Here is a 72089-nt window from a genome sequence, read left to right as displayed (position 1 = left end):
TGTGTTAGAAACAGCTGTTCAGAACATAATATTTCTGCAAGTTTTCCCATGCAATTGAAGCTTTTTTTCATCCAAACATAGGAAGGTCATACAAAAGACCTGAGCTAGGCAAAAAACCTGCTTATACTGACAGTAGCTAGAATGGAGAGAATGCAAGACCTGTGTCAAGTCCCCCTGGTTCTCGCAGCCTTTCCAGGTAGGAGGGACTGTTTCCTATTTAGAAATGTGTGGAAATATCTAAAGGAATCTGTAGTTTTTCCTTTCCATACTGGTCCAGAAGTACCATAACAGGTTACCTTGCTTATTCCAGGGTTCAATTCTGAAGGATTACTCACATAAAACAGGACTGATCTTGGCCATAATGGTTGTGTGCTGGTCTCCAGAAAGCCTGGCCAAGCAACCTTGAAGCTCAAAACTGGTTTAAGAGGAGTTTAGGTTGTTTGCTGAGATTGGCCTCTATGAATAATCAAGTCTGATGTTTTTACTGGTTGGATTCCCTACAGACTACATGAGGACAGAGAATTCCACAGAAAAGAATATGCAAACTGAATATATATCATAACTTAACTCATTGAATGCAAATTTTCCTGGCACCTCCTATTCAGAATTATCATGGAGTATACTGTCTGACTCCTGGGACAGCAAGAGCTACAGATTAATTTGGTATTGGCCAGAAGGCAGCTCCCCTCCTCTTTATTAAGGCTGCTGTGTTTCAGTTTTGTGTACATCTAGTGGAACGAAGATATAAACGGAAGCATTTAGTTACCTCCTCTGACTCATTTTCCAGATCTTTTTCCTGATGTGTCTTTGCTATAGTGGTCCGGTAGGCAGGTTACTTGAATGGGGTGATGGGAAGACTGTGTGTGGTTGTGAATGACAGCTCAACGTCATACCGAATGGCGTTGAAACAACATAGAGATTGATGTAGATGAGTCAGTGTACAAACTGACAACAGACCGTGGGATGTATGGTGTGTATGACCTTTGATATGATAAGCTACAGTACAGGGTTTTCATGCCAGTGAAATACACAGTCAGTATTCCCCACAGTGGGATACAAGACATTTATTCTCAGGAATGTGTATTTTTGCTGTTGCATACCAAGGCTGTTCAGCATAATGTGATCCTTTACAAAAAGAAAGAGGAAGTATCGAAATACACCCGTGGCAGTAATCCCCAGGGCCAGAGTGAACAGACCTTACTAGAAGAGGAGGGTAACTGCGAGCTCCACCATCGCAGCTCATGGGAAGTTAAAAGCACTTCTTCCTTTGTTTTCTTTTGATTATTGGGTCAGGAATATGCAAAGGTTATGTCAAACTTCTAGTAAGTAGTTGCCCACAGGAAAGTTGTGGCTTTTTTGATGGTTTCTGTGGTGTCAAATGCTAATTACAAGACTGGAGATGTAGTGTACATTGTTCCTTTCATCTTCAGGATATCCTAACATGTGCAAAGTAGCGAGTTAGATGCTGTGTTCATGGACAAAAGAATCAGCCACTGTGCACTCCCCAGACCTGGGAACAGTTTGCGTTTTGTGGAGCTGAAATGGCGATCAGGCCTCGAAATAGTCCCACATTTCAGTTCCTTCCAGAAGTCCTCTCTGGGGAAAATCCTGAAGTTGTTACCTGCTCTCGACGAGAATTCACGGAGACCTGCCTGTGCAGCCTCCGCAGGCATGTAGGCATTTCAGCCACATGTATCCCCTCGCAGCACTCGCTGCCTTTTACTGGCAGCCTTTGCAGAGGGAAGACGCAGCATGGTGATTGACGGATGGAGCCGCACGTCTCCCTTCATCTCAGAGCCACGTTCCCACTCGCCGTGCAGCCTCTCTCTGTCCTCGCTGTGCCCCTTGTGATGCTTCCTTGTTCCCTCCTCTTCAGCGGCTATGTCCCACCTCTCCTCTGCCTCTCCTAGCAGCACCACAAAATTGATCTGGCTCCGGAGCTCTGAAATACCAGCGAGGGATGGGGATGCTAGTCAGTTTGATTTCTGCCGCTGGGCTGACAGGGAAACAAAATGGAGGGGTGTGATGGGAGAGGGAGAGCATAGAAGGTGTAGGAGGAGGGCTAACATCAAGCGTGAAGGGATGGAGAAAAATCAGACAGCAGAAGAAAGGGGCTGTGAGAGATGGGGACAGAGCAGAATAGCAGTAGTGGGAAGAAATTGGAGCGTGAATAAAAACCTTTTTGCTAATTGCACAGGAGGTGGAGGGTGAAATCCAACAGGAAATGGTGTAAGTGGCTTTGTGGCAAGAGTAAGGGGAATAATTAATGGAGATTTCTTGTGAAATAGGAAGAGGAAAACTGACCTGCTCAAAACAAAGCAGGGAAAATTGGGAGGTATGGCAATTTCACAGAGTTCAAGTTTTCCTTATAGATCTGTCAGCAAGGGCTATTTCATACTTGGCAACATCAGCAGTATCAAACCTGAGAGTTCAAAAATCACAACTCTAGCCCCTCCAGACAATGAAGTTTTCTTTAATGTAATATATTTTGAGTTCTCTTTATATGTTTTCGATGCCTTATATACTTGAATCCTGCTTTCATGGGACTGAAAAATAATGTAAAAAATTATCTCTGTTCTTCAAGAAATCACCAGAGTTTGAGAATTGAAGCTTTATAAATTCACCACAACTGGCAACAAAATCGTGCGTGAGTTGGTATTTCACTGGACTGTGACTAACCCTGACCATATAGATGAGAACTCCTGTGGTCCAGGAGCATTTTATCATCTACATATTTGGTGGAAGTGGGTCTGTTTCCTGTTTGATCTGATGCTACAAGGGTAACTGAGGACTTTGCAGAGGACTTTGCAGCTCCTCTTCCTGAGGAGGAGTGGCAGTGAGCCAAGACTGAGGAGTGCCACAGAAGCAAGACCGTGAGTGAGGTGAAGGGATACAATCACAGGATAATCATGTCCTGGATGGATAGTAATACTGCTTTCCTAATCCATCTTTAAAGTGTGGTAAGGGAGTGGTACCTATACAGTGTTTTGATGTTAACATGGTAACACTGCCAAGACATTAATCTGCAATTATATTTTGATTTCATGACATCTTTTAATAACAGAGTGACTGTCCAGCTCTCCAAGGTTAAGTACCCTTGCACTACAATACTCCATTATCACCAGTATTAGGATTCCCTTATCCTGGAGACGTTCCTAGAATATCAAGCTGAACGAGTAAAACAAAAGTAAACCATAAAGTTAAGGATGGTCTTTAATAGCAATCATCAACCTTTACTCACTGGCGAAACTTCAACTGAATGTCCTTTTATTGGTAGCTATGTATGTAAGGAGTAATAGTTCTAGCTACTAGTGTTACTGCATACTTGGGAGACCATACAAAAGAATCCTTAGCTTGGAAAGCTCTTTCTACTATAGATGCAAAAGACTTCATCGGTATAAAATGCTCTAACAAAGGATCCCTTTTTTTAACACTTGGACTAGATCACTTGTCATGATAAATCTTATTTCTGGACAAGATAGAGATTGACTGAAGACACAAGCATGAATAATGGCAGGAGTGAAAGACCTTTAGAAACTTCTTTGCAGCCTCTGCTCCATGTGAGGGGAGAATTTTTCTCAGATAGACACCTAGCAGCATGGACATTTAAAATAAAATGCAGTGGAAACCCCACCCAAACCATACGCTTCCCTACATACGCACTCCCTCAAGAGAGGAGAATGAAGCAAAGATGATGGATGTTAGTCTTGTCAGTTAATGTGCTACTCAATGGAGTTTAAATGCTATGGGGATGAAGGCAGCTTAAGAGCTTCTATAGACTATGAAAGAATAATTCTATCACTGCCAAAGCATGTAACACCTGCTCACACAGGGGTTCTAACATCAGAAAGAAAGTTTCAGCAAGGTCATAAAAAAGCTTCACATTAGGGGAGCTCAGATATGATGATTTAAAAATCATGATAAAAGCACATTAAATAGAAAATCACAATAAAAATTGACTATCATGATGAAAGTTAGGCCCATTAATCTTCCTCGAATGAAGAAAGAAACAACCTAGCTGACATCAAATGCCTTATTAGAATAAGCCATCTTTAATTAGTTAATGGAAGCCAACTTACAATTGTGTTTGTTGGTCCATCCCTTATTTACTAATATTTATGGACTTGAGCCTGCGAGCTGATTTTTTATGAGATAGTGATGCCTGGTACCAGTACATACAGCGGGAAAAAAAAGACCAGCCCCTTCCATTCGCTGTAGTAGCCAGTGAGGATCCTCAGCATTGTTAGGATGGAGTCCTTTTCTGGTGCTCCTTGGAGAGACTCTGTTGGAAATGGAGCAGATAGATTTTGAATCAGTCAGATGAGGAAGGGGAAGAGGGAACTGAATCTAAACTTTCCACATGCCAGAAAAATCTTCTGATCTGTGAACTGTAATATATGTGGGGAGTGTTAAACACAAAAGCACACACAAAATGGAAACACCTGTGTATTTTTTTAAAAAGATCACATAAATCTGCTCTCATCAGTGTTTCCAAGCGATTGGAGGTAGGTGGCCCCTGCTCAGCATGCTGATGCTGGAGATCCCATCTGGAGGTGGCTGATTCTCGTTTGCTCTTCCAGACATTGAAGTCCTGCATATCGGGTCGAAGTACCAGGTCAGAGCCCGTGAAAGCCCCCAACTCCTCAGTGTCATATGCTCTTTTGGTTCTAGCCCTAGTCCTGTGGGAGTTTAAACATCCTCATTGTCAGTGCAAAACTCTTACATCCGTTTCAAATTACACAGGAAGATGACCATTTCATTAAGTCCTTCAGCGAGATTTATAGAGAGCCCTAAATACACTTCATGACTGATACTAGACACTAATTCCTCTAGGTTTTGTTTTAGAAAAGCCTACACTGTTATTACTTCTCTGGTCAAAGGTTACGCTTCCTGCTCTCCATCAATGCAACCGGCATGTAAGTGTTTTCAGATATTAGTCAGATCACCTTTTTGCAGAACCATACTGGTGAGAAGCTGCCTGTAACAGTTAGCAAAGTTAGACACAAAGATGCGTCTGAGTCTTCCTAGTAGTCAGGACTAACTATATACTTTCATAGTTTGAGAAATTGTGGGATTCTTTTTAATGTACCTCTGTCTACTCATACAATTATCATTAACCATCACACAGGTAGCCCATATCACAAATTTTAGAAAATTGTGTAGCAATAACCACCATTAATAAAACCTACAAAATAAGCAAAAATACATGTTTTTCCCCAGAAGAGTTTGTACGGTGTTGCACTGAATCCCTTCTGAGAAGGGGATAAGACTGTAAGTCTGCAGGAGCGGGCGAACTCCAGCATGAGAGCTAACACTCCGTGTTTAAGAATTTTTTTTAGAGTAACCACACGATCATTTGTCTTTTCTACTTGTTCTAGTTCTTTTCTTATTAGATGCTCAACTCTAAGTGTTCATCGCGACAGAAACCCAGTGTGTTTGAAATACCAGAGGGACGATGCGCTGGAGCTGAGCTACAGTTCTTAGACATCCACATCATCTCAGTTCATGAGTCTGGGGTGGTTTGAAATAATGTCAGCTCTGAAGACCACTTGTGTTAGCTGAGTAGCGCTCTCACTCTACCTCAGCTTGGACCATCTTGAAAAAAACAGCATCTTTCTGTACTGCCTTCTCTTTTGGTTCCCTGTCCAAGCTGGTGCAGCGTACTTTTTGCTGAATTCTGAAGAATATTTTCTTCTCCTCTCTGCACACATTCTTACTGAAGTAAATAAGTCCCTTATGGTAATGATAAGGCATGGCATCCTTTATGCCATCCTTTATGCAGCGGTGGCGGTAGTTCCCCTTTTCAATGAACTTTTTTTAAGGTAACTAAACAAACCTTTCCAGGCCCATCCACTCCACTAGCCACCTCACATTCTTCATCCCAGTTTTCATCTTTGTTTCTTCAGATAAATCCTCCAATCTTACATCATTCCCCTGGGGCAAACTTTGAAGGTCAACTAATTTAGCAGAGTGAAGTTTAATTTGCTGAAGGAGGGGATTATTAATTTGTTGTGGTTCCTTTTGTTGATTTTCCACGTTTCCTATATGCAAGTCACAGATGCATATGCAAAGGACGAGGGAATATTAGTTTCAAATATCTGAAATGTATATGTTGAAATGTATATGTTGAAATGTTACACTCATTTTGTCATTGGGGGTTTTTCGCTTTTTCAAATTCTTTGTGTTTCTGCTAGTGTCAGTTTGCTGATCCCAGAAACCATTGCTTGCATGAGCTCTGAGGTTCATTCCTGATAAAATCAGACAGCAGCTAAAAAAAAGAGTAATTTATACAAAATTAACTCCAAAAAGCATTATATTTTATGAAATATGTTTTTGGTGATTTAGTGTGGCAAGCTTAAGTCCTGATAGGACTTCAGCTGACAAGCAGCCAGTAAAGACCTCCAGTACCTTATGAAGTTGTATCTGATATAATCGTTATACTTCCAAATCTGTGATACGTGCCAAAGCTATAGACAAAGAGCAACCCCAGCTTTGCCTCGCATATGCCTCTGGGCTCATTGCGGCAGAGTTCATTGCTAGAACAGGGGCCTTTGGTGGGTTACAAGGAGTTTGGGTTAGAAAGCAGAGCTGATGTGTGGAGATAAATCGCAGCCCAGTGTGTTCTGTAAGTTTTGTATTTTGCTCGATCTCCAGCACTGCGAGACCTTTTTTTCCCAGACTGTTAGCTCTTCAAAGCAGAGACACAGTCTTTGCAGATTCTCACTTGGGGCCTTATCTGGCATGGCCCCCATGCTACTAGTCTGCATTTCAAAACAGGCAGTATATGACAAATCAGCTGCTTGATTATCCTTTCCTGTCCCCATGGGAAGCAATGTGGATCTCTGCAGAATGCAAGGAGGAGCGGCGCGCAGGGCAGCAGCACGGGCTGTGGCTGTGACGCTGAGCCCTCTGTGCTCTTATGAGCAGCAGCAGCAGCAGCAGCAAGTCACCATTCAGCGTGCGGCTGCGATGGAGAAGTCAGGTGTCTACCGAAGTTTTCCTAGTAGTGACGCTGCCAGTTTAACACACTTACTGATGCCTACCCAGTAGCATATACCTCCTCTGAACACAAGCGAGGCATCTTACATACACCACTCAAATAATTCTTTATTCCAGTTTATGTTCTTATACCAGCTTTTTCTGGTCCAGAGGCAATCAGCACAGTCCTCTATCTCAGAGTAGCAGTGACAAAAAACAGACTGTAGTTTTGTCCTTCAGCCACTGCCACTGCTTTTATTATGATAATCCCTGAGAATCCTAGGATATTAACCACAGGAGGGCTGGAGATACAGGATCACTGATGCTTTCTCTGCCATGGCTATAGAATTTGGCCAATACCTACATGATGTTGATGATGTCAACTTCTAACAGCATAATGACAGTATTAAAGGTGCAGTGTTAATGATCTATAAGCACACCTTACAGAAAAATAAGAATTTAAGAAAAAATCTCATTACAAACGCTTTTGTGACTGAAATTAATGAAAATACTGTATTAGTTGAAGGGAAGAGGTGACAAGATTGGTTTGTTTCATCAACATGAGCACAGATGAGAAACCTGCAAATAATAACAGCTGAAAGAAAAGCCAACAAGTCTGTTTTCAGGGAGAGGTAGGACTTCCAAACATTCAAGTTCAGATACGAACATGTGTGCATTTGATACTGAAGAATTCAAAAAAGAAAACCTTGTGTAAGGGAAGAATACGATATAGCTGGTCCTGTCTCCAGCTCAGAAATTCCATAGGAAGAAGACAACAAATGTTCTGCTGCAAGAGGAATATTTGGGGCTTACCACAAATACCAAATGACATCAGTGTTTTCAGTGCTGTGTTGACAGAAGTGCCAGTTGCTCTGAGTTGTATTTGCACGCCTCATGCTCATCATGATATATCACTACATAGATGTTTTGGAATTTCTTTAAAGTCATCTTTTTGAACTATGTTTTCAGAATCACAGACTTGCAATAAAACGGAAATGGTTTTGAAGTGAAAAGTGAATATGGCTAAGAATTTCTTGACTCACTACTCTGCCTGCCTACTTGAGTCATATTTAATTCTGCCTTAATTTTGACACAGTAAAAGAGGTCAAGAAATTTTCTGGGCTGAGTTTTATACTTTGTAGTTCTAGAAGCAGCACTGAAACACAGCTAACTGTAGCAAGTTATTCACTAATTTAAGACCCTTTTCTGCCAATCATGTTTCCCGAGAAACTGTTTGAGATCACCATACTTTATGATGATTTAGGTGACTTTAATCTCTGATAGTTTCATAAAGTTACCCACATCAGCTTGTAAGCAAGCATTAAGATGAAGTTAATTTGTTTGTTGGCGGTTTTTTCCTTGATTTCTCCAGTCCATATAAACTCTTGTACTGTCCTTACCACACTATCTGAGAACCACCCAAAAGTGCGTCAAACAACATGACTAACATTTCACATGTGGTTTGTTCTTTCTTCAGTCCTCTCCTCGGGGAGAAAATTGCATGCATAATGGAACATTTTGCTTTGGCAGAGTTTTATTGTTTAATTGTTGCTTTTTTTAAAAAGTCTATGGCGTGTGTTTATTTGAAAATTGAAGCATTATGTCCTGTACTTAGTGCAGAAGTTGGTGAAACTTGTGCTGATGTTTGCTACTACAAAAGCTCATTCTTGGCTGACTCTTGAAGTTTTGGGTCCTTCAAACCCAAACATTGTCCACTTAAAGACATGGCCTAGTGTCTGAAACTTCACTAGCTATCCTCTAGGATAGGAGTTCAGGATAGGCAATAGAGGATTGGTCTGACGTGCTTACAATAGCACAACCGTGGGTTACTTCAAATCTTTCCATGCCATCCTTTCTGATAAATATGAAAGTATTGTGGGATCTTCCTTTGGTTCTTAACGTTTTGTCTGCTTGGTATGTCAGGCTTCTGTTCCATATTCTGCAACCACCTGGTGAGCTTCTTTTGAAGCAATGTATTGATTTTAAAATTGCTCTCTTGACTTCTTCATCATTGTCCATTTTTATTTAATTGATTTTCTTTCTACATAAGGTTCTGGAGCCTCTGTGAAGTAAAAGGGGGAAAAAGGGCAAACAACAACCACAGCTGGTTTCTTACTTCTGGCTAAAGATCCCATGGCATTTCTCAAGGATAAGCTGATAATGCTAATTTTCTAATCAAGTTCTGTTTGGTTAATGATGTTTTTGTCCCCTGTATCGAAACTATGACTGGATCTGAGGCATCAGTATTCTCTTGCGTTGTGTCTTTATGGCATGTTGTATGATGCTGCTACGTGTTGTTAAAACATTTTATTGCTCTCCTCTTAGGAATTGTTTATGCCAGGCAGAGCAGCTAACACGCACATGTTTGTGTGTACAGCACCCACACACATTCTCACTCATACATAGTCAGTAGTTAGTAATAAAAGCACTTTGCTGCTAAATAAATTGAAAATAGTATTAATGCAATAAATGTCCAAGCAGGATTGATTCTGTGTATTTTATAGCACCTGCTATTGCTCTCTGTTTTCAAGCTACTAATACGTTCAAGTCTGCATAATATTGTTATTTCCAGATGCAATACTGGAGTTTGAGAGTGCCAATATTGGCTTGTTTTATTTAGTATTAAGTTTAGGCAGAGATTAACCACTCAGTATGTGAACAATATCTTGTAGTCTACATTTCTAATGTATGTGTTAGTTATTTTCAGTCACTTGTATCCTTTTCCTATCAACTGCAGAATCTTCTATTCCTTGAATTTAGTAAAAACTACGGAAGCTCAACATCAAAGATCAAACGTAGGTGTTACGAGGATAGCGATGACTTTAAAATTATGAAAACCTACTACACTAACTCTGTAGTAGGAGAAACGCCTTCTTGTTCCCCTCTTTGATTTCTGTTACATTAGAGGAGCATAACATGCCATTATTCTGTATTTACTCTTTCTATCTAGTTCATTTACAAACATAAGGCACAAGAAAGCAGCGATTAGCGTATATAGGTATGGAAAGACATGTTACCAGTTAATGTAATGAAGCAGCATAACTCATTCTTTGTTGTCTACATTATGTAGAGGGAAGCAAATGTGCATTAATCTTGCAGAAAGCAGGAAATTGAGATGTATGGAAGGGAAGAGTGATATGATACATGACCCCATCCCCCAGCCTCACAGAGCTGGCAACAGGTCCATTTTTGAATAATGTATATTTTGACAGACATGTCATTTGACAGGCAGGGCTGACCAGAAGGGATGTAAGGAAGCAGCTACTTATTAGCAAGAAAAAGGAGGGAACAAAGCGTTATTACATCTAATGCAAAGCATCCGCTAATGTGGAGGTGCTGGCTAACTGACAGGTTTCAGAGAGCAGCCATCCATGGGGAGTTGTCACTGAGCACCGACGTTTCTGACGGGTGGTACATCCTGCAGGCGTTGCTACCAAGGCTAATGCTGCTCAACATAGTTCGGTCCCAGCTTCCTGATAGCCCTGCTCTGCACAATTCCTGCACGGAGAGACACGGACGGGGAAAGGTGGAGGGGATCTCCTGTCCCTTGAGAAGTGCAGGTCCTAGGCTTGTAGCCTGCTTGCCATCTCAGGAGAAGCTGTCTGCAGTTTGTACTGGGGCAGAAGCAAAGACGCTACCTGTGCAAAGAGCAAGGGTGCAGGCTCAACAGCCTGCTGGGGCAAGGGCAGCCAAGGGGCAAAACTCGTGCTGAGAGTAGAGAAGCAGAAACAGCTCCCGGCTCCTCCACTTGCCGTGCATGATGTGTACCCATGCTGCGCATGTCCACATGGCTCACAGAGGGAGACAAACTCATTCAAAATCCACTGTGCCAAGTGGAGCAGCACTTGCACGTTTCTCCCTAAAACTCTGGCTCCTGGCGCGCAGGACCAGCTTGGCACTTGCTGTGCCAAGGCAAGCAAGACAAAAACCTGGAGTCTGCTCAGCTGGTCCCCATCAGAGCCGAATCTTGGCATCCTTCTTCTGTCACCCTTTCCCCAAGGCACAGCATCACGGCAAGGTCACAGAGGCAGTATCTGGGGCACCACTTCCCTGCTGCACTCCAGGCTCCTCCAAGAAGGGGTGGCACATCCCTGAGAGCATTAGTGCTGCTTTGACAGGCCTGAACTCTCAATTCCTGAGATCTTTTGCAGGGCTGCAGTCCCTTCACCAGACACTGCTTTGCAGAGGGAAAACAGGAGCTGAGTGGGAGCTGGTCCCCACACTGGCATAGCTTCATTTTAACCCCTCTTCTGTTGCCAGGGGTGCAGGTTGGTGGAGGTGGAACATGGGAGTGAAAATCACGACCTTTGCAATCACAGCACTGATTCGTGGGCTCTGTTATTCTGCACTGGCCAAGGCAGATGTTGCTGAAGGGGCCCACCATATGCTTCTGCTTGATTAAATTTCAATTCACAAAAATGCTGCATATGACATTTATATATACTTTTATGTACATATATATATTTACACATATTTTGAATTGAATAAGGTCATAAAAATGAAGATTAAACATAAAAGGAAAATCACAGAAAAGGCAACTCCAGCTGATGTTCACCAGCCTTGCATGCTCAATGCTACTTTTTTAGCTGCTTCCTATTTTTCCACTGGTTGTCACTTAAGGAAAGTTAAAATAATTTTTCTTTATTATGAGTCTCATAAAAAATGATCATTGTTTATTTCATTGCTGGTTTATTTCCTTTTCTCCTCTCAGCTCTGTTTTTTTATACCTGACTTGATTTTAGATTTAGTTTGTGGGAATTTATTTTGCTTTTCTATTTCCCCAAATTCCAAAGTGCTTTATACTTAAAAGAAATCAGCTAGATCCTTCCACGGTAAAAGATACTTATGTTGCCTAGGTAGTCTCATACTCAGGCAAATAACATGTAATAAAAATAAATCCATATGGAGAAAAATGATGCTTATGAAATCATAGGCATAAGCACTGGGTAACTCTAAGCCCTTGTGCTGGCTGTAGGTAACAGATTTTTACATTTACTTTGTTATTAATTATTTTGGGGCTGTTAACTGAGAAGTGTGGTTCAGTTTAATGACACACAGGACTAGGCTTTGTTACTTTCCTTGATTTTGATCGTTCCGCTCTCCTTTCTCTTCTTCCATTTTCCCCATAGGTTCCCTCACACCAGGACAAAATCTGCAGGTCTGCACTGTTTTGCTATGGAAAAACTCTTTTTCAAAAGCCCCTGGATGATATTTCCAGTCACTTTTTTGCCACGTCATTTTGTCTCCAGCTGCCAGAAGAAATTTGAAATGCATCATAGTCACTACTCAAACTGATAACATGTGAGAGGTCCAGAAGAAATCGCTTATAAAATTTCTGACACAGTACGTCTTGTAATGCTGCTCTGTGTCATGTTCCATAGTTTTATGTCCTAATCTGACATTATGAGATTACATAATGCATTCGATCTTTAAACAAGTATTCCTTTGAAATGTTTGACAGAGTTATGGCACTTCAGGTATTATTTCTTATTACGGACAGATAGGTCAAATCTGCAAACAATTTAATGGCCATACATCGCTACCCTTGTCAAATCAATCCTCCTAGCAAATGTCCTATCAGCGGTACGAACATTTAGAAGCCTAATCCTTTAAGGTGCTAAACATACCGGTCCTCTTAACTCCAAGTGGAGCTGAAGGCTCTCAGCACCTCGCTGGAGAAGGGCTCCAATTAGCCTACTTTTATAGTAATCCTGAATGCATGGACTTCCTGCACGTATATTACGATTCAAACTGCCCTTCAGATTTACTTCATTGAAACCTGAGAAGAAGCTATGCAACCATGGACTAAAATGGCTCCATATGCTTCTTGGCTCCAGTATGTGCTGAGGATTTCTTTTTTTCTTTCTCTCAGCTGAGAATGCTGCTATCAGTTCTGCTGAGCTTCAGAGAAATGTGGTGTTCTCATTAACACTTTAACCCTGATCCCAAATAAATTACCTCACGCCACCATTTAGCTGAGCAGCAGCAGGCAAATTGAAAGGATTTGAGGTGTCAAAAGGGGACCAAACTTTACCCCTGAATCCTAGGAAAGAAGTGTTTCCTTGTTTAAAGAGTTGGAGGAGAGATCAGTGCCTGAAGTGTACACAACCTTGTGGAGCGAACATTGATATGATTAATCCTTGAACAGGTTGTCCGAAGAAGGCTTGACAGATCTGTTAGCTTCCTTTATTGGAGCACTGATTGTGTGCCTGTATACGTTCGCTGAAGTGCTATCCATACGGGGAGACCATTGGTCTCTCATTTTATCTGGCTGGCTGTGTAACTCAAGGGTACTTCCTCTCTGACTCATCCAAACAGACAAAAGACCTAATGAGGGAAAGAAAGATTGCACTAAGAGCCAGATGCTGGACCTGTAACATTTGCAGGGCACTACTTCTACTTTTTTGAAGGTATCATGGAAAGAGCAGCTTTCATTTCAGGGAACTGTAACAACTGCCATATTCCTGCTTCTCCCCAAAGCTGCCACTTTCATACCTCCTCCCTGAAGACGTATCACAATATCTTCTGATGTGCTGTGAAAGTCATAAGACACTTTCACCTCCTCTCTGCATAGTGCCCGGGCCAGGAAAGCACACCAAGGGGAAAGCCAAAGCAAATGGCAACCCAGCAAACATGTCCTGCCCCCATCTCCCACTGCTTAACCAATACCCTTTGGACATGTTTCTCTGTGAAACATTTCAGATATGCAATGCGGAGCTGAGGAGAAGGAGACAGGGTCATGACCAAGAAGTTTGAGAGGGAATGCGTGCGCCTGGGAGGCCATGGGCGGTGCAGTATGTTCCCTCAAGCCTCATGCAGGTGCACTGAATAAATCAGCCCCAGATTGCTTTAAAGTATGCACGAATTTTTTTGTAGCCAGGGGAGCATGTAGTAAGGGTGTCTGGGAATGAAAGGAGGGTCAGCACCAATGCTGTATTGTTACGAAAATTAACAGCCTAAATCAGGGAGTGTACAGTGATTGTAAGGAATGGTCTTGGAGCACCAACTGAAAGAGGAAGATGATCAAAATGCAGCTTTGGAATTGGACCTTGTTCTTAAGCCAAAGTTAATAGGAATAAGAGCGCTGAATATGCTGACTGCAAATGATGATTTGTTTCTGACTCTGCAGAGCCCCGCTGTGAAGAGCCCTGGAGCCATGACATATTAAAAAAAGGAAAAAAAAGACTTTTAAATTGGCACAGAGAAAATAAATTCCGTGTTCTAATGCTGACAGTTTAAACATGTAATTTTTTTTTTTCCAGAAGCCACTAAAATAAATGCTGTAAATAAATAGTTTTAAATATTTCTTCACTGTAACATGGTGTTCCCGCTTGCTGGGAAGGTATTTGTGTTCATGGAAGAGCCAAATCAATATGCGCTTATTCCAATATAAATATTCAAATATTGCAATATAAAAGTTCGTTTTATAATAACAGATTCCTGATGAAGTAGCAGTTAGCTGTAATACCACACTGGTGTTGAGTAGTGATGTCAAAGCTGATTTTACCATTTAATGGGAATGAATCAGCACTAAGTGAATAATGGGAAAGCACATTACATTTATGTAATTCCTCCCTATTTACCTCTTTCTTCTGAAGTATTGTTCATTGTGTTTTCTTCTTGCTATTCCAGTTTCTTACAGCAGTATGAACTCCTCATATATTGACTGAGTCTGTGTACAAACATGCATGTACATACATACTATCCTTAAGCTGATTTGAATAACTTTGGCTCATGAACAAGTCTCTCAGGAGTGCTCAGTAAGTCTCAGTAAAGGCACACTCTCAAAACAGAGGAAGTTTCTTATTAAATGTTTCCTAATTTGTTAAATAATTCTGGGTTCTTTTAGGAAGTTCATAAGAAGGGACATTTCAGAAATGAGTGTAGTGAAATTAGAGCATTTTAATACTGTTTCTAATACATAGAAAGATATATCATCTTATTTCTGCTTTTCTCATATAGGTGTTGGCATGGTAAAAATCACCTCACATTTGTAATTATAAGACCGTGGTTTGAATTGTTTATGGTTCTCTAAAACCTTAATCAGAACAGCTGAGATTTGCTGTGGCTCAAAATCATTTTCTGAATCAAATAAAAATGTTTAACCATTTCTGATAACAAGTTGAGAGAAAGATAGGTTGGTTTGTTCCTGTTAAAAAAAATTAAACATGTTGAAAATCTTTTCCGTGCATTGTCACAGGAAAGTTGTCAGGATACTTGTTCTGCTACTCTGTCTGTTCCTGTTCTTGTGAAAAAATCTACCACACTTGGCAAAGCCTCCAACAAGAGCAGGGTAAAAAAAAACCTTCACAGTAAACCGGTAAAGAAATTCAGTTTGTATGAGCTTCGAGATTCAGGAATGTTTACTAATGCAGTCTCTGCGGATGCCACTCCACTAGTCACTCCCCGCGTCTGTGTCTTGGCAAAAGCATCATTGCCAGAACACAAGCGGGCATCTCCTGCACAGTGGCCACGGGGCCCAGACCCTGTGGTGCAGCTGCATTTTATACAAGCTATAAATTATTTAGAAAAGTATGTCTTAATAAAGAAATTTATTTGTTACAATAATTTGGGGATTTTTAATTTTTATTCTCAGAACTGAGGAACATGATATTATATTGTTTTTGGTTTAATCCCTTATAAATAGTACTCAAAATTGTGTATAGGTATCATTTTCAACTAGCAGAGCACTATGGTGTGTGCTTAATTTTAAGTGTATAAGTAACTTCCACGGAAGTTAAATGGAATTTTAAAAAGTGTACTTTGAATGTTTTGCCAAATATGAATAGATATCCAAGGAGTACCTCAGTCAAGTTTACTTGCATTCCCTTAAATATAAACAAAGCAATTACTTTAAAGTTATATACACAGGTACCATTTCTGCAATTGCAATCATCCATAACAGCAAAATGTATCCTATGGGCTTGAGAAAATGTTTGGCAGTTGAGATTCTCTGCACGTTACACAGTCAGACAGATTATCTGATGGTTTTGGCCATACAAATCACTGAGTCCTAAGCCTATGATGACTATAAGTGAGAAACAATTTAGTAAGGAAATGCTTTTCCACTCACAAATAGCCAGAAATACCACTTCACAGATATATTCAATAGAACTGAGCCACGTGATTAAACTTTATCTTTCCTTTTTCTTTGTATGATCTACTGGTTGATCACTAGTCTACATGGTCACGCAGAAATATGATATCATTAAGTTCCTGAGTGTACCTGTCTGTATCAGCTCTCACATATCCAGTTACAAAGGCTATTGTCTGAATTCCTGAAAACAAGATCTCAGTGAGGGGTTTCTTTTGTTGGCTAAGTAGCCATGTCTCTTCCTGGGGAAATGTGGAAGTGCATGTATACCCTAGGGAGAATTTCTTAAGGGATGCATGACCAAGAAGTTTTCCTTCTATATTTCCAGATAGATGAAGCAAAGAAGGACCAACAGAGAGTCACAGCCTCAGAGCTGCTGGCAGGAGGCGACCACTGGGTCTCTAGTCCAGCCTCCTGCTCCGATCAGGACTATTGCCATCTCCAGATCAGGCCAGCCATGGCTTTATATAGTCAAGTCTCAAGACCTCCAAGGATGAAGATCTGACAATCTCCCTGGATGACCTGCCCCTGTGCCGCACCACCTCCAGGGGCAACATAGCCGTGCCGCTATTCAGCAACGTGCTCAGTTAGAGCCAAAGGCCCAAGGAGGTCACTGCCAGGTGGCTTAATGGAGGTTTGTAATTCATTTATATTCAAATTGTCTACTGGCTCCCAAAGAGAAGTAGCAAATCGGAAAGCAGGCACCAGGCTGGCTTGTCATTTTTGTTGCCTTAGTTTTGTCTTTTCTGAGACTTTCACTTGCTAGTGGAGGTCTCCCAAAAACAGAAAAGTTTGCCACAGAAGCAAACCTAGACACTGCACTTGAAGTGGGGTGAGACCGAGTCTTGTATTAGAGGGTCACACTGAAGTACTTCTACGGCTAGATCCAGCATCGCCTAGCAAGAGATTGTATGAGCCACGTAGAGCAGATTCTAGTCTGGAGTTCCATTTAGCTAGAAATCTGTTGTGATCCTGAAGAGCTTAGAAATGTAAGCATTACATTCAAATGTGATGTTGGAGCAGGTTATTGCTTGCAAGTTTGTTCCAGCCTGCAAGCTTGCTACAGCTTGTGAATTTAATTTTAGCTCTGGAACTTGCTCCAGTTTTGTAAGGTTACTGAAATCCTGGGAGAAGCCAGATTTCTTACATGCACCAAGAATAGCATGACAGTGTTTTCTTAAGAATTAAGCCCCCACCGAAAAAGTGCCCCCTAACACCAAGGGCTTGAACCAGATTTTCCCACCTGTCAAACACATGCTAGGCCTAGGCCATTGCTATTTGATAGCAATTATCCCCCCACCCCTTTCGTCCCAGCAGCTCCAGCTTAGCTACAAGGATTTAATTAGTGAGTTTTTCCCGGCCCCAGAAACCAGGAGCCACAAGGAAGACCAGGAGCCAAAGCTGCTTGATGCTGTGGTTTATACTGTGCCCTGCTTTGCTTTGTCTCTGCTGCCCGCGTTGTCAGTAAAACAAAAAAAGGGGTTTTAAAAGTTAGAGCAGCATTGGTTCCTTGCAAAGTATTTGTATTTGAGCTTATTGAACATTCATTATGTATCAGACACTCAGCCTTGTAAAATTGATCCAGGAAAGGCTCACCGCATCAGCTGGGCTCCTGCCTTGCTGGTTGTGTGTTGGGGAGGCAACAGTCAGCAGCACAGCACAGCAAAAGCACAGCAAAAGCTCTCTGAAGCAGCCTACCAGCAAGGGCATGATAATAGCTCTTTTCCTGACCATTAATTCAGACATCATGCAATCAGTCAAATGAATCTGTCCTCCTTTGCGGCTCTTGTGGAGATTGCTGTCCTCTCAGCTCCAATGAAAGGGACCCCGACTCGGTAGCCTGTGTCTTCCTTTAATTAGAGCCGGTGATAACCCACGGACCGGCTCATTTTGCCAACGGCCATATATCACATGGCCGTCGCTGCCTCGTACCAACAGATTGCTGTCTATCAACAGAGCACCTTTGATATGAAGACAGCGAGCATGGGAACACCCCGTGAGACCACAAATACAGCTCTTGTAGCCCTCCTCTCTGAGCCTGTCTCACACGGCCTGGCTGGCTTTTCATGTGATTCCCAAGCTTTAATTTCGATCCCATGTCAGAGCTGAAAGTGGCATGTTGGCCTTGAAAGAGCCCTTTGAAAATGACTGTGTAGGCAGTCTCGTTTCAGCGCCGAGCTAAACTGCTCCAGAGCAATCTGCATTTTAAGGAGAAACAGCTTTGGCAGTCCATCAACTTTCCTCTGTTTGTTGCTGCTGCATATTTTATGTCACCACCGTATTACAAAATGAATACTCCATATTACAAAATTAATACTGGAAATATTTCCTCTGCATTTTATGGACTTTATTTGTGCTTTGTTTTCACACGATTGTCTTACTTTCGTCTCTAGAGAATTAATAGTATTATTATCAAGGGCAAACAAGCCTGGAATCAATCTGATTTAATGTTTAATTATTACTTATGATGTTTTTTAGATTACATACCAGCACTGTAGAATGCCGTTTTACAAGCTAGAACAGAGAGATGCGCAGTAAGCTGGGACACTGGGATTACTCTGAGACTTCATCAGTGAGGTTTTTCAGCAGTAGCATCAGCCATTGCGTGGTGTGAGGTTTAGTTTAAATTGCCGTTGCTCTAATCGAGGGAGCAGGCACAACACTTGGACAGGAAGCTGAAAAAATAATAAAAATTTTAAAGCTGAGCTGAGAGCACCCACCTGGATAATTTCATATTGAGCGCAGCTCAGGCCTCCCAGCCTTCCTCTTTGGCAGCAGCTGTTGTCTGGAAGGTTACGCAGAGCGACTGCTATGAAAAGGAATAAAAAAGGAGCTGAAAGAAGATTACTGCACATGTGTTTAGTATCATCTGTGTAAAAGCGATGGAGTATTTCTGTGGCTTCTTTTGAAAGCTGACAGGGTTGGGTTTCCCCTTGAGCGTACCTGGCTGCCTTGCCTGCAGAAATCCTGAACAATGCAGATGAAATTTTGGCCTCTCTGAAGTTCACAGATAAACTGCAGTTGGCAGTGGGAGGGAGGGGGTGAGACTCCGATTTCCCCCTAGTCCTTACTTTCTGCCTGCCCTGGGAGCAAGGGCAGGGATCTGGCTATGTCAAAAATCCCCTTGGCACAGGGCACCCGCACGAGCTGGGCGGCTGCAGCCCTGCCGCCTGCCTCGCTCTGCAGCCGTGAATTCAGGAAAGGGCTGTGCTGAGGAGCCCTGTGTCAGCGAGACGGAGCCGGCGTGGCACACAGCAGTGCTGAGGCCTGCTTTGAACGCTGAGGATGACCTGAAGATGTTCAGTGCAGGCCTGTGAGCAATCCCTTCCTAGGAGGACAGTGATAGTGCACAAGCGAAAGGGCTGTCTTCATGGTGTAGGGCTCTGCAGTAGAGGAGAGGACACATGATAATCTTTTGAGATCATTTCCAGGCTTCCTCATTTGTGTATGTGGTGAAACCCTGATGCTCAGCACTGTGTAGGCATCAAAATCCGTAGCAGGGCAGCACCATCCTGTTGAAGACGGGCTTGCAGGCCCAGGGGTAGGGCTGTCCTCAGGGGCTTGAGTTGTCTGCGTTATTCAAGAGTGGGGAGGGAGCTGAGGCTGTGTCAATTTCTCAGTTTCTACTCCCTTTACTCAGAAGAAAAAATTACTTTTATATTTCTCTTTTTCTCTTCTTCCTTTTTTTTTTTTTATCTTGAAGAGTGATGGTAATAGTGGAGCTAAAGGGTGACTAAACATTGAATGCAAATTGTTTAATTTAAAATAGGGCTTATAACCTCCCGGCAAGTTCCAGACAAATTGTTCCTAAAAGCTCCTTATTAAACATTGCTTATTGTTGTCCACATTTGAAATTTAGTTTACATAAAGATTTTGGAGTAGTGCTAAATAATTACATGGCAGGATAATCTGTTCTTCTTATATATGGTTATAATCATTTTAAAAATCTATCCATGGAGTAGTTCAGGAACAACTATTCTTCAGCAGCTATTTTGGGTCAACTCAATGCATAGTCTATTAGAGGTATTACTTCTGCTGCAGAGTAATGAATCATATTTGCAGTCAGGAAGTCACTTGTGTAATTGTCACTAAATATAACGAATACAGGGCTATTTAAAGGGTTTCAGGGTTGTCTGATGTTCTGGAAGATGCTGTTTCTCTGGAGAGGAAGGGTAGAAGCCCCTTATTCCAGCTGCTCTCAGTGGTTTAATATGGAAGAAAGGGAGCTATCAGGATTTGTGCAATGGGATATTGTCGCATGTTTGCAATTCCTGTGTAAAGTGAAAAGGGGGGTTCTTAATTCGGAAAATTGACCTGTAAGCTGGGTATAAAAGTATAGCAGAATTCCTCTGCATATTAAAGCCTAGCTTATCAGTTTTAAAACCATTCCTTTTGGTTATTTATTCTGAGTCCTGTGTTAACACAGGACTAAACCCCATATTGCAAATCAAAGCAGACACTCTGAAAATACTCTGATTGTTGCAGACAAATTCCCTGGTGCTTCATTTGACAAAAAGATGGATTAGAACAAACTCCAGAGTGTTATTATTACCACCTACATGAAAGATTGTTTCTTTTATTTGTATTAATTACTGATTAGTGCTTTCTGTATCTTCAGCTCTTTCACATGTTTTGAATGAGATGTATTGCTTTCTATAGTTTCTTATCTAAAGGGAACCCTGACAGAAAACTGGTATCTCAGCCACTGTGCACAAGGAAGTCATTGATGTGCTCAGATTGTACTTTAGGGAAAACCCTGGGTGAGATTCTTGGAGAGGTAAAAATAAGTTCACAGATAATACTGCAGATAGCTAATTTTCCACCCAACATGAGTAAATATGGTAATTAACATTAAATTGGAGCACAGAAGGAAAAAGGAGCTGAGTGTGTAGGGCTCCTTGGGCGTGTGGTGGTTGGGGAGCAGCCCAGAGGTTGCAGCAGTCCTGGCTGCAGGAGGGGAGCCGGGCAGCCCCTCGCTGGACGGCTGTCTGACTGGGGCAGGGCTGCCCAAACAGCTCCTCCAAGCAAGCTGGCGTTGCTGACATCGTCTGCCTGTGGTAACACTCGGGGGGGGTTATTTATTTGGAAAGAAACACAACGGAGTGGCTCCTACCCCAGTGAATTTGCATGCTAACTGGGATGGAGAAGGTGTGAGAGATGTCCTAGGCAAAGGCTTCATGGGTAGTTTGACCTCTTACTGCCCGGTCAAACATTGCAGGTCAACAGCAACCCTGGGGCTTGTACCTGCTAATACGGCTATTGGTCGTTACAGCCTGGTCGTTGCAACGATCTCAGCTGGGAGGGCCTTCTCCTACAAATCCTCTTGGTCTCACAATTCAGGATGAGCAAAGGCCTTTTCTCTGCCTGGGAAAAGGCACTAGAAGAAGAAGCAGTTACATAGGTAGGTGGAAGAGGTTGTGCTTAATGTTACTGAGCCCTTGTTTAGCCTGTGGAGATCTCAAAACAGAAAAATCCAAGGCAGGTTGCCAAGAGTTAAGACTGCACTTCAGCATCCTACCTCAAAAGAAAAAAAGGGGCTTCCTGAGGTTCAGGAGTCTGGCTTTCATACGTTTTGTGCATAAAAATGATCACAACATCTTGGATGCGAGGAAGCGAGGCAGTTATTTAAGGTATCAATTAACATGAGACCAATATTTTGTCAGGTTACTGCATGAAATTCAGTGGTGAGCCTTTCATGGCCCTGGTTAAAAAAGGTAGTTTTAAAATAGCCCGTTGTACGTCATCAGCTGATCTGTCATTTTCCATAATTCATGAGCACTGGGGCAAGATTAGACAATGGAGTCTTGGGTGAGGATTCATTAATTTCCTCCATGTTTTTAGAAATGTCAGAGATGTAAAGCTGAGAATAATAAAAGTCAAACTCCTTAGATATATCTACTGTGCTAGGAAGAATATTACTCTGAGCATCTCTGATAGTATACAGTGTCTTAGTGTGCATGTGCCTTTAATTGGTATGCAAGGAGTTTATCTGCTTTACTGCCTGCACTTATCAGAAAAGATATAAAATGGGATGGTGATAATGGCTGCCTTCAAAGAAAAAGATATGTTCTTTCAAGGGTGTAAGTGCAATAAATCTTTCTAGTTTAAGGGCTCACTGGAAGCAGGAAGATTCTGTTCTGCTGACAACTGAATGTGGGGAACTTTCCCAGGGGAAAACAAATCATGTTTCTCTATTCAAAATATAGTAAAAAGTCACTGAAATGTAGTACTCCAGAATGTATATTATAGTATTTGCTACTGACTCCTTCACCAATTAAGACACACTTACATACTAATACGTTTCTCAAATGGTTAATATAAGGTGTCTGGCACTGAATACACTTAGAATACACTTGTGAATGACTCCCACAGCAGTTCAAATTAAAAAAAAAAAAAGACTAAAAATAAGCAGTCGGCTTATTTAGGTCTTTTTTAAACTATACCACAGGAATTAATTTGCCTGGAATAAAAGAAGCAATGCTGAGTTCATTGCTATTCCAGAACCATTCTGCACATCTATGAAGAGCAGAGTTAATACTACAGGCACCTAGCGGGTCTTGAAGGTATCTTTTGTGAGTTGAAAAGAAATCAGTATATTTACTTTAGAAAAACCCACATTATTCATAAGAATCAAATGTTGTGCCTGACTGTTATGGAGAAACAAAACAGACAAGGGTGTTTTAAATTGATCTGTCAGTATGGTGCTTTCCAGTGCTCACTTTGTTCACGCAGCCAGCAACTGATGTTAGCATGAATTTGAATAATTCCTCTTGCCTTGAATAATGACCACGAAAGTTGAGTAATGGTATCTAGGAAATATCCTAACTTTTGAGGAGCTGCCTTTTATCTACGACTATTTGTTTGCTCCTCATCTCCCCCCGCCCTTAATTGCAGGGAGGTGCTCTGCACAGCATATGACTAAACATAATACAATTTGATTTGTGTTGCAGTGTTCTCCAAAGAACAAATCTGTAAAATTACAACATGTGAAAGCTTAACACAATGATATAAAATGGCAGTGGCACGGTTCATATCTTAAACTGACAGACTGATGGTGATTATTGCAAGGACAATGCCCTGCATATGTCAAACGATTTGCAAATAATTTATGTCACCTTATCCTCCATTATTGTTTTTGCAGAGGACATAAACTGTGTCACTAATATTAAACTGTTGGCAAAAAAAGCCTACCTCAGCTTTTTCCTAGCTGAGAATGCAAAGACATCTGCGCAGAGACAAACATGCATATGGCCATCATTTGTCCAACATCTTACACATTGTGAAGGTTTTTTACTTGAAATGCCAACCTATGTGGCAGATGATGTATGTGTTTCTTCAGTCCTGTGATTACCAGCACAGAGCTGCTCTGCAGTGCTCTTCACCTCATCAGTTCCACAAGCTGCACTCCAAGGTGTGTGAAACATTTGCAGGGAGATGGCATCTGACATGCAGCAAGGCAAAAGCATTCTGGTGTGAATATTTGACTCCAGATTTTGTTCAAATCAGGGTCAGATTCTGACCTGGAGAAATTAGTGTGGGTAGAGATTTAGCGCTACAAAATAGCAATTTGAAAACTGGAATGAATATATTTTAAAGATGGGGAAGCAGAGGAAAGTGGTGCTGTCTCCTGGGTGACTCCCAAGGGGCTGTAAAGGAGAGGGGAAGGGGGAAGGCTTTATAAATGACCTGGGCTTTATTCTTTTGGAAATAAGCAGAGGACAAGGCAATCTTAGTCATTTCTATTTGTTAAGTTGCATCACCTCAACTGCTGGGTTCTTTGTTTAGGTTTTGATGGTTCATTTATTACTACCAAGAAATGCCTTTGAAGGGTGATTTTCAGAGGCCGTTGTGGTTTAAAAACCAGCAAAGAATGCAGCGCGGTGGTTGGAGCCTGGAGCTGCTCTAGATTTTGCCCTGCTCACATTTGGGACAAATTACTTGCAACTGCTGTGGCTTGAGTTACTCTTCTGTCAGGCAGGTTTTTCTGTCTGACTCATCCACTTGGCTACATTTGCCAAGTATTTTGTAATCTTTGGCTAGAAATCACTCATTTGATTGTAGATCGGTGACGTTTCAAATGGGATGCATCAAACAACTTCTTTTAGCTTCAGTGCAAGAGATGGCTCCAGTTCACTGCGGTGAGGAGGACAATATACTGAGAAACTCACTGAGCTGATTGAAGGATTGAAAGGGCACTCCATTCTCTTATTGCTACCAATTTTTCCTCTTTTGGAAACCTCATTTAAGCATTTTGCACTTTTAATCCCTTCAGGAGTGAGGAATTTGCTCCTTGCCCTTCCAAGCTTTCCTCAGCCTACTTCTCAGTAAATCACAGTTTATGACTACACTGATAATTTTTTATTATTATAATACAAAAATGCCAAAGAAATTTGATAGAACTGCATTATCCAAATGAGTTTTAATCTTACTTTCCTTTTTCCAACGTTGAGTTTTGTCTTCAAAAAAAAATTAACACCAATTACCTTGTTATTGGAATCGTTTATGGTTAGTGAGTTAGAAAAGCAGATTTTAGGCATCATAGTTTATGGAAACTCAATGTGTTTCCTGTGGCACTAGCATTTGGACTCACTATAGGTACACGAGCAGGAGGTGGTAGGCTTGCAGGATGCCTCTCTCTGCCTAAACAAATCCTAGAAAGCATGCTGGTTTCTCTATTCGCATTAAGGTGATTTTACTGGCACAAGGAATCTCTTTCAAAGCAGAGGGAGGAATGCAGTCCAGAGGCGTGAAAACCTTTCCTAAGGGTGAGCCCCTTCCTCTTCCCAGTGCAGGAAGACCCTGAAGCAACAGCAAAGGCAGGGGGACCACGAAAGGATGTCAGGGAGAAGGGGCAGCAGGACGGGCCCCAGGAAGATGCACTGAACCAAATGAAGCCGCCTCCATAGAAACAGGTCTGCAGGAACTGTTCTGTGTGTGTCAAAAGCATTTCCATCAGACGATGGGCAGTGTTGTCCACAGCAGTGTTTTTAGCCTTTGCTACAAGTGTGCTTTGGCATAACAGCAAGAGTTTTGCACTCACGCTTGCATGTAATACACAAGTCACAGTCTTTGATCTTTACACACACATGCAGAAACCTACCTGCCTTTTACAAAACATTATAACCTACAACAAAATATGCTGGAGAGAAGTTTATTTAAGTAGATAAAAACGTACCCTTCCCATAATGCCCCCAAACCACTGATCTTCATCAACTGGTTCCTTAAACATGCCACAACACAGTCTTAAAGCTGCAAACGAAAGAGATCGCGGAGATAGTCAGTAATCTCAGCTATATACTTCTTGGCTACGAGGCATCGTAGATCAAGATGTAACACACTTCTGAGGGAAGGAGCCGACAAAAACTGCAAAGGAATTTTAGAGAGGAATTTAAAGGAATCAAGCTAGAAACAGCAGTGGACCTAAAGGGAAGTTTTTATTGTCTTGACAAGAAAAGAAAGCGGGCAGCTCTTAATCTAACAGTCCAAGTGATAACATCTGAGGGATAAAGGATAATTTTCACAAGGTAGTCTCAGGCAATAATCCTGTGCATCAGTGACAAAACTGTTGATTTCAGCAGTGAGAGAATGGTGTGACCAGCAACAAATAGCTTCAAAGTCAAGAAAACCTGGCCAAAATTGTACTTTGTAGCTAAAAGTAGAGAGAGAAGAGATGTCACCAGCCATGAGAGGGTGACAGTGTCAACCTGAGATGTATGACTAGGGAGGTGGACTTGCTGTTGACAAATCTTTGGCAGGAAGAAGTGGTAGAAAATGTAAATTCATGCTGAGAGAAGACAAACTTGGAAGAGGAAGATGCTCTGGGGACTGGGTCATGCGATAGTTTGACCAGACCAGCTGGGTGATGGCTGGTCTTCTTTCCAGCTCCACAGAATTTGTCATGGCTAAGCTGCACTGGTTCCTCGCCACAGTGCCTGCAACAAGGTTCATTCAGATACCATCTGATGGCTGCCTGCTTAGCCTAGGAAGATGGTCTTCTATTTGCAACAAGCCCTTTGCTCCTTTGCTGCTGCTTTTATTTTCTATGAACGATCATCCTTTTCATTCTTGTTTCAAGTCTTTGACACTGAACTGAGGTCACAAACCCTGGAAGACTGATGATTTGAGCAGTGCTTGTAGGGAAGGTGACCACCATGCCCTACATCTTCAAGATCTCTAATTTTCTTCTTAAATGCAGAATAATCTTTTAGGTAAAAAAAAAAAAATCTAGATGAGAGATTATGTGACATAAAGCTTGCTTACAAAACTGTCTTTAGTGACAAACTGGGTTACTGTCAACATTAAGCCAGACAGGAGAGGCATGAGTTCATGCTGACCTCTCATGTCAGCTCACTATTTCAGGTCAGCCTCTGGGCACACTGGCTTGGTGGACAGGAGTTCCTTTGGCTGCCACAGGGGCAGATCGTCATGTGAACAGTGGGAAGTTCTTCACCTCAACTAGTACCAAATCTGAAGTCTGCAGCAATAGATGGGAATGGCTGATGCTCTCTATGGAAAAAGCCTGTGCCTTCTTGCCAGCAAATGAATTAGTCGGAGCCAAAAAGGGTCTGTAAAACCCTCACTATTTTTCTTTTTTCTTGTAAGCCTCAACAAGCAAACAAAATTGCACCTAAAGTTTCTGCTTGCTTTCAGCGGTGGCACTTCTCTCACAGGCTGAGTTCCTCGACCATATTCAAGGCTAACAGTCAGTTTCTACATGTCATTTATGAACACAGAAAATAGCATTTCTGTGGGCATTGCTACGCGGTCAGCTCCTTTGTAACCAGAGGACGTGGTATGTCACTGTGCCTTGGTGGCTTAGGGTTGTAACAGCACACACAGACCTCATTTCAACGTAACCACTTCTGTGAAGGCCAACCCTTTTTGTATTTACATGTGAACTACTTCTGATCAGGCGGCTGGAATTTGTGGGCTCTTTTAATCCTGAAGGTGACTAATGGCCCCAGTATGGATACAGTTACCTGGGTGTAAACTTAATTCTATTGATGTCGCTGATTTTGTTTTCTGCACCCCTATTACTGCCTTCACACAATGGTGTTTTGCCGGGCTGGTAACTGTTCCTATGGCAAAACTTTCCAGCCTAGACAAGCCCTAGAAGGTTAAAGTTATTTCAACGTTTCTTTCGAGGCGATTACACAAGGGACCTTGAGCTCCCTGCCAAAATGCTACTTTTTTACAAAGTTGGCGTTAGGGGTGTGAGCCAAGTATTGCAAACCTCTGACGCAGATGAGTGCATGTTAGCAGTTTGTGAATGACAGAAGAGCGATCCGCCAGGAAAGTTTCAAACTACATCAGGGTATAGCCTGACTTTGCTAATGCTTTCTACTTCCAACTCCTACTTTTATCCTAAGATCAGATAACGAGTAGCACTTTTTCTTTGTAACAATTCATTAATCAGAGAAATGATCCTTGCTAGTGTTTAGATGTTTTACTTAATTTGGTACTTCTGGCCTGCTGCCCCAGTAGTGCCAAAATTATTATTTCTCACCCAGCAGGTGATAAATAACAACTTCAGTCATGATTAATACCATGAATTTCTCAACCTGACTAATGCAAAAAACTTCAAACCTGCAGAACAAGTGGGTGCTAATTGTTGTGAGAGCCATTGGAGCTGCACTCTGCTTGTAAAGAAAGAAAGCCACAGGAAATGAAGCGTTTTCTAGCAGCACAGCTGATCCTAAGAGGCATCATTAAGTGCATCTCAGCAGCATTCTCCATGTGGAGGGCTGTGCTAGGCTCTTTTTTTCCACAACACTGAGCTTTAAGTACATTTGAAAAGCAGGAGATTGCCAGGTTATTTTTCTTTCCTTGGGGAGGAGGAAGGGAAATAAAATAAAAGGCAGAGAAAATAGCAAATGAATATCTCATTAACACCACTCAATACTATAATTTTTACTAACTGATACGTGAAGAGTGATAGATCCTAGCAAAAGCTGCTACCACCGAGGCTCTTTCACATAATGTCTGTCTTGAAATCTCATCACAACATCATAAAATGTAGCATCAGAGACTCCCCAGTCAAGGAGAGCTTTCTTCAGAGAGGGACAGGAAAACCAGGGGCTCAGGAAGGGCTGTCAGCTGGAAACAATGATCCAATACTATAGATTAGCCTGTGGCTGAAATCCCGGCCACTTTTGAATCACAAGCTGGTTTGCCACAGCCTGTGGTGGAGCAGAACGGTTGCTCCATTTTCCGTGCTGTACGTGCAGTGGTGCAGGGTACACGGGATCCACAGTTTAGCTATGCACACAATGCTGTGCTGGTCAGGCAAACGAGACCTTCACAACACCTGGAAATGGCACTGTGCGTTTCTGATAGGAGCAAACACCAGAATCCAGCAAGGACACGGGCAGGTAACTGTGCTGAGCAAGATCAGTCCCTTCCAAAGCATTATCTCAGGAATGGAGGAGCAGTCCTGTTTTCACCAGGACTTTCCCAGTTGTTTTAGCTCCATCAGGCGAGGAAAGCATCTGCTACTTTCCAGCTAGTATTTACTTCATATGAAGCATCTCCATATGAAGCTATTAATTCATGGAACAAAAAGACTGCAAGAAGCAAACCACCATTGGCAAGTGATTTATACATTGTTCAGACTCGGTAATGTCTATTCACTTGTAGTTATGAGCGCTTTTATGACTTTGTGCACTGTTTTGGTTGAGTGACTCCTGCAGTTCCTGGTGTGACATATTCAGAGGATGTATGTTAAGCCATGGTGCAGCTGCTCCTGACATTCTTTCTGTTAGAAATCTAATTTTTGTCTTAATTTTGGGAAACTTAAGAAGTTCCAGCTGTCTACTTTCTTCACCCAAAATAGCCTCTGCGAGCTTGAGATTTTTGAGCTTGAAAAGCTGGGAAAGAAAATCATCATCCACACTGTCCTGCTACATGAGACAGACCACAGGCCTTCCTGGCCTGATTCCTGCCTCCGGCGCAGCAGTTGTACTTCAGTCATGGGAGATCTAGAAAAACACACAACCCAGGAGTAAAATTCTCCCAGACTGCGCTTGCACAGCCTTGTCTACTAGAGGGCCACTCAGACTAATAGAAAGCCCTCTTTCCTCAGCCTTGGATAAAGCAGGTTGGTTGACTTGCTCAACTCCCGTGCTAGAAAGGTAATTGGCTTTGGGCTGGTTTTGGTTTTGGTTTTTTCCACCCTTAACTGGTCTTATTGCTGGTCTTGTTTGAACTTTTCATTCTTTTTCTCGAACTGTGCGCAGCGTTTCAGGAGCAATCAGCATCAGTGTCCTTCATAGGACTGCGGCTTCCCAGAGTTAAAGCACGGCTTACAAGCTTTGGTCCTCAGCGCTCAGCTCACTCTGCTCTGTAGCACTGGTCATGCTAGCAATGTCATTTAAAAAAAGCATAATGGTTTCTTGTATTTTTGAAGCACAAAGTATGTCCTTTGTCTAGGATTTTAACAGCTATTCTCAACGCTGGTAGTAAAGCCAAGATTTTCCTTTTAGTTTTAAGTTTAGATATCGCCTAGAATGAGGTGCAGCCTGAACTACAAACCAGCCCTGTGGCAAACATGCTGTATAGAAAGTATGCTCTTCAGTCAAGGAAGTAAAGAATGCTTTTTCCCATTTAAATTTTGTTTTACTAATTAAGTTATCAAAGTCACCCACAAGGAACAAGGGGTGGTTAAACTTTCTGAAACTGTTCAGTTTCGCTTCCAGAGCTCAGTCTCTGCTTGTCCTCTCACTTCAATATTGAAAACTCCATGTAATTTGCCTGCCTCTGTATCCTTAAGTGCAGTCTGAGTAGCTCAGGTGGATTTACACAAACTTTCTTTGTAACTGATCAGTATCTCGTGCCAAACCACTTCCACAGCATTTGAGTGTATTTTCTATATGAGACATCCAAAGTAGGTTAATGTGTATGGCTACCTCAGTGAGGTTTTTTTTATCCTCTGAAGTTATAAAGCTTGCTATATGTTACCACACAAAATTTGCAGTAACTATCTGTTCGGCATTCAAAGTGTTGTATTACCAGTGCTTGCTCTGCCTTACAGAAACCTTGCCAAAATATAAAAACATGGTTTAATTCAATGCTGTTTCAAAGCAATTGCTAGAACTTGGTTACAAGTTGGCTAATGGCCACTGCAGCCTTGAAAGAGGAGAAATACATGCCCACTTGCACATTTTCAGGCTGCGTGTTAAGTTAATGCCTGTGCACAAGTGGGTTTGGAAATCCATTAAGTAAATTACTGCTGTAGTTCAGGCTACTGGTAGCAGAAGAACTGCTAAAACCAGAGAAGCTAGTTAAAATATCTCCTCGTGAATGGTGCTCTGTAAATAGTAGGAGGTAAAAGGCAAGTTTAATTGCACTGGATTAAGATACTTCAGTTTTCACACAGGATTTCCCCATCACCGTGGCATTACTAGCTTTAGAGACTATTAGAGAGTATTTTTCTCTCAAAGTAATGTATATCATAACATTCTCTCCAAACTAAGAAAAACCCCACAACAATTTTTTTTCCAGTTTTTCTAGAAGTTGCATTCTCAAGAAGAGGAGGTTCGAAAGAAGTATCTGGGTTCTCAGCTACCGAGTGCTTCAATAGCAGAAATTGTCACTAAGCAGTCTAGAGTTGATGGGGTTTAGTTTGAAAAGGTATTCAACACACACGTGTGAAATTTTAAGACTGAAATGCAGGACAAGGGCAATTTTCCTCTCCTGGCACGAGTGATTTGATAAAAGGCCAAGACCCCCTTTCGCATTGATACTTATGTCAGTTTGACTCCAGTAGGACGCCTGTATGAAAAAGCAGGCAGTAAGAATTCAGCTCCATTTTCCAGTCGAGCTGACAAGAGTGGTCCCCCGCAGGGAACGAGTAAGCAGTAGTGGTTCATGAGCCACGGAGTCGAGAGAGACCCGGCCAGTCCAAGGTACGCAGCTGCTTTCTGCTCAGTTTTTAAGAGAGAAGGAAATGGCAGCCAAAAATCTCATGACTGTTGCATAACCAGTTCAAGCCATTAAATATTTTGATACTGAGGGGTATAGTCAAAAGAATGTATTTCATTGTAAGAAAACACAACGGTTCCAACTAGCCAAACAGCCTGAGCTGGTTCCCAGTTGCGCCCAGGACTTCCTGCGTGCACGAGGACTGGTTTTACCACCTGCATGTCCCTGGGGCTGTTGGCACTTTTGGAAAGTGTCAAGTACAACCGACAAAGCAGAAGAGAGTGGTGCCATTTAATCCGAAGAAATATTAGTCAGATTGGGTCCTTGCCTACACACAGGAACTCTCCCTTGAAAAGTTCCACGTTGCCAGGGGTTTTGGAGCACCACAATGATATTTCTTTGTTTACTGCTGTATTATTGTGCCTACATGTACCATAGGATAATTTAGAGGCGGAATGACCAAGGCATGCCAGCCACAGGCTCATGCCAAGTCCTTTTGCTACGAGAACCACCCCAGCAAGTACGTCAAAGTTCAGAAGCAATGTTAACATGCTGGAAGTGGAAACAGTGAGACAGATGCTTACCTAGCAAATTCATTTCTTAAACAAAGAGCAATACAAGCTGAGGATTAAAACTGGGAAATCATAGGAAGAAAAAAAACTTAAATCCAAAAACCAAAGGTGAACAAGAAATAAAAGCAGAGGCAGGACACACATAAGAAGAAGTAGTAACAGCCAGGAGCTACTTTGACACAAAATAAGCACTGACTGAATAAAATCACATCACTTGTGTGCCACAGAGCTCCAAGACATTTTTGTCACCCAATTCCTGAATGAATTTTGGCTGAGGCAGGCAAACTTAAGATCTCTAATGAGTCCTTTCATTCCCAGCTTAATAATTGTAACTAGTTTACTACACAACTGTCTTCCAGGGGTTCTGCCAACAGGATCCCACTCATTACACAGACATTAATTACATAGACATAAAACTTAGTAAGAAACACATTTAGAAAGATCAGAGAGAAACTTTTTAAAGGATTTTATTCTTTTTAATACAGCTACAATATTTTTCCAAGGTCACTTTAGAGTAAGTGGCATACAGGCTATTAAAACGGAAGTGCCCATACTGTCGTTTCAGGTTAAATGTGCACAGTACGTTCTACAACACAAAAACTGCATTTAGAGTTTTTCCTTGCTCCAGAGTGATTTGGCAGCTTCAAAAAGCTAACACATTTCCATTCTCAAAATCAGTTCATTGAACAACAAAACCCAAAACTGAAATGCAATCCACTCCAACCACCAACCAACATGCTTATCTCAGTAAGGACCTCTTAGCAGATCGGGCTGCAACAGTTGCAGAGCTGTCTCTGTCATGACCCTCAAAGTACTGCTGCTCTATTCGCCGACAAAAGGCTGTGAGATTACTGTAGTTTTTCACTTTTTCTGAGAGTTCATCAGTGGTTAGTTGAGTAGTAAGGATTGTGAACAGATGTCCAAATACCAGAGCATCCAATTCAGTTGGTCTGTAAAAACAAACAGAAAAAAAAGACAGGTATTTTGGAAGGCAAATCCTGATCAAGAAAAACCCTGCTGTTCTGAGTAACTTTTAGACAGCCACGCGATCTAAGAACTGGGAAGAAATCAGGCAACACTGAACTTACCAAACGCATGAAAACTCTGTATACAGTACATAAGCATACTGCTAGTTCTCAGTATGGCATCTTTGTTTGCTTTTGGTAGCTTGGAAATGTGGAAATAACACTTCTTAGAAGGGGCAGAGTTACTGATCCAGTATCAAACCATGCTCCACCTTTTAGTTCTGTAATAAGGGCAAATGCTTATCAGGTCTTTTCGAGGTTTTCTTTTTCCTCTGCAGATGTATATAAAAAAACCCCAGCTATTATCTCACAAAGGAAAAAAAAAAACAAAGAGGAGGGGAAAAAAAAGGCATAAAACTCCTGTTCCCTTTTTGTCCTTTTCAATAGTCAGGAATTATTCAACCAATAAGAAAAGGAGCTCCAGGGTGACAGCAGCTGGAAACATCTCTTTTTTGAAAGGGGACTACACAGAAGAAAACAGGTATTTTGGGAAACAGTGGTCTATTGAAAGTTTTCAGTCCTACCTTATTTTAGGTACAAGCCTTCTGATTTGTCATCTTGGACCTTTGTAACTAGCCCATGTGCAAATAGATTTTTTTTTTCAAATATATTAATAACTTCAGAGTCCCTCATTACTAGTGTTCAAGGTCAGCAGCATGAGGGTTTTCTAACTGATAATTTTTTTGCCTTTCTATTTGTGGATCACTAAGAACTCTCCAGTGGAGATGTGGACCCTTGTATAACAAACTTAAATCTGTCAGCAACAGGCTGCTTTTCTTATTTACCTCCTACAGACTCCCAGAAGTCACATACTGAAAAATACTGGAAAATACTGGACTAAGAACACATACTCTCTTAGTAATATTTCAGACAGCTAAAAAACTTAAAGGTTGAAACTGTACCAAGAAAGCCTGGTTAACAAACAACAGAAACAAAATCCCCAAACTACAATTCTTTACAAATACAGAAAGAAAATTTAGGAGATACTATGTTTAAGAATGATTTGAGAAGATGCAATTCAAACTTGTCTTCTATAATGCATATTTCTGTATCCACTCAATTTACACTACCCACCTAGTCTCAACTTGGAAAAGATTAAGGGGCAACAACACACGCAGAAAAGTAACCAAGACCATATGAAGACATCTCCCTTTTGAAGACATCCCCCTGTCCAAATGTAGTTAACTGAAGTCCAGACCTGACCATTTTTAGTCTGGCCTTGCACAGGAGACAAGAGGGACCTAATGTGATGTTATTTAAATCCGTAACATTTCAAAAATATTGAATTATTGGAGAGAAAAAAGAAAGAAAAAAAAAGCATTTTGCAATTGGAAGAAACGGGTGAAAGCAGAGGGCATCCCATGAAGGCCAAGTTGTTCCTTTTTTCTCCCCTGGGAATGTGAATCTTAGTTTTCACTTTGCAGCTGACCCTTTGTCGACACAAGGCTAGCCTCTCCCCCAGTTCTTACAACTCACAGGCACCCTCATGCTAATTCAGTTCATTCAGAGCTGCCCCTGGCGGTAAGAAGGGCAAGAGAAGCTGGCCTGGCCAGGACGGCATGACGTACATTCACTCCCCTGTACCTAGTAGAGAATGCTACCCAAGAAATACAAGTAAAGCTTTAAATGTATCATTTTTAATAAGAAAATAACTGTATAAAGGTGTACATTTGTAGCCTATATAAGTTGTGGTAGACTCTGTAGAGAAGACAAGCAGGAGTAAAACTAAATCATAAATTAAAAAAAAAAAAAAACACACACAATAGAAACTTACAGAAACATTCCTTTTAAAACCTTTAATTATTTATTTCTGAAATTTCATGTTTATATTCCAGTCACACATTTGTATTTCCTCAGCTAGTCATGTAGCATTAAAATAAAACAGGAGTTTTCCATATATATACATATATATATATGGATGTATATTTATATCTCACATTCCTGGATGTAATATTTCAGTAAAGAGTAACTTACTGCTTATTGAAGAAATATGGTTGTGTTCCTAATCTCTGGGAGAGCGCTTGACAACACTGATCTACGTCTTCAAGCACCTATCAAACCACACAAGAGATAAAAGATCCGTATTGTCAGGAAAAACCAACACTGCAAAAAAGTAACCTTACTGTATTTGCACTGACGGTGGGAACAAGGAACATACAATGTTGGAACATCGAAAGCTGTTAAAGTCAGTCAAACCTACACAGTAGGCAGGTAGCTAAGTGTTACTTAATCTAACATTTGATGTAAAGCAATTCTGATTAAGTGCTTCCCATAACATTTATAACTTAGCTTAATTAAAGGTACTAACTTATACCTCAAAACTGCTTTACCTTTTTTTTTTTTTTTTTTTTTTTTTTTTTTTTTTTTAAGACCTCTGACAAGGGAAGCCACAATCCTGCAAAGCCTATTCACGCCATACAGGAAGTGGGGTCTGTAACTTAGAACCTATTTTCAGGATTACAGCCTAAACTAACATCACCAGCAACGTACACTCACGGTAAAACATCCTTCCTCCCACCCACCCGAGTTGCACATAATTTAAGATTTATTGCGGCTGAAGGCAAATACCTGACTCCAGATAATGTTTTAAGTACAGAATATTTTTTTTACTACATCTGTTTCAAGAAAGTGTTATTCTCCAAAGCCTTTAAAAAAAAAAAAGGAAAGAAAAAATAGAACAGGGTAAAGAAATAAGCTTCACTTTTCATACTGACCTGTTCAAGTGTCTTGCCAGCCCATCCAATGGCTTTCATCTTTCGCCTTACCTCCCATTGCTTCTGATAGGACAAAATGCGGTTAAGAGGCCACGGGTAAGGGGAGCCATACCTCGGGTGAGTAATCTTTGTTTGAAAACAGAAAGGTACTGTGTTATATTATAAGAAAATACAGATACCTCTACGCACAAAATAGCTAATATTCACATATCTCTATCAGAAAGGAAGCTGTAAAAGACAAAGCGAGTTGTGTGATATGCTGTAATTATTTGCACAGAATTTATAGTTTGCAGCATAACATTTAAAACTATTACTTCAGAAACATATAAGAAACCCAGATCTATTTTGCAGTCAGCTACCTCCAGTAATGAAACAACTTCCCTAAAATGTATATGCAAGCGAAATTAAAGTGAAAAGACTCTATCATTAATGGTATAAACCTCAATGTTTCATTTATGAGGAGGGACTTGCAATTGTGAGCAAAAGTGTTTTCTCATTAAATTTTAATTAAGATAAATGCTGCAGAACCACTCACCTCCTCTACCGTAACATCATCACACCACTGGAGATAGAGCTAGGAACAGAAAGAATACTTACTAAAACTTCCAAATAAAGGAGAATACAGAGACAATCATTTCTCACTAGTAGAATTTTCTTTTCTATATTAGATTAAATTTCCGTTTCATTCATTCTGTTAGATCTCTGAATGTAGAAAAGAAATTAAACCTGGAAGGCGAAAGCCCAGTTCCTAGGACCAGCACCAGGACCAAGCCGAGACCGAAGGCCCGCTCCCGTTGCCCACGCCACACGCAACGCAGCACACAGGTTACCAGCCCTCAGCCACCTGCAGCTTGCCAGCGTTCCCAACGCTGTTCCTGCGCTGGGACTGTGTCACGTTAACTGGCCACAGACATGAACCAGGGGATCCCAGCCTCCCACTAAGCACATGAGCACACACACTGTGGAAGGTGACAGCGAGGTGCCCGGCCAGCTGTGGGGTGGGGTAGGATCCCAGGAGTCACCAGCATTTTCCGTCTGCGGAAATCGGTTACTTCTACAGCTACGTGACACACTTCAGGTAGGTCAGGGGAATCACACCTGTGGCTTGCGTCTACAGGAAAATTTCAGCAAGCAATCCATAGGGTACAGAGAATTTACTCCTGCCTCCTTTCACCTCAAAAGTTGATGACCTAATCTAAGAACAAGCAGCATTTCCAATATAGGGAAAAATCCTAAAGCTTTCTTGCCTATAATCACTTACGTAAGTGTGTGGAGTTACTATGGTTTGTCGTACCTCTGCTGTCAAAAGCATATTATTGACTAATTCCATGTAGGCTTTCATCTCAGCTTTCTGGACTTCATCCAGCCCATCACTGAGAGAATGGCCCTAATGGGGAAAAGAAAGGAAAAAAAAAAACAGACACACATGTAAGAAAGGATATTGGAATATTCAGCAATGCCTGACCCAAGGACCCCTGAAGTCAGTGGGCTTTGACTCAGATCCTGTTCACTTACATAGTTCAGTAACAAATTACATACGCAATTTTTACATACAGTGTCCTTTAGAATTAAAAAGAAATCATCATTACATAATATAGCTAATCCACAAGAAATGTAGACAACTATTATCGGTGAACACAGTTTGAGCACACGGCCTCCTGGTTACTGTTATCTCTGTGGCAAGAAGTAAATACAAATTTACATCTGTGATACAGCTTTATCAACTGCTCAGTGAAAAGACAATGTTTTTAAAAATATGGGGCAGGGTGGGAACAAAGGCAAATTTAAACCGTATCTGACACCTCAAGATTTAAACAAGTCACTTCTGGGTTTAAGAGCTCTGAAATCCAGAGACAGGGCATGTTGAAAAAGTCTCAGAAACTGGCACTGGTACGCAGCTATCTCACATAGGATTTACTTCCAGAATTTGAGTAAATGTCAAAGAAAAACATTTCCACCTCCATCCTATTCCAGGATATCTTTCTTTTAAAACGGCACTAGATTTCTACACTGTTTTAACAAATTAAGTAACATTCCAGAAGAGCACACCAAATCAGCACAACGCTAAGCAGGATTAACATGCTATTCAGCAATTGGTGAAAACAACGTACTATTATTACCTTGGCTTTTACAAACTGGACTATGGGCCCAAGTTCAGATACTACTTGATTTCCCACATGAATAAAGGGTACTTTGCCTGTAAAATGAGAAATATGTTTTAGTAAGAGGTTTTTATACATGTAAAACATAATTTCCAATTTTCAAAGCAATTAAATATTGCAGGTACACCTGAACATCAGTGTTTTTTTTCAAATGAGCACAGGTAAAGCTCTAACATACATAGCTCACCCACTGACCTTTTGTACTAACAAACATCTTCCTCCTGATCTTCCCCACCCTGAACTTCTCCTACATGCAATACTTGCAATTGTGTATTTCAAAGTTATTGAGTGAGATCTATCGACTTGTATTTTAATAATGGATTTTGCTTTGCTGGAAAGACTTAATGCAATGTTTCTCTGAAGTACAGCTGGGAAATCCCAGGAAAGCAGACAGAGCCCTCGGCTAGTTTTGCGACACAACGCATTCCCACCCTCCCTTCTAACCCACTGGCGGGGAAAGGGCTGCTGAAAGGATGACGGGAGATGTGGCACCGTGCCCAGAAAAGCAAGCAGGGGGAAGTGCAAACGCACACTCCGCAAGGCAGGGTCCTGACCCTCCCTCCTCCGGTCCTCCAGATTTCCAACGACTGGGCCAGCCGGCTCCTGTTGGCTGCCCCAGTCTTCGTCCCCCAGCTGCGAGCTGGTGTTTTCGAGCGCCCATGGTCCCGGGGTCAGGAACAGGTTCTCAGAGTGAGACCCACAGCTCCACGATCTGCGAGGGGAAGGAGCTGCTTCATCATCATGGAAGCAAAATGGGGTAAAAGCTTAATGCTAGCAAGGTTCAACATTCAGTCTATGAAGCTGAGCCCTGAGGGTCCAGCATGGAGCAGGGCTAAAAACGGCCAGTCCTCAAAAGCAGACTGGGAAATTACTGTCTCACTGGTGGACCTTGTGGGGGTGTGAAGGGCTCCCGAGTCTGTGCGCACCACCTTCTCTGCTTGGTAACTTTTCTTACATGCAGAACTGAGCCAAGGCTTTAAGGCTGGCAGAGATACAAGAGGAAGCCCTGTTACACACAGCAAGCCAGAAAGAATGACAGAAGTTGCCTCACACTCCTATTTTCCAGCTCTCAACATGTGAAGCTGAGGGCTCCTGCTCCAATCCACCCTAACCACATTGCTCATTCTGAAAATGTTCATCCAAATGCAATTGACAAATATCAACCTTGAATTTAAGACTAAATCTTTTAGGATTACTTACATGATTGAAATCGTCCATAAAATGGAGATAAATGCTGGATGTTTTGTATTATTGAGAACATCCTCACACCCAAAGGCAGTAAACGAGCCTGCCCAGTGCAGTGGGGCACAGCACACTCTTACATTCCTGCCTCTCGCTGTGGGCAAACTCTGCTCTCGACAGACAGCCCAAAGAGCAAGATCAGTACCTGCCTGACTCCAAATATCTTCTTAGCAATACATTCACTCTTTTCACTGAAACACAAAAAACCTACTGTTCAGCCTAGCTCAAACACAGTTCACGCTAACAGCAGATTCAGTCATGGTTTTTATCACGAGTTTCACTTCTCACTGGCTCGATCAGCCTAAAGGTAATAAATGAAGTGCATCACATCAACAAAGGCTTCATCTGCATCCACACGCTGCATGTTGCGGAAGGAAACGCAGACCTCTCTGAGCTGCAGAATTTAGCGGTTTCAGTCAGACTGTACCTCACACACCAAGACAATCCTTTGGTATTCCGCTTTTGACTCCCTCAGAATGGGTTTCGTCATTACAACAACTATGAGATAAATAACCATCCCCCCAAAACGATGAGATCCAGATCTCTCTCTGCTGCTGCTGTGAGACAAGGGGAGGTGGGGAGGGAGAAGGGAGCAAATGAAAACCTTCTCTGAATTATCATTAAACAATCAAAATATTATAAAGAAAGGAAATGGGGGAAGTAAAAAAAATAACAAGGACTCCAGAAGTAAGGGCAAAAAGAACACATGTATTTCTACCCACATTTAAAATTGAAGCAGTATCATTTTCCCTCTTGTGCTCCTTGTTTTCAGCAGAAGGAAGGGTTCAGATCCACATTGTAACATCAGATGCCAGCAAGTGTGGACATGGGGTGCAGGTGGCAGGGAAGAGAGAGCATGCAACTGTCACCAGTCCCACTCCTGTGCGTGCAAGGATTCAGCATTTCAAAGCTACCTTTATTTACTAACGAAAATTTACATACCTCCATATTTTGCTGTATTTTCACTGCTGCCCAGCAGTGAAAACCAGTGGTTTTTTGTTGTTGGTTTTTTTAAATAGCATAATTCCAGCTGCTTTGACTGAAATACCATAGCAGCAGCAGAATCCATACAGTTGGCAGACATATAGTGACAGGCACTTCCATGTGGCAGGCATCAGCCAAAGCCAAGTAATTGGTAAATAAGTATCTTCTCACACAACAAAAATCTGAGGAGGAGCGCAAGGATTACCAGACTTTTGCACCCTGCATTCAGCAATTCTCTCTGATTTTTAGGCAACCTTCTGGAGCTGCCCTCTGGAGGTTTTTAGGCAACCAGTCACCTCCAGCAGAAGGTAGACTCTGTACCCTTCTAATACTTAGTTTATTGTTGGTGGGTTTGGATTTTTTCCCCAGAGAGTCTCATGGATCAGAGGAAGATTTAAAATCACCTGTCACCCTTAATAGTGACAATGCACCCTTCAGTCTTCTCCTGTATCAACATCCTGGCAATCATCTTCAGACAGGATAACAAAAGATACTCCTCCGGTGTTGTCTCCCTCCAGCAGTGGGAAAATATAACAGCATTCACTGGAATATTCCCTGGATGTAGAATAAAGCCACTTTTGGAAATGTAAGTCTTTCTGCTTCAGGACACAACAACTCTCAGGCATTTTAGAGGTGGTTTCCACCAGTCTGAATGCTATATATAGGTACTGCAGTCACAGGCACAGTTACACATTGCGCCAATGTTATTTTGCATTTGACTGTTTTAATTGTTTACAGAGGAGAAACTGCACTGGAGAGGAGGGGGGAAGGCAACCCACAGACAGTAGCACTGACCGACTGTTATCAGCAAGACAAGGCGCAGTTGCCATGGTATCAAAATGGAGGTATAACGTAGTAATCTAAATGAAGGCCACACTTACCAGATGGGGACATGTACTCGGCATTTGCCCTGCAAACCACCTGGATTGGCAGATTGCACATTTGCAAAAAGGCCTGGAAACAAAGAGTTGCATTTAAAAAGCATTAATACACCAGTGACAAATAAGCGTGTTCTTCTCAATATGTTTGACTATGTTTTAGCTAGTTCTTAACACACGTTTATGAAGTAGAACTCCTTGCATACTGTTTTTAGGAAGAAAGAAGTTTAGGTTAAAGAAAAACAAGGTTTTCTAACTTGCTTAGACAACTGTTTATCATCCAGTCATTGACTGGAATTCTTCTAACGAAATTTCATCTACATTTACTGTTTTTCTTCAAGATGAGCAAAGAAGCAGTATCTGTCAGTCACAATTAGTGCTGTGGCTGTACAGAATTAAGTGACATTTTGCCCCTCCTGAAAACCATATTACTTACTACTTCTGGCTAACCAAGTTCACGTTGTGTAACACAGCAAAAACATATAGCACCTTCCCACATTATATTTGCAATAGCTGCCAGAAGTTTTGCTCTATGGCACTCTCAGAGCACAAGTCTGCTTTGGGAGGAAGTGTTTATTATCTGTAATTTATGTGAATCATGGAGAGCGTAAGTGATCAATTTCTATCTGTAACCTTAGATTCAAAGCATTCTCAGTAGGATACCAATTTTTGTCAGCACCTGCCATCATCACAAAATCCTTAGTGCGTTTCTGCTGAAATAGCAAAATATCAAGAAAAATACTTGCAATTTGGACAGAACACGGCAAATAAAGAACTTCTTAAAACTCCAGAGTCTCTCACAGCTCAGCTGAAGTCCTATCGTTCCTTTTGTCTTTGCAATTAGACAGGTCAGAATTCCAGATTCCAAAATTACACCTATTTATTATTTTACCACACAGTGGCTTGAGGTTAAAAAAAGCCTACATCAAGAAGGCTACCACCACGAAGAAAAATGCTACTGTAACTTGGCACTTTCTACATGAGCCTGTTCCTAGCTCTTCCGATTGCCCGATCTGGCAGTAAGCTGCACGTTCACACCTTTAGATGCTCAGACTCTAATCGTAGACATCAAAGTAACCCAAACCTTAACCTTGAGATTGCTCATCTCTGCACTAAATGGGACCATAAGGCATGAACTAACACCGGCATCAGCCCTGTTCCTAACTTTGTGGCTTCTGTAGTACCCACGGAGCAAATAAAAATAACCCAAACAGCCCCTCTCCTTTCCCTTGCGCGCTTCAAGTCCTTTATTCTGAAACCCTAATCCAAGCGCTGATACTAACTACCCAGGGAAAAAAAGCCAAAAGCTTTGGTCCATTACGACACTTGGCTCTTGCAGGTTTAGATGACCTAACTCAAACCCAAATCCCAATTTAAAGCAAGGAACTATGGTCACAAGCTGCTAGGCAAATATATTGATTACAGCTGATGAGAGCCCACCTCAGAACTGTAGAGGCCCTGCAAAACCCACCGCAAACCCGGGTTTCTACAGCTTTTGATTTCCTCAGCCTAACTCTAATTTAAAGTGCTGCTTGGGAGCCAGTTATTATATGTACACATGCAGAGATATAGATAGAGAGAGGATACTAGTCATGGTCAACATCAGCCAAATACTGCTAGTCCTGCACTACTTAGCAATAAAATGGTCTCTAGAGTGCCAAAACCTCATCCAACCAGAACCTCTATCACTGCTTAATGGAATAACTATGATCCAAAGAAAATACAAGGCACTGGCCACATTTGACACCACCCCACTTTCTAAGTCTGTGCGTCCACCAGAGCCCACCAAAAATCAATGCTCTTGCTGTCTTAGCATCCCAAACGCCATGTAAACAGTAATGCCCAAAGGACCAATTCTTAAACAGGAATTTAAGACATTGGTCTGTCTCAGTCCTAGATCTCTTCCTTTGTCTGCTGGCTCTGCAGGATCTAGCAATGTCCAGACTGTTCCAGCTACTGCTATATGCATCATGTCTTCTGCATATAAAACTGGGGTTTTTGGAAATAGCTAAGAGACAAGAATGCAGAGGCTTTGGTTTACATTAAATATGCCACCGCTGGACACGGTGTAACCCACCAAAAACATACACTCTAACTCAACTGGTACACAGACTTGGTTTTTCCGAAAGCTCTACCAGCAGCTAACAACATCTCCTCAACAGTACTGTGCTGCAGTGGAACTGATGGCATCAAACAACAGCTTCAAAGAATTTCATCTTTGGGTGGGAGGAGTGGAATGAACTTGTATCATACTACTTAATCCTTAGCTGTTGAATTTCATTTCAAAAACATGTGAAGTTTCATTTGGTCTAGGCTTACCAAATGAATTTCCTTCGCAGTAAGGCACTAAATTAACTCTGCAATTCCACATTAAGCTAGAGATGAATTTTGTAACTGCCATGTACTATTCTCACAGCAAGTTCAGAAGAAAAAAAGTCTGAACTGCGCTGGATTAGGGTAACACATGAATAACTGAAAAGCTTGTAAGTGCAGAGACACATTTAAGCAAAAGGAGGTGAATCAGAGAACTATTTTTACTTTCTCACATCAGCTTGTCAAAAATGAGACATGCTGGCACAGAACACTTAGGTTACATGAGTTGCTTCAGCAGATTATTGCCTACTGTACATCGTATTGTACATTGGCTCCTACATAGTACAAGGTTTCTACCAAAAACACAGTTTGTGACTGTGAAAAATAGTCCTCAGCATAGAGGCTAAACTATAAATAAAATCTTTTCAGTGTAAAGAGTTCAGCCAAGTTTCCATCAGAAATCTGAATCTGACCTTTCTCTCTCTCCTTCTCCTCAATAAACATCCACAGAACAAGGAATATTGACCTTTATTACATTTGGCAGGGAAATTCTACCTCAGTCTCTGGCCTGATGCAAGGGGGATTGAGAATACATTGCCATTTTGGCATCTTGGAAATGCAAACACACTGGGTCCGTGTGCCTTTTTTGCACTTCATAAAGAGGAGAGAGGAGGTTGAACTAGAATTGAGCTCTAATGTGGGAACAAATATTAACTAAATAAAAATGTTCGCTACTCTGCATAATAAAGAGCAGATTCTAGAAAGCTTAGAAGTAAATCAGTCTACCCTCAGTGAGGTTTTTTAAAAAAAAAAAAAAAGAGACACCCTAAAGTAAACACCAAACCAAAAACCTGAGAAAACTTCCTTGGAATAGTCATCTCCAGTTCTGACAAACATCTTGTAAATGGGAGACGAGAACTGAGTTTGAGAAACTAAAGTGTGATTCAAGATTAAAACTGGGCAAATCCACCTGGTTCTGCGTTCACCCCAGCAGTCCTCCTGCGAGGTTCGGAAACACTGACCACTGGAGCTGCCTCTCCAGCAGCCTTACAAGGCCCGTTCCAGCAACCCCCTTCAGCATCCACGTGCCAACACCTATTCCACTTCAGCCTTTGTCTATAATTAGGATCAGCTTTAATATGAGTGATGAAATAGTAATGAAATACAAAACCAAGAGAAAACAGAACAGTGAAAGAGTTGAAGACAAAATCATTTAATGCCATACAATAAACCTAAAAATAAAAAAAAAAAAATTAAAAACTGCTATTACATTTTTAAAAAGATAGAATTCCAGGGAATTAAAAGACCAGTATGTTGAGCTGTACCCAAAACATGACCTATTCAATTTTAAGTGCTCCTTAAATATTGTTCTGCAAGAAAATGAAGGAAAGCTCCACAATATGAGAGAAGTTTAATCCTTATTGGATCTACACTGCTGAATTAATCATTACCTAGAGAAGTAGGCCAGTATCCATTTCTTGATCCGGCTTAAACTAATGGTCCACTGGATAGCCTTCAAGCCGACTACAAATACACGTCAACTGATAAGAGGATACAGTACTACCCCAAACTATGAGGGCTCAGCCTAAGAAATAAGCCTTACAATTTGCATTGCTATAGGAGTACTTACATTCTTTCATTGATGTGACTGACAAGCTTTGGAAATTATTAGTACTAACACCACAGGTGGTTTTGACTTTTCCAGCACAGTAAATGCTTTTCATATTTATGGAAATTATGGTTTCTTTTAGAAAAAGGGATGGACAAGGATCGTGACCAATGCATTCTTATAAATATCCACTGCCAGAAAACCTCAAATTTTTTTCTGATGCATACAATTAGATAAATTAGATTTTAGACAATAACTGATGTTAGGCAGTAAGTGGCATGAACTATTACCAAAATAGTTGAAACGGGCACAGATCAAAGAAATCCTACAGAGAGAATATAAGACAAAGCAGCAACTTTTGTGAGTCTTTATCTCATTTAATGCTTTAGCCCAGTGATCAAGGGAGGATTTGTTCCCTTTTTGACCACTCACGGAGAATGTCAAGAACCAGCACATTTGGTGTGCAGATGGTATCAAACCGCCATGGCTTCCAACTCTGATAAAAGATGCAGTGGAACACTGATTATTCCAGCTCAGAGCATCTCGTTTCCCTTTGGGTACCTCACATATCTAATTTGAGCAGGCAAGTAAACCCTTGCTTTTCTTGTGAGAAAAAACATCAATTAATGGGAGTGAGCTCAGCTCCTCTGAGTGCTTTTGGAGTGAAGGGCGAGAGATTGAAGGCTGAAACCACCCCAGTGCAGTTCTGCTGAGATTTATGAAGATATCAACACCCCTTCAAAGACACGGCATCAAAAGCTGAGCAATCTGAAAGATCAAGGGCCCAGGCTTATTCTAGTACATCAGAGATTATTGTTAGCATCATAAATTTGGCTGATCAACTTAAAAAGGGACTGAAAGGGGCCAACTGAATTCCAAGTGACACATACGCTAGTTAATCAAGGCCTTGTGAAAATTCACCTAAAAATGGTAAGCAAGACGGTAACAGCAAAACTAGAAACAAAACTAGAAACAAGGCTAACTGTCATACCTTGCAAAAATGCTTGTAATTCCAAAGAACAGCATTAAATTTCCTGCTCTCTTCTCCTCTGGAAAAAAAATGTACTAGCACAGAATGAACAGGGTGACTACCGTAGGCCACAACCTGGATCTCCTCCAGCACCTAGGATTCTCATGCAATAATACTATAGCAGTTGCAGTTCTTCAGAATAGGAAAAAAAAAATTAGCTCTAATGTCTGTAGTAAAACCGGTACACGTTACTTCATCTAAAGTTTTCTGGTCCAAAGTAATTGTAAAGACATTCACTGAAAATGTTTATTGCTGTTTTGAAAACAACTCTTCCAAACAAACTCTAAGCAGGGAAAGGAGAACTGAATTCCTGCTGGAAAGGATTAACTTTTTTTTTTATGCTTAACACCTATCCAAAGAGCTAACTATTTGGATCAATTCATAAAGATGAGGGATTAACATTCTTATTTCCCCTTGCCCATGTTACAGAAGATCAAGAGATGACTGCCCAATAGACTTTACACAAATAAAGAAAACTTCATTCAAGCATAAATACACAGAATTCACTACAACTGAAGGACATCAAACCAAAACGCTCAGGCTTTTAAAAGGAATGAGTAATTTCATGGCTCATACTAGTTAATGCAGCACAAAACAAGGGTAATGAAATCTCAGACTGGGAAGAACTGAGTTTATTCCCCTGGCATCAGCAAGAGTGCCTCCTTTATCTATATGTTCCACTGATTATTTGCATTTCTGTAATTTTAAAAATGGGGGCCGAATTTCTTGTGCAGTATCAACATTGATCAATGACTGAAGCAGACACCCAGAAAACTATCCAATTTAGTAACTTACGTTCAATATATCGTCTGCTACAAAAACTTTTCTCTGAGTTATTTCTGGAACAAAGTGTGTCCTTTCTTTGGATGAGGTTAATGTGAGAAATAGATAAAGGTATTAAGAAATAAAGATTTGGCTTAATAGGGTCTGTCAGCTTCTCTCCCACGCATGCTCTCTGCCTCTCTTCCCTGCAGGCTAACAGTCTCTCCTTCTCACGTTCTTCCAGGCCCTCTACCTGTAGCATCACCTACTCTTCGGGAAGGGAGAAATGTCAACAGTATCTTTTTAGCAATGCTACCTCTCTTCTTCCAGACTGAAAGTACCGAGTCTACAAAGCCGCTACTGCCTCTGTGCACCTTGTTTTTAATGGGAGACTTTGCTGTAGACAGGGAGGTGGAAAGCTGCTGCAAGCCCACGAGGAGAAACAGAGGACATGGAGGAAAAAAGGTGCCACCAGATGAATTATGTCTGTCCTTCCCTGCCTTCCCAATATTTACTGTTACAGACTAGGGAAGAGAGTGTGGGAGTGAGGACAACGAATTGAAGAAAAAGCGTGGAGCAGCCTCTCAGTGCCCTTCCTGCCCTACTGCACGTTGAGCCACACAGGACTACGGTTTGCATTGCACTGCCTTCTCCTCCCAGAGAGTAACAGCATGAGCTACTCTGTTTTCAAAGTCAGCACGGAACAAGCCAGTTCATACTTTTGCTGCGAGAGAACAAAGTATCAGCAGCTATGTGAAAAGGGCTGATAGGAAGTTTTGAGGTGACACTTGTTAGAAAATTAATCAACAATTTTATGCCTATCATTCATTTCAATCATGACACCTCCTGCCAGAATTACAAAGTACATTTACAACAGCAGCATTGCTTAAAGGACACAATCAGCTTAAGGCTTGCTTTGTCTTCTTATAGCCTGCCCAATTTCAAATTCAAACTGTAGGTAGTTCATTGGATTTCAATTATCTAAAAAAAATTATCAGAGCAATCACCTTTGTGCTGCTTTAGCACAGTTCAAAAGCCCAGAGCCCAGAAACCACAGCCAGCAGTGGGGCAACTCACCCCACCCTCCCCTTCCTCCTCTTCTCACACGACTGACATTCCCATCTCTGCTGCTGCTGCCGCCCTCGAAACAATGCAAGAAAGTGATGCCATTGTGTCTTCCTATGATGACAGGGATGGAAAATGACTGTGCATGAAATACAATGGGAAGGAATAAGAGAAGGGAGGGGGGAGGTTTGTATTTATTCCTACAGTTAATTGTTTTAGGTGCCATTTTTACTCTTGCTCTGCCTTCCTCTTTGCCCTCCCCAGCTAAGGAAGGGCTGTTTGGACATCGTCAGTTGGAAACATAACACATATCAAGCAGCGAATCACCCTGTCAGAGCTCCATCACAACGCTCTCCTCTTCCCCTCCAGTCCCCTCTCAGAATAATACATATGAGCAAACACACATACTCATTAAAAATGAGTTACAACTTGATGTAAATCATATCCAGATTGAAGTTTCTGAGATCAGAGGCAAGAATGAAATTACTTATGCCAAGACTCAAATAGTTCACAACTTACGTCCCCCACATGAGGAACACTATTTTCAGATGGCACACTCCAGGCTTCATTTGAAGAAGATATATTCATGATTAGTTTTTAATAAAGAACAAGCCATTCCAAGCCATCTCTTATTCAGCAGCACTTCTAAAAGCACTCGCACAATACTGTTGTGAAGAAAGAGTGAAAGGCATTTTCTGATTCCATTTTTACATTATTTCATGAGCATACAAAGGACAATACGTGATGACAACTAAAGAGTTATTCTCTACTTTATTGCAGGAACACATTTTAAAATTAAAAACCATGAACAAATCTAAGGAATAATTCAGTTTTCATATCAAACAGCTGCAGACCCTGTAACTGAAATAGTGTGTCTAAGGTTATAAATGAAAACTGTTCAGTATCATTCTTTGAGTGACAGATTAAATCCCTAATCCAGTTATGGTAATGGCCACATTTGTAGTTTAACATAAATTAAGAGCTTAATTATATTTGTGACTATTTTAAACAAAATAACAAATTCCTTTGTACCTGTGAACGTAATTTATAGCAAAGCCACGTTCATTCTCCAAAACAATCTATTTTACACTGCAGCACAACACTGCTCTAATGGTGTAATGTAATTCTTGTTGTAGAATGCAGAAAGAGTAGATTCACTAGTAGCACAGAGGTTTTGAAGATAAATGAAGATGCTATTCATTCAGGGGTAATTTCATCTTAGAACTATATGAAAGATGTTTCACTCACAAACAGTACCTGTATGGCTTGGGATTTAAGCATGTTTTCAGCTACAGCGCAATGCTGCTAGATTGATTATGTTGATACTGCATTTCTCATGATGAAGAATTCCAGCTTTTACTCTCTTTAAAAAAACAGAGATTGTCAGATTTTCATTTCAGTACTAAGCCTTTGTTCAAGCTTCCGCAACAAGTTCAAATTTCTGCTAATGTTTTGTCTAGAGAAAAAACAAACCACAATTCAAACACACACACACACAAAAAGAATCCACAAATCTGTCGAGGGCAATTAATCATGCGTGATTTACACATTTATTTGATTACTTGTTGAAGTAAATAAGCAGTTGGTCTGTGTAACACAATTTTACATTGCCCAAGCATCCTTCTGTCATTCAGGACTAAGAACAGACAATTCTAAAAGCACTTTCCTGGAATATATTAAGACCATTTACAAGGACATCAATTGCACAAGCAATTAATACATATCTTAACATAATGAGCTGCAGGCTCTATAACCTCAGGATAGCTATGAGAATTTCCACAATCCTGAACATTTTAGACAGCCTTTTAAGCAAGACTCTGAGACTACCTGTGTAAAGATTTCAGAAGAACCTGTAATAACAGAGGCAGTCTCAACATCCACATTCCTCCTCCCTACAAGTTGGAACAGTGCACAGAGATGCTCCACGCTGCCATTTGAGGCAAGAGGCCTGGCACAGCACAGCTCTATTAACCCCCTCCCTCCTGCTCAGCCACACTACTTCCACCCAGGCACTAAACAAAAAGGCTTTACCTGCACCAGGCATCAATAGGGCAACGGGGCCTGGACAAGCTCTCTGCTTCAGACTGAAATATACTCTCCTGCGGTAATTCAGTTTTAATCCATTTAAAACTCCATTTTTCCCTCCTTGAAGTTGTGGAGTTGTTTTGTTACTGAAATATAGTTGTGTGTTTGCTTCTGGTTTTTGGTGGCTTTCTTTACTATAATAAGACTGATAAGCAGGAATGCTGTATAATGGAAGCTGTACAATAAATAAGTGGAGAATGGTTTTAACCGAGTCATGTTACCCGGAAGGTGTATGTGTTTTCATTAACTTTAATGGGAACAGGGCTGAACATCTCACAAGAAGAACAGAGCCTTCATTCTACGACCCACGTTCTCTTTCCTGTAGCTGGATAATCATCACTGGTTAGTGTTTTCCCTTGATTTTAATTCCTTTGCAGTGAAAATAAAACTTCATTCAATATCAAGATTTTGCAGCCTAAGATCAAATGGGCTTCACTTTCAACAGGACTGTATAATACACTACTTCAAGTTAACAAACAAGGAGTGCAAACACCAAGATGTACCAGAGATAATGCACTAGCTCATTTGAAATTATGTTGCATTTTCAGCAAATATAAAGAATCTGAACCCAATAAAAGACAAAGGAATTGTTTATTTAGTCTGTTTCCAAGAACAACAATGGGCAGAAGAGGAATTAAAAAACAAACAACAACAAAAAAAACCACTATCAGAATCAGCAGAGAGGTTCCACAAGATGAGAGGGATTTTTTTTGGTTGGTTTGGTTGGTTTTTAACTATTGATGGCACCACCACAGCTACTTAGCAATTCCCAGAAGACACTGTCCTCCCCTCTCTTATCTGATGTGTAGCTATAGCCAGGAGTCCAGATTTCATTGCACAGTGAGAAGTCGTAAGTCCACTCATTATTAAAACAGCAAGACTCAACCAACTTCCTATGTTGAATCTGCAGCCCTCACTACTCATTAATTCAAACAAAATGCCTGCAACAGTCTGTTACACCTACACTGAAGGTAACTTGCTCTGCTGTCTGCTTGATCTGCTCTGTGGACAAGAGGTACATGAAATGCCATCTGTATTGCAGGGCTGTCCATTTTAAAAGTCAACTTTTACCCTCACTAATTACTTACTACAGCATTGGAATTTATTCTTTATTTTATATGTAGCTATCTGCATATATGTCCTCTGAGAGCTATCCCAGAGCAGCGTTATGAAGAGGTTCTGAAGGAGATTTTGAGAAAGATCTGAAAGACCAGTTGCAGCACATTTAGAGTCTTGTTCTGAACCATGTTCCTTAAAGATTTGATGGCGGCTGACTCCACATGCTCTTTTGATTAGAGGGACTCAAAATTCTGATGTGTTTTCACCACATAGAAGTTCAACAAGCCATGAACAAGCTATGTATCTGCTCTGGTGATATTCATGTGCCCCAAATCACTAACAGGGGAAAAAGGAATGGCAATAGTAGGAAAAAAGTCCTAGGTACCAGCTCCTATTTCTCCTCCTAGCCCCCATGCCCATTTCTTTCTCAGGAAAAGACATACACACACCCCAAAAAAAAAACCACCGACAAAAAGATATCCAGTAAAAAGATAAACAGGCTCTCATCAGAATAAAAAGTAAATTCTAAAACAGAGGAACTCAGCAATTTCCTTATGCAAAACACACCGGTATATTTAAAGCTTTCTGATCACTAAGCTAGTAATACATAACTACAGATCCTAGTATCATTTCAAAATGGATCAAATACACCAAGGATTGCTATTCTTTCACAGTCACAACCGTGTTACATAGATTCTTCAAAACAGATATGATTCCCCAATACAAAATTGTTCTATAAAGTTTAAGATCAGATATCTACCAGAGCCATATTTATAGTCATGGCTACTATCAGCTGTCCAGCTAGAGAATATTGAAGAAAAACAAGCATTTTTAATATATTATAGTTAATTTATCATCTAAGTGACATGTGTAGGATAACAATGGACTCGAAACAGTAAAGCAAAATGATGCATTAGAAAAGGAAATTTTAGGGTTATGTTGTTGTTTCTTTTCTTTGTGTTTTAAATACAAGCCACACCTATACGTATTGTTAGATGGTAAGAAAATTAATGAGAACCACGAAAAATACAGCTGCTGGAGTAAAAAGGAACACCAAGATCAAGTGAGCAACAAAAACACTTATTTGCATTACTGTGAGGCACGACATGAAACACACTGCCCAAAAAAATAAACACTGCCTTATATATTTGGTGTATCAAAGATGACTCATCTTTCCAGCAAAGGATAAAGGTACCTTCTTGCTGTGATAGAATTTACTCTTAGAGGTTTTTCCTAGATTGCCAGACTGAGAGGAAAAAAGTTAGAGATCCTGGAAGTAGTTACCATGATCAAATGATCCTAACCTTTTTACCAGTAATGTCAGTTACAGTCTCCAAGTGTCCCGCTTTGGCTAAATGAGATGTGACCTTTTTGGATAGCTCCCAAAGACTGTTTGCTCTAGCTGCTCTAAGCTAGACCACACACAAAAGGCAAGAAGCAGGGGAACAGTGCAACTCCCTACTATGCAAAGCAGCTTTGAAGAACAGGAACCTTATAGACATCCTGCTCACCACCACTTCTGACAGCCAGGCCCTCTCTACTAATGGGGAAAACATCCCCTCGAGATTTGGGGTTACTGAACCTAACAGGTTAATGGAGTTTATGCAGACTTCACAGCCACAGAGGTGCTTTTAAGTCAATTAGAGACGCAAGTTTGTCAATTATATGGACTATTTCTAAAAACCACATTGGATCTCAACTCTGTTTACATGATGAAACTGAGAAAACCTATCAGAGACCTATAGAGATTTGATGCCCACAGCGTGAAGCAAATACACCTTGAGTTTGGGGCATTATTAGCTTTGAGAATTAAATAACCAGCAAGCACCATGCAAGATGTTACAAGACGAACTAGCATATCAAGTGACAAAAGATGGGAGCCGTGCACAGTTCCCAGAGTAGGCAGACAACCAGATACTGTACAAACATAGACCAATATAAATACGAGTACAAGCAGCAGCACTCTATATAGGACTCTCAAAATCCTCATGTCCTTTAGGCTCTGGCACTTCAATGACAATGTAAAACACATCAGATGCAGGAAATAAGTCATTGATTTTGATAGAAATAATTCTTAAATCATTCATTTAGCCAAATACAGTTACTTTAGCTAGATAATAATTCAAAAAATAAAATGGAATTAACATCTTTAGTTTAGAAAAGATGACATTTTACCTGAACAGCAAGGGAAGATGCATTATCAGAAAGCAAAATTTGTTCCTCTGTTGAAAGAAAAAAAAAACAAAAAACAATTACAAAAAACAGTGCCCATTTAGCTACTGACCTGTAACTGTAAGCCATTCTGGGTTGCATTTCTTACGCATAAAAAAAGGAGCAAATATATAATTATTATGCAGCTGGACTAGAAAACCTGTGATATGAATATTAAAAAAAGAAAGAGAAAAAAAAAGAACACCAGGAATATTTCTTCTGCAAGTGCAATTGCATTTATCATACATTACCACCAATGTACAATAAAAAATGCTCACAACTAAATGCTTGAGTTTTATGCCAATTACTCTTCTTCTAATCAAAGTTAAATAAAACCGCATCTTCATAACTCCTCTGGCTAAAAAGTAAAAGCATTCAGAAACCTATAAAAGCCGCTTGCAGTTAATATTGCACACTGTGTCTAGGTCTGTCACACAAAAGAAAGATGACAAGTTCACTGCAATAAAAATTCCATGCTTAGAAGACTAGGGCTGCTACCTATTAGTCTTCATTACTTTGCAGTCTTCTGACAACTGTAGCAGGCTGCTGAGCCCCAAATGGGGGCCATAATGTGATCTGATGATATATGAAGAGCTGCTAAAGGGAGCCTGAACCATCCTAGCCTATACATTTTAACAGTTCCTTTTTACTGAGAGCCCACTTTACCACAAGACTTCAAAAATCTGCTGCCTCAGCTATTGGTGCAGTAAATCTGCCAACTGTGCCTGCAACCACATCATTTTACACTGCCTACAGCAGCCAATATAATGAGTCAATAATAAACCAAGGACCTTATAGGCCATGAATAGCTGGTTTATATTGGCAGATGCAAGCGTAGCTAAAACCTCTGACCAGACAAACAACACAAAGGACTCTGTGCTTCCTCGCAGTTAATTATCTTAGTGCATATTTAATGTGTTTTCTAAAAATAAAGTAATTATTAATTGCAAAAACCAGTGTACCCACCCTTCAGTTGCTGATACAAGGCAGCATTTTCAGGCCAAGGCTCTGCGGCTGTGGAAAGAAGAGGAATTAATTAAGCAAGACAAACAACAATGTGCTTGCAGATGCTAACACGAACGTTACCTAGAGCAGGAACTCAAACTGCAAAGATGCTGATGCAAGATTTAACCTGCCCTATAAACGTCCCACTGTCACTCTCTTCTCCCGTACTTCTCTCCTGCTCACAGAGGGACAACACAGAGCAGAAAACTAGGTCCCAAAATTTAATGTTGCAAGAAAAGCTAAAATTCAAACTACGTTACAGAATGGCCTTGTAATTCTCAAGCAGCTAAAACAGCTATTTTCCCTCCACCATAAAGACATCCTTGTGCACATTCCCATCACAATTCTGGCCACTCTCAAGAGCAACTATTTATTAAGGTACTAAACAAAGAATTCTGGAAAAAACAGAACAAGACACAGAGGAGAGAGGCACAAACCTCCAAACCAAGTGTGAAGAATGCTTTGGGGAAATGGAAAAGCTTTCTGCCTTTCAAAGTTGTGTCCTCACTGGTCCTATATAATACCCACAAAAGCCAGGTGCTCCGGCATGTCAGAAACCTACCCACCAGGACAACTGGAACTACCTATTGCTTTAAATGATGTACTGGTCAACCCTAAAATGGGAATGTCGATATGCATTAAAAAAACTGCATCATCAGTTGTTCAAAACAGTTGAACAGTTGTTTAAAAAAAAAAAAAAAGGCAAGGAAATAAAAGACAATCACATCTTCCAGTTGAGAACCATTTTACTTAATCAATCATACACCACTTGAATTTATGGGAAGGTAAAAATAATAATCAGTACTGATTCACTGTTAATGGTAGCATTCAGATAACAGGTCATCACATTGTTTCGTCTCCATTACATTCCTTGTTAATGTCTGATTAAAGATCTATTTTTAAATACCACCTCAAACCTTGCATTCTACCCAAACTAGCTATTGGTAACAAAATTAATGCTCTAATGGCATAATTTTTTTTTTTAAAGCAATAATGTCTATAAATAACTATGTGTGGTTCAAACAAAAATATGCCACTGGCTTCAGTGAGGTCACTCTTTGTGTCTTTGCCCTCAGAAATCAAAGAAGAAAAATGCACAATTTTCTAACTGTCATTCTTTTTGAATACTCATGAAGTATTAACTTTTATAGAAGTCACATAGAACTGTAAAGCTTATAACACTGTACACAGTTTTGCAAAGGTCACTGCCTCTAACATTAAGGCACAGAGCCTATCAAAGCTATACTAGTATGGGCATGAGAAAGCAACTAATCACATTTAAGTGTCATGAAAAAATGTTTTATGTTTTATTGTAGCAGTTATTGGTTTTACACCCCTCCATTAAAGTTTTGCCCTGGAGTAAAAATTCTTGAGGTAGAAGTACATTTACTTCTTTAAATAAAAAGAGACTAAGATAGTGTCTGCGGTACTACAGCCTTAACTGTTTAAAATAATTTATCTAACATACATTTCTTCAGGTCCACTGAAGTCTTGCAAGAGCAAATGGAATGAGAAAATTAAGAATGTTATTACTATACCTTAGCAAACTTATCAGTGCTGGACTCTGAAATACTTACAGAACTAAGTCACGAAGGTACGCTGATCTCGTAAATACTCCAGCCAACCAGTGAAAACATCATTTTTACATGCCCAAAATGATACAGAGAACTTCAAACCGCATGGGTCCATTTCTACCGAAAACTTTTGCCTGACCCTCTTCAGACTGAAGTGTCAGATTTATATCTAATTCTTAGATTCCGGCCCAAACTGGAAGTGGCCTATTTTTACACAAGCACATGGCTGAAATATTTCAGGCTCACAAAAAACAAGTGAACTTTCCATTTTCTGACAAAAGAGCTAGGTATATTTCAAGAAATTCAAACACTAATTCCAGTCTGATCTTGGCACTAATCTATATGCAGCCGTGGAGATATATATATAAAAAACAGCTTCTTGGCACACAGAATCCAAAACTACACCACTGTTAAGGCATGCCATATCCATGCCATAAACTAAAACACAAGTAGAATATTTTTTGTAACTTGTTTGCCCTTATCAGCTTAAATTTTCCTTCCACATTCTACTGATCGCATACAGATTTTCATGTACCGTATCTGCTGACCCTAATTTCGTTAGTCATGATACGAAGTCTTTATCCCACAGTCTTAGTACACAGGAGCACACGCCCAACTTGAGGGAAGGAAAGGACAAGGGTAGTTTAAAACCTTTGCATTTACTCATTCACGAGTTTAGTTGTGTACTAATATATGTCTTTTGACAAGTAAATGAAACGAGGACAAACAGCCACATGAAAATCTCAGCCTTCGTTATTAGTACACCTTAAACTCCAAATTTCAGCGGTTCTAAGAAAAGAATTAAAAATACCCCCTGCGCTTGGCACCTGATGGTCTCCAGAGGGAGGTCACAATCCTAACCGTATTTGGATGAGGTCAACACCTGCTCACAAGCCTTGAACGGAGGCCTTCAGTTCTTTGTACGCAGATCAGATAAAAGATAATTGATTTTGCTATCACTGTACAGAGCGGATTTTAAAACAATCAACTTCACATTAAGATTCACGTATTATTACTCGCATCCTAGAAAAAATACTCTGCAGCATGCATTCAGAATTGCATGCAGCAGATCACGTTCAACGATACGGAGGTACATACACAAAGCCTATGCAACCCTCTGGAAATCAAAGAATTAAATAGCCACTCACTATCTGTCCCATATCTTCCAATTTTTACTCACTCTCTTTCTTCCAAGATGTTTAGAATATGAAATATTTTTTTCTCATGGAGCAAGAAGTTTAAATATACACTGCTACATGAGATGTCCAGGTTCATAAGGTGCAAGCTAAATTCAAATATCAGCTCCCAAGCCACCTTCAATTAGTTGCAAGGTGAAAACATGCAGCTAAGGGAGACCAGAACCCCGTTGGGAGAAGAGAGGAGGAATCGCTGAAGGGATGTCACATGCCTCCACAAGAGGAGAAAGTGTGTAACATCTTTAACGTACGGCAATGACTCTTGCCTTATGAATGTAGGTGAAGACATAATTTGTAGAATAATAGGCACTAATATTACACGCTGCTTCAGTTCTGTCATATTTCCAATCCATCAAGTTGATTAATGCTATAATAACTCCTCACAAACTTATCATTTGTGCACTAATGAAGTCAAATCCAGTTTATCCTTCGGCAACTATAATCTTCTGGTCTGTAGATGTTCATTTCCCTGCTAACCATGGCTATCGTGGCGCTAGGTATATAAAGAGAAAATTAACAAATGTGATGTCAATTCAGTTTCAGAAGCTTTCAACACAGAATCACATTTATGTGTTAGATCCTACGCAACAGACATTTTTATCATTAGCTGCTCAGAGGATGAAATAACTGCCTGGAAGTATGCCTTACAGAAATAGCTTCTCTACATATCTTAAGAATAAGGAACTACTTGGTTCTTCCTTCTGCCTCCATAATCAGAGGAATTACTATTGTGTGGTTTTCAATGGGTCTGTCTCTCAGGCTTGCAGTCTTTAGTAATTGTTTTCCCACCCTGCTGAAACTTTTCCCAGGCTTAACGAATTCAAATATTTAGTCTTTCATGTGGATTGTCTGCTGTTTGTTCAGGACACGCAAACCTTATACTGTTTTCTTTCCCTACCTCTCCTCTACCACATTCCTTGTTTTAATGCCAGTTATAGGAAACGACCATCTGCAGGATCAGTCCTCCCTGTTAAATTTGTCTGAAATGAGCTTTCAGTTCAAATGTTACTGGGTAGTGAGAACTAAGGGAGATGGACACAGAAAGCATCACTGCATAAGCTTTATTATCCTAGGAGCTGATTATTCAGCAGATGCAGCATCACAACAACCAGAGAAGTCAAATGGCAAGTAGACCACCTACATAAAATCTTCTTTGGTTTTGTGGATGACTAAAAATGCATGGAAATTTTACTAAGCTCAACGTGTTTGTTAGTCAAAGTGTTTTACTTATGAACAGTTTAGCATAGAAAATGCAGATTTCAAAGTGTTAACAGCATTCTTAGGCGTCAAATTAGACTTTCAGAAGAAAATTCTGTGAACTGGTGTGTTGTATGTTCCCAGTGGAGTTTTAATTACTCAGGTTTGTAACTATTAAAACAGATTCCTAGACTCCTCACCTGTCATGTCAGACAATGACTTAGAATAGACATCATTTCTGCTCTTACAAAAAAACTTTCAAAACACAGAATGAGTCATGACAGTCTCGTCAAATTCTTTGCCACTAAAAATGTATGCATTAGGTGCGTTTTTCAAATTTTGTGGTGAAATGTTTTACTTGAGCAACATTAAAGTCAGAGACAGATATTCAAATATCATTTTGATTTCAACATTTTCAGCTGTTTCAGACTGTAATTTCAATAATAAGACTTTATCCACCCAAATACTTTTGGGACAGCAAGAGAGAAGAATGCACATATGCTGTAAGAAAAGATACTGAAGAGCACCAGACCCCACTATCAGCAGGGGATCAGCAGCTCACCTGAGGCCTGTGCACATCTCAGCTCCAGCTAATGCTCTCAAAACAGGACATACCACACTGGCATAGAGGTGAACTTTAATTCAAAGAATGAGAGGCTGCAATAACATTCCCCCAGTGAAGTCTGTGCAAGAGGAAGCACCACATTCCCAAGATGCTCTACAGTGCGTCAGCCCCACCAATTCCTTGTCCAGGCTGTTCAGAGTCTCTTTATGAGTGTACAAAACTCGGTTTCAACTCCTACACTCTGAATTACTGGGAAACTATTCATCCTGTGTCAGTGCTGCCTGGATGGATGGGGGAAACAGAAGTTTTCATCCACCTTCCCCAAGCAGCTTCACGATGATGAAAGAGATGTAATGAAATAAATGGTTTACAGTTATGCCTTTAATCCTGTTACTCAAAAAAATAAGACACTGACTGTGAAAATGAGAAGACACAAAATACTATGCATGTTAAATTGTGGAATATGCTAAACAACAATTTAGCTGTTTCAGCGGTCTGGTACGAATAGGCAGTTTCAAGCAGTAGGGTATGCAGTGTGGTTTGCCCTGCTAGTCTGCCACTCATTTAGCACACTTCTTGTCAAGCTGCAGCATTCTTGAATATCAGCCATAGACAAACGCCAAAGACCTCTGGATCCAGGCATCAAGGTGCTCCCTCCGGCACGGGAAATGAAGTTATCAACAGGTTAAAAGTTTTTGTAGGAAAACACTCAACTTGAAATTATAACAGAAATAATTTTATGTTATAAAACTAGCCTATGCCTAATAAGAATTAAGGCTAAAGAATTAACACCAAATGTTACTATCCTGTTGATTATTTCTCAAGTACTGAAACTATACAGTGAGAAGTAAATCAAGACAATCTCTGCCCTAAATCTCCTATAAACTAAAATTTACTGAATTCTCAGATGCCAGCAATTTATCCTTTGATACCTTCTTTCTGCTTCTGTAAATTAAGTACTCAGTCGACTAACAATTTCTTCCATGCAGTTCACTGTGTGCTCTTGTGTAGGTGAGGCTAGGACCTGTCCCGGGAACATTTGATCTTCTCAGACAGAGCAATTCCCTGAAATGTGAAGAAGTTTATGGGTCGTATAGAAATAAAGACTACTCCTTCTCTAAAGTCACCACATTTGCGTGGATCAGTTTCCTTTCTGTTATATTCTTCTTAAACACTTTGATATTAAACGTGCATAAAAAGGAGGAAAGCTAAAATATCTGTATTTACTAGTTTGGTTCACATGGCATTAAAGGCCTGTTAAAACAGCCAAGAGGCAAGATATCCTCTATTAAAAACAAAAAAAGCAGTTGGCATTAATTTGAATCACTGTATTGCAATATTACAGCTGGAGAGATTAATTTAAACATTATTTCCAGATAGTTTCCTTCAGCCTCTCCCTAGGTACAAATTTTATTAAATTATAATGAGATACCCTAAAACTGTTTTCTCACAAGAGTAAACACTAAAAAGAAATTTAGTCTTACATCTGGGCAACAATCCATATCCAACAACATTACTGACAAGTCTCCGAATGTTACGCAGCAAACATCATAACAATCAACAGGAAAACAGTTACCCTTTTTGGTTTCCCTAGACCGGTGCTATGGGGGGACCTGCTGCTTGCTATGTTCTAGGTGTAATAACCCAAAGAAAACCACACAGAAAGCTATCCCACAGACTCCAGAAGGAAAGAGGATTATCAGCCGCTTGATATTAAGATGCATCAAAAAGAAGCAGATGATCACTTCATTCTCTTTTCATAATACAAATAGGTCATATTTTCAAGTAGCAATACATTGTTTAAAAAGAAAATGCCAGGAATTGATGTGGTTTTATATACTTATTAGAGGAAAGAAGTGGAGGGGTGCATTTTGATTGATGCAGTGAAGCTGCAGCCACTTTGGAACCAAAGCAGTTAAAAATACACATCTCTTACATTAACGGTGATCAATAAAGGAAGTATAAGAAAGTTGTGAATTAGCTGCCTTAAGACCCACCAGTTCAACCCACCCAGACTGAGTACAGATCAATTTCATGTAATTGGCCTGATCCTGTAAACTAACAAGGGCCAAGAAAAAATGAAAGCATCAGCAACTCCTTGGCTCCGCTGACAAAGGACCAAAAAGTGTTTCATAGTGCCTTGCCAAATGAAAACCGACTTTCACACAAGTTAAACAGTATGCATTAAATCATGTATCAAATAATTACATCATTTGCTTAAATCCACCCCAGGCCTCCTTCGTAGAGACATTACAATTCAGATAAATGACTGTTCAGTAATTATTGATCAAGCAGACTGTCAACGTAAAGACTCAATCTCAGCAGCAATTCTCAAACTTGAGTTTCCTGTGGCTGCACCACTAAGAGAGTCAGTGTGTGACATTACTGCAGCAGCCACTTAGCATGACACAATCTGCTTCTTCACCCTCCAAGAAAGCTATTAATTGCATGTATTTAAGCATTAGTCCAATTCTGTTACTGTCTTTGAGTTGGCTTTCCAGAGCGTACACATCTGCGGTTCAATGCTCCAGGGTGCTCAGTGCTCTCGCTGCTAGGGGGAGGCCACAGGAGGGAGATCGCTCAGCATCTTCGCACTTGCAGAATCACGCCTCCCGTCAGGAGAGGAGGCCAAAAAATCTCGACAAAATCAAATCCATAAATAAAAGTTGTTCCTAAATCAACATCTGGATTTCTTCAGAAAAATCAGAGAGTGTGCCAGCTAAATGATCTCAAAAGATTTATTTAAAAGTCCTGACAAGTTGGAGCTGTTCTACTTACTCCTGATATTCAACATAAATGCTCCATCTCGAAGAAGCTCTATAATTCTATATAGATCTATAATCTCTAAATCAATCCCTTCCCTTTGTACTACTTAAGTCCCTTGCCCCTTTTCAGCCCTGATTCAAGAAGTGGAACTTCAAGCACCGGAGCTTTGAAGAGTAGGACAGTGGAGGTATGATACTCAGGAATGCCGTAAGTGCATTCTTAAGTCCCACTGGACTCAGACATTTCTTAGCCATGTTATCTACATTTGTATACTTTAAATCAGTCCTTTGAAAGATGTCTTAGATTAAGATCCCCTCTTCTCTGTGATAGTCTGAACTCCTCCTCCCCTAAGGATGTTTGGCAGGCAGTCTGAACACCACTTCTGCAAAGTGCCCCAAGGAGCTCCCTGCTTTCTCATCCACAGCACCCTTACTCTGATCCAGAACAGAGATCCTACACAGCCATCGCGCCAGACAAGACCTCAATATCCCACACCTGCCCCAAAAGCTGCTCCCCACACACACAGGTCCTGCTCACCCAGCCCCAGCCCCTCTGGCCTTTTGTTAAGGCTCTCCTTCATTCTCTCTTTCCTATCTTGCCCACAGCCCTGAGCGCAGCAGTACCAGGAGATGCAAAGTGATGACAGAGTCTTGCAAGGGGGCAAGAGCGCCAGTCTTGCAAAGGGGCAATAACAGCTGAGATCTCCAGGCAGGAGAGGTCTGCAGGGTAGAAATGCAAACAGTTAGCACTGGTGCAATCAGCCAGCCAAGCACTGCCATTAGCAAGAGCGAAGATACTGCTTTAGGGCTCACAGACACAGTCAGCCCAAAACAGACAATGGTATTTGCAATAGCACCTCTCAGGCTCTTCCTCGCTTCTGGGAAACACTGCAGACTCCCTACTTCAGAATCTGAAAACATTTATCCTGTTCTCTTAATCATATCCTCACAGTCTTCCTCACTTCTTTTCCAAAGCTTTCAGTGAACACACTCCAGTGCATCCAGAGTTTCTCCAATATGCCATTCAAATGCAAAAAACAAAAAAATACACATGCAGTTGGACTTTGAAAGTTCTTGCTAGGGATGCAAGCATTACATTGGCTTCAATTTCATTATACAACAGCTAGAAGGCAGAACTGTTAAAAATTCCTATCTCTCAGCATTTTTACTTTCCAATTCAGTATGCACATTCCAGTTTGTTAGTTGGGCTTTTCCCCCCGAAATGAGACTGGTATCAATTTTTCCTGCATTCTTTGCAGCACCACTGTAATTTTTTCATTTGATGTTTCCAATCCTTCCTACGTATTTTATAGGTTTTACTACTACATGTAACTTCTTCCAGTTTGTATTAAAACATCCATGTTCACGTGAGATCTATGTTGTTGTCTTAATAACTAAAGCCCAGAATTTAAAAATAATAATAATAAACATTTCAGAACCTGGCGTGGACTTTCTCTCTGTCCACCCCATGGCTTGCATGCAGCTGCAGTTTCTCACTCACTTTCAAAAGAGACAGCTGAAAATGCCCAGCAACGCAGCAACATGCGATGCCTGTTCAACTAGAGCAAAGGAGGACAGCAACCAAGCTCTTTCGTTCCTTGTTGTTTTTAAAAGGAAGCGGCTCATAGGGTCCAAACCTACAGGAAGAGACCAGGTTAGTGCCTAGGGACAGTCAGAGAACAGCGCACCCAAGGACCAGAGAGAAAAAAGGGGTGAGAAAGAGAAGAAAAATCTGGTTCCTCTCCAAAGTTGTTCTTCTATGACCTCTTGTGAGCTGAACGGTTAGGCTCCTAAACAGCACTCATATCCAAATCATTCTACAACTGATGAAAGCTCACTTGCAAATCAAACTGGACAAGATCAAAATACGCTGTTACTTTTCATTTACTAATTTTGTTACCGTTATTTCTAGAGCAATCTCATTTCTGGCATGAGAAAAGAAAATATTACTTGAGCAGAAAACAGGTAACAATAAAATGCTGATTAGAGAAAGACTGCTTAGTCTTAATGGAGCCAGAAACAACTACAGAAGCATACTCTACTATAAAGTGTAATTATATTGCTTCTTAAAAACAAGAAATAACAATATCTCAAGATTAAATATGTCCTGTACTACAATAATGGTGAAAGAAAGTCATTTTTCCCCCGACCTAAAAAAATATTAGATAGGCAACCCCCTGAAAGGATTGCTTCTAATCAGGTCATAAAACATATGTGTCTGAGCACAAATTGGCAAGAGCAGCGTAAGAGACTTGTTTATTGAAGCTGAACAAGAGTTAAAGGGATTCCTTTTAGTTTGATTACCAAAAAAAAAAAAGCACACGTAAAAGACCACTATAAGATAAAATCATACAGCCTGAAAAATTTGGTATTTTCAAATCACCTTTTTGACTACAAGCACCTCTGCAGCAGACTTAAACAATCTGTGCTGCAGACAACCTATTATTAAGCCAAGAATATTAAGCCAAGAATAACTATTTTTTCGCCTTACACATGTGGGAAATGTTAACATTTACCTATGTACATTTTGATGCACAAAATGTATACTCAGTTTAAATTTTATGTCTATGTGCAGGAACAATTTAGGTGGTGAGGCTTCATTCCCTATGTATTTGTTCTCAGCCAAATTGCAGCCTGTCTCAATACATAAAACATGCACGTCAGAGGTTTATTTTTGCTCTGGCATATCACATTGGAGGTAGACTCACTAAGAATGTGAAATATCTAAAGGCAGAAGGGCATCTGTTTTTCAAACTGCATTCATTTCCCTTAGTATTAAAACTAGCCTAAGACCCTTGGACGTAACTCAACGGCAATAAACAGAAGTAATTTTCCAGAGATCAAAGGACAAACAAGGATATTATTTTCTCTCTTTTGATCACTGATCTAAAACTAATGTTTTGGGGGAAAAAAAGTAATTTAGTGATCAATTAAACATCTTTTCAACAATGTTTTATAGATGATTTGAGCAGTCAGCTTCTCAAAACTACTAGAGTTAGAAAGATTAATGCTCTGGACCACTTGAAAGCTGGCACTCTAATTCTTCTTACAGTATAAACACTCATTTCCTATCCCGTTAATATGCGATTGATGCTGAGCTACTTTAAACAAATTCTCTACCATATTATCCAATTAATATTTTCTACAGTTCAGAAACAGATGACTTAAAACGTGACATAACATGCTTGCAATTCATGAACCTATAGAAATATTTGTTTATTATTCCCTGAGACACAGCATCAACCTCTCTATATTTCTGAATAAGCGAACAGTTGAATAGCACTAAAGCAAGTGCTTTACTCCACATTTAGTCATCATTTTGTTTTTAATCATTAATGCATTACAGCAGCAGGCTATGCTCAGCATGTTCAGGTGAATGCATGTTGCACAGAGAGGGTGCTGAATTACTGCAGCAGTGCAAGCGGGCTGAGCAACTGATGGTCACAGAACAGCTGAGGTTGGAAGGCACTTCTGGAGGTCCAGGGTCAGCTGCAGCAGGTTGCCCAGGGCCATCTCCAGTTCAGGGCCGAGCACCTCCAAGGATGGAGACTCCACAACTGCTCTGAGCAACCTGCTACAATGTTAAACTATCCTCACAGTAAAAAAAGTTTTGATTACCTTCAGATGGTATTTTCCGTGTTTCAATTTGTGCTGAGACAGTGAATAGGCATGTCAGAAGTGAATGCATAAGGTGCAGGAAAGGTGAAAATAGGTAGTACTTTAAAAAAAAAAAATTCTAATACATACACAAGCAAGTCAGTGCGTAAAAGACAGTTATGATCCTCTTCTCTACTAAAACCCTCCCCTCAGCTTTTAAAACATTTCTAGAAAACAAACTGTGCTGGGATGATTGTCTTTAAACACCTGTATGCAAAGATCAATGTTTTACAGCCATTACGTGTTAGAGCAGCCATAGTTCATTGCAACTGTCATGACAAAGCAACCCTCTTCATTGACAGAACCCTCGATGACAAGCAAATCAAATTTCACTTTTATGGACATAGAAAAAATTCTCAATCATTCCTACATTTCCATCCATAGATAACTGAAAGACAGTATTCACAACCACAGATATGGGGATAAGACGCTATTAAAACAAGTGTCATTGTTAAGTGGTATTTTTTCCTTGCAGATACACCATTTTTCTTCCTCACAAATATTCTTACATTTGTGGGCCATTTATATCTTCTTGGTACCAGAATGAAATATTCTCTGTGTCTGTGCAATATCTCAGGAAATCCAGAAGTGTGGTGGGTATTGGCCAAGATCCCGGATAAGTTTCTTTTCGCCTAGAAAAATCTTCCATATGAACAAATTGAGTGATTTTGCCGTTATTTAGTTTCAGTTTGGGACTGGTACATAATACAGATGAACTAGGAAGGCCACAACTCACTGGCAAAGGTATTTTTTATTTTCAAGGCAGATAACTGCTTTTGACATGGATTTGCTTTGCGGAAAGCAAAGGCAATGTCATAATTTTGTTTTAAAGAATGATTCAGTGGACAGGTCTGCAACAAGGATTTGTACTGTACCTTGAGTCACAGTAAGTAGCTGCGTATCCAGCAGAATTACAAGATTAATAAAATAAGCACCAACCATTTCTGCTCTGTAAAAACAGAGGCGCATTGCCCGTATTTTTCTAGAGATGCCTAGATATTACTTTACATATAAAAAGAAAATTATCATCACTTAACCTATGACTGACAGGTAAAAGATGAGGTGCTACTGTTCTAAGCTTATTAAATTGCAGGAGGGTCCAGAAGTACCTGAGCAGCTCTGATGCCCTCAAAGCACCACCTTAATAGTACAATTGTTAACAGGAGAGTCTGAAACTAGTATAAGCAGCACGTAACCATCCCGAAGGGAAGGCAAGAATCTCTCCAGGAACAGAGGAAGAATGGTTCAGCAAGGAGGGAAAGAGCCAGTTGTTGCAGAACTTTGTCTTCTTGTTTTCAGTTTTTCAAACATGCATTTTCCTTACACAATGCTTAATTTGGATCTGTCATTGCTGTATTCCACAACAATTTGCTTGTTTACCAGGAAGGTGTTGCGAAAAAACTCAGCACTTTCAAGAAGAAAGCAATGAGATGCCTACATACAATATAGTTTTGCATTTGTATTTGTAATTCCAGAAAAAAGCAAATATCAGCAAGCTGTCACTTTAGAATACTCATAAAGGTCACAGAGCAGAGGAACGCAGCAGAAACAGCACCTACTCACATACGTCATTATCCTTGTGTTTCACAATATAAATAAAATACACTAAAGAGACCATAAAGACTAGGAAATGGCATGACGCAATGCTGATCGTGATCATATTCTCCACATTCTGAGGATCCAGGGCTCTGGCGCTTAGAATGTAAGCATGGCTTGTGCTAACGTCTATGAATTAACAAATGCCAACCCAAGAGCCCAGCGCAACTTTCAAGCTTGTCTATGGGTACCTCTACACACCCAGATTCAAGATGCACCACCTTCACTTTACCTACCAGTCAGGGGCAGGCCTGCTCTGGAAACTGTACATTCATAGTAGAGAATCCAACTTGGACTTTTATGCTGGGGCCTCTACCAAGTGGCAGAAGACCCAGCTCCTGGGACAAAACACCGGCTTCCTTCTCAACAAGTCAGCAGCAATTAAAATGCAGTTTCCTCGCAGTATTTATTGCTTGTGAGCTTGTGTAGCAGCAAGAAATCAGGAACAGAGAATAACAAATGAGGAGAAACTGGCCAATGCACTGATTTTCAGTGTGCAACATACTAAACGTATTTTGAACTTCCTATCCATGAATTATCCCAGGTTTTCTTTTTCCTTGAAGGCAGACTAATATCATTTTTTGCTAAATAACTCCACAGTGATACGCATTTCTGTTTTGTGACAAGGCTCGCGTCCAGTTTACACGGCCCAGCTGCAGTAGATCGCAAGAGCACCAACGAGTAGCAAAGGTACCGTTACATTTCTCAGCTTCACAAGAGCAACACAGGAAACTCGGCCCGCGCCCATGGGGAGCAGGGAGAGGATGGCACCGCACTGAGCTCTCCCACAGGGCAGGACTCAATTCCAGCTGCTGAAATTATAAATACGATGCGGTTTTTTGGACCACTGAAGAAAAGTAAATAGTTTTAAAGATAGAAAAGTTATTATATCAAAGTAAAGATGCGCCCAAGCATTGCTTGGGGTTAGGGGCCCCGTCAAGGAGGGGACCCGTGAACCCGCACCGCTGTGCTCTCCAGGGGTTGTGCAGGGCGACCTGCCCTCCTCTCGGAGCGCCCGGCGTGAGGGGAAACGCGCCCAGGGCCGAGCTCTGCACAGCAGCCCTGCCTCCCGCGGCCCGCCGTCAGCCTTCCGCAGCCGCTCCTCTCCGGGGCATGCGTGGCCGCTCGCTCCCACGGCGCCCCGGTCCCGTCCTGAGGGGTCACTCAGAGGACCGAGGCCGCGAGGGTTTGGCTCCGCACCCAGCGGGGCGGCTCCTGCTTCGCCGCCACCCTCAGGCCGCGACCCGGAGCGCAGCGCCTGACACGAAGTAGGGCCCGGCCCGGCCCGCGGCGTCCCGCCCGCCCGCCCCCTCACCGGCCAGCTGAGTCACGAAAGCCTCCGCCACCAGCGACATGTCGCGGCAGCGGGCCGAGGGCAGGCACAGGAACTGGGGGCCGCGCCGCTGGGGCAGCAACTGCATCCGGGGTCCGCCCCGCCCCCCGGGGCGGGGCCTCGCTGCCGGTCCCGCTCCCCCCGCGGCCGGTCAGCGGGAGGGGCGGCGGAGGGCCGGGGCCTGCCGCTTGTGCCTGTGCGGAGCCGTGCTTAGTGGGTAGAGGAGGGGAACTCGGACAGACACCCACGCACAAACCGGTGTTTTGGGATACGCGTGTCTCCGTCTCCTCCGTCACTCCAGTCGGAGGAGAAGCGCCTTTGAACTCGCCTCCCAGGGGAGCGCTGCGCGGGGCGGCCGGCCGGGGGCCGCAGTCCTCTGAGCCTGGAAATACGGTCCCAAGGGGAGTGAAAACAAAACTCCAACCTGGCAAATGGTAGCAAGAAGCACTGGCCACTGTCGTGACAGATGAGAATATCGATCACAACTCCGCGCTTGCAGTGGGGTCTGGGGGCCCCGGCAAAGCCGCGCCCGGGCAGGTGCCAGACCCGCCGGTACAAACGTGGCCGGCTCCCGAAACACTGCAGGCACTGCGGCTTCTAGTAGAAAAATGAAATAAGGCTATGCAGAAGGGTAACTGCAGACACCTTGCAGCTCTTTCTTGGTGGTGTGTTAGGTGTGCGCAGCCGAGGCTGTGGTCCTACAGAGAGGAGTGCGGGGCAAGGCTGCACTTGAGAGAAACATCAAAAAAAAACTTTAAAAATACTGTGGCTCAGACAAAGCACCAGCCACAGGGAATTCCTACTGTTGAGGGAAAGTCGGCTTAAGGTGCTCCGCGTGACTTGTAGAGGCAATATCTTAACGAGCTGAAAGATGCAAGTTCAGACTATTTTACATTTCTTTTTGGTGAAAGAATCCCAACAGGTGGGTTTTGGAGCGGGGCGGGGCAGGTGTGTTTATTTTTTAATTCGGTGTAGAAAGAGCTATTGGGAATGCTGTAACCAGCTGTAGGGTCTCCCAAGAAAGGCGACTAAGCCATCTTCAGTTCCTCTGCCACTCACCTATGTGGAGCTCTGATACATGAGAGGTTTTAAACCCATTAGTCCTCTGAAGATAACAGAAATTACTAAATATGGTTTAGAGCCTGAAAGCAGAAAAATGTCAGTGTCTAGCTGCCTGAAAGTGCCACACTAATTGCAAGTTAGAATTCTTCCCCAGTATAAACATGAACAAAAATGTTAGTTCTAGCTATACAGCTTTGGAATATATTGCTCCCCTGGATTGGATCAGAACAATGTACCAGTTGAACCATTAAATTTTTTACCTTTAAAACGCAAACGATGGAGGAGAGGCAAGGTGGGCATAAAATGATCTGAATCTGACAGGAGGCTGTTCTGAGAATCTTAGGTGCTTTCTTTACTCACCATACTGAATATCTTTTCAACATCCTGGTACCAAAAGGAAGCGTCCTGGGGACAATAAGTTATAACTAAAGGGACTCAGTAAAACGTACAGCTGCTTTTTTTTCAACCCAAGTTAAGATTCCAGAAGACAAATTCTGCATTTTGAGATGTACACCTTGCCTTTAAACAACCATTAATTTCTTAGTCTTAATTCTATAATATAAAGACTACACAAAGTTTGGAAAAATGCCATAAAATTAAATTATGCATCCAATATGTAGATTGCAGAGAAGATAGTAGATATGTTAAAGACTTGTTCCATTATTCTACAGTGCCTCTTGAGCCTCATTGCTTTAGCCACACTTCAGTAAGACTTAAGAATATCTCATTTTATCAAATAGACTTACTGTGAAGAACAGATAATACAATGATATTTCAGTCTTGTAAGGTAAGATCTTAAATCTTGTAAGTGCTAGAAGATGTAGAACAAGTATAGAAATGTATTAATGTTCGCAAAGTATGTGAAAGCCCTCTGGTGACACTTACTATTGAATCACTAAGCATCATTACTAAACATTCTTCACATGGTAGTGGAATCATGCTGTTAGAGCAGTAGCAAAAACAGAAGAGCCAGTAAATACATTGGAACAACAGACTGAGGACTGAAAACAGTAGTGTGGAAGAGGACTGATTATTTTAAAATGATGATGAAAGCTACATTTCTAGTTACAGTTGTAAGTTGAATAGCACCAAAATTACAGAAACTCTGAGCAGTCTTGAGAAGTTGGCTTTGTATTAGGAGATTACAACAGTCTAAATTAAGCTGGTGTGTCCTATTTGAGTCCTTTCATCACCAACAGTACTTAGGAGGCTAAAAACACAAAACATGGTGCAAATGTTGCCCCGATAAGGCTGAGCATGAACTAGGTATGAGCTAGGCCAAATCCACATGTTAGCACCCGATTAAAGAGGAAAGTTTCTCTGTAGAGCTCAGTTTAATACAAAGAGCTCATGTCCAGAAATGGAGGTGGATGGTGCAAACTAAGTCAGGGAACAGAAATCAGGAAGTAATCCAGCAAGTATCGACAAATACACACCAGCAGAAATCTATCAACAAATCCAAACAATTAGCCAAAAGAGGAGGAAAAGGGAGTGGTGCTCAGCCCATGCCTCCAACATGTGGCAGGACACATGCTCAGGCTCCCTTCTCTGGGACAGGGGATCAGGGTGGTATTTTTTGTTTCTGCATTCACAGAATGCAGAATTTTGTTTCTGCTCCCACTGAAAGGGCTGTTTTAGCAGAGCATCTTGTAGGAAATCCTCCAGGGAGATCTCCGGTGATGATAGTAGCAATGAAACCAACTCCGTCACCACCTTCACCTTTATTCGATACGCCTCTCTCCTGCCCTGGCTTTTTGAGGAAAGGCATTGCTCTTGTGAGCCTGACTTCCTGCAGGGCCTGCATGTGAATCGTTTCTTCAGCTGGCCACACCATTAACAAATGTCTTTCTGGTAATTCTTGCTCCACACCATGGAAAGCTCCCCAGCTTTCACAGATTTTAAAGGCCTAACAGCAGATCCCAGGGTGCTAGTCCCTCTGATTTCAGTGTGGAGAGAGGGATGCACTTTCAGACAGGATTTCAAGGGAAACCAAAAGGCAGAATTAGGCTGTCCCTGGGGCTTTGCATTTCAGAAAGTCAACCGGAGTAGATCTAGCAGAACCATTACCCCTTAATAAGGGTCTCACCTTACACAAGCATGCCCAAAAGATGGAGTACAGTTTTCTCATAGCCCATCTCTCCACATGGGCTGCCTTTACCAGGTAAGGTATTAATCGCTAGGGTTAAGCTGTCCGCTGGGGAAACAGGGCTAGGCCATATATACATACGCTCCATTTTAAATAGAATGGAATTGAATAGGATTAATCTTCTGCCTAGAAATTAAAAGACTGTTCTTATTAGTTCCCTTAATATTATTTAGACAGCTTTTAACATGTATGTTTAATTTGTATTGTTCCATGTTAATATTTAATAAAATGTGTGGCTCTCAATAGTGCATACCTATAACTGCAGTATAAGTCCTTTGCAGACAGAATTGTTAGGAATATTTTTACAAGATGAATTGGGAGGTGCAGTGAAAGACTTTTGGTCTCCTTCATTTTTTTAAGCTATTTGCTTTTTAACGTGCACTATTGCTGGCCATTCAAATTACAGTCTAGCTGGCCAAGTGTATGACAGGACATAAGATTAGGCAAATCACCAGAAAGCAGAGGCATTTGAATGAGTTTCTCCAAATTTGAGTTCTGCTAGGTGTCACATGCAGTTCTCAAGTTCATGACGCACATTGTAGGCTAAGTCCAATTTAAGGTGGATACAAATGGTATCAGTGTCAAACACTGATAGCAAACACTCCTCTCTGGAGCACTGTTGAGGTGGTAGAGGACACTGCAGAGTTGGTCTGTGTTGCAGTATGACCTTTCTTCATCCCGAGACAATTGGCTGGGGCCACATGCTGCTCGACAGACCTCATCAGAGCACTTTCTCAGCACACGACTGGGGACCTCTGCCCAAACCGCTGCGCTCCATTTCCATGGAGCAGGTCTCTAACAACTCAGGCCTTTCCAAGACACAGGAGGAGTGCTGACAGTTGTAGATTCAATTAGGAATGGCTCTCTCTGAAAGAGAACTGTGTGGAAATTTCGCTGATGAGTGAAACCTCTGAAGACTGCTTGTGTGGTACGGCTGGTGCTTGAGAATAGGCCAAGTGGTAGCGAGAGACTGCAAACAAACCAGCACTGAAAAGCCTTCTCCTCGCCTGGCCCACAGCCAGGCTGCCCCTCTGGTGTAACTTAGGGCATCCTGGGGGCTGCTCTGCATTATGCTGCCTGTCAGTGTCTTTAAAAAGCTATTATGGCTGCTGGGAATCTCTGCAATGAAGGAAGACTTGAGTAAGTCCTTCCCTGCCAACACATCCAGTGCCAGGCAGCAGCAGGAGGGTGTTTTTAGCATGACTTCATGCCAGAGGTTCTCTGTACGCTAAACAGTCTGGCAAAGTACACAGAGCAACAGAAACAGATGTATCCGGACTGGTGTGATCAA

At 41.2% G+C, this 72089-nt stretch overlaps 1 protein-coding gene across 4 annotated transcripts; it reads right to left on the bottom strand.

Moving 5' to 3' along the window:
* Positions 1-32014: 32014 nt before the first annotated feature.
* MTX2 (metaxin 2) lies at positions 32015-67678 on the bottom strand. Of its 4 annotated transcripts, none has more exons than XM_075153308.1 (10): positions 67573-67678; positions 53669-53716; positions 52667-52713; positions 40572-40644; positions 37423-37499; positions 36564-36689; positions 35838-35876; positions 35303-35428; positions 34563-34639; positions 32015-32513 (listed from the first exon to the last, which is right to left on the bottom strand). In XM_075153308.1, the coding sequence occupies exons 1-10, from the start codon at positions 67676-67678 to the stop codon at positions 32303-32305; spliced, it is 930 nt and encodes a 309-aa protein (XP_075009409.1). In that variant the 3' UTR covers positions 32015-32302. The 4 variants fall into 4 exon arrangements, with proteins under 4 accessions (XP_075009409.1, XP_075009411.1, XP_075009413.1 ...); XM_075153310.1 differs by having other exon boundaries at positions 36597-36689; XM_075153312.1 differs by lacking the exons at positions 52667-52713; positions 53669-53716; positions 67573-67678 and adding exons at positions 48605-48710; positions 49379-49810.
* Between the last annotated feature and the right edge of the window lie 4411 nt (positions 67679-72089).

Source organism: Calonectris borealis, chromosome 6 (assembly GCF_964195595.1).
Source record: "Calonectris borealis chromosome 6, bCalBor7.hap1.2, whole genome shotgun sequence".
NCBI lineage: Eukaryota > Metazoa > Chordata > Aves > Procellariiformes > Procellariidae > Calonectris > Calonectris borealis.
Note: the sequence above shows the minus strand (reverse complement) of the source record. Positions and strands in the feature narration are given on the sequence as shown.

Bases quoted from the DNA above. Each gene is read 5' to 3' on its own strand.
- MTX2 (XM_075153308.1), bottom strand. From the start codon at position 67,678: ATGCAGTTGCTGCCCCAGCGGCGCGGCCCCCAGTTCCTGTGCCTGCCC. The intron at 35,429-35,837 runs GTGAGTGGTTCT...TTTCAAACAAAG, and splicing joins ATGATGTTACGGTAGAGGAG to ATTACTCACCCGAGGTATGG. The intron at 32,514-34,562 runs GTAAGTTACTCT...TTGTTTTTACAG, and splicing joins CCATATTTCTTCAATAAGCA to ACCAACTGAATTGGATGCTC.